Raw genomic sequence first — 69,372 nt, 5'->3', positions numbered from 1 at the left:
TGTGTCTTACTCATCATAGCCGAGTGATGTCTTATGAGGCGGGCATGCAGGGATCATGGTCAGGGATCTGACAACGACGCGATCGAGCATAGATGAGAGGTGATTTGGATTGAATCAGAGTGGCCATATTGTTGTTATGGATATAGGTAGGTGGCTTTTATATGCGTGTTGGTAAATAAACCTATACTTTGGGTAATGTGATTGGGAGAAACTCCGGAGGTGTGGAACTTCATCCGCGGCTGGATCGATGAATGCGGAATACAGGAAAAATAATTTGAGAGAGATTATTCCTCCAAACAATGTATTATTTATCTACTATGCGGTATTACTGTTCAAAGGAAAGGTGGGAGAGAAGAAAGGAAGGAGAAGACAGGGAAACAAGAACAACTTGAGGACCTTACGGGGTGAATTAACTACATGTAACTAAAGTTTATTAATTGGAATCTTACAGAGAAAAGGACAAGAAGAACTAAATGCATTTTAATAACACGGTGATGTCACAAAAGAAGAAGACCACAGTCAATTGACGACTGTTTGAAATCATTTACGCATTGTACTACAATCCCGACTATAGTACAAAAAAGGGAAGACAAAGGGAATCCCAAAAGGTAGACCAAAGGCACATCAAGAGACTGACCAATCTTTGTAAGCCGAGGGAGGAAACTAGAACATTGAGTCCTGAAAGCCCTGCCAGTCCCACTCATACTGACCCCACTCCCTCTGAGCACCTTGCATGCTGGTCTCTGCCTTTGGCTTCTCGGGGTAGATCTTGGTTTCGGTAGTCGCCCCCGTCTCTTCAACCGATTTTCCTTTGCCTTTATTTTTCTTCTTCTTTAGGACCTTCTTTTTAAGCTCGTCTTGCGGCTGTTCCTCACGCTGCTTTCCTTTGCCCTTGCGGTCATTAATTAAGACCGGTTTTTTCTCAACCTTTTTCTCTTCCATCTTTTCTTTCGCCTTCTTTACCACTTTCCTGTCCACCTCTTTCCCTTTCCCCTTCTGACCTTTCACCAAAATCTTCTTCTTAACCCCCTTCTCCGCCTCTTTTTTCTCCTTCGCTTCCTTCGTCTCCCCCTTCTCCCAGGCTACATCCCCGTCAGCCTTCTCATCCCACCACTTCAACTCCCTCAACATTCTCTCGGTGGCCGTAACCACATTCAAGGCATCCTCCAACCTCCCCTGAACGCTCTCCAGCTCATCATTCTTCGCCTGCTCCTCGTCTACCTCGGCAAGGCTGGCAGTGCTCTCATCGCCATTCTCGAGCTCACGCTTCCGCATGACGTTGTATTCGTACATGAGCCTGCGGGCGCGGAAGAGGATACATGCTTCGATTTCGGGGAGGGTGCGGGTATCGTTGAAACTGAGGTGGTGTTAGGTTTATTGGTTTATGAGAGTGGAGAAGAGGGGAACCTACTTGGAGGGAATTGTGCGGATGGAGGAGGAGCACGTGGAACAGGTGGAGCAGGAGCTCTCGGAGGTGCAGATTGAGCTGCAAGGCAATGTGACGCTGGGGGTGGTAGTAGTGTTTTGCGCAACCTTTTCCATTTATTATTTTTTTTTGTAGAGGAGATTGAAGTAGAAGAGCGGATATAGTGGCGGGGGCAGATAGATGTATTTGTAGAAGAACGAAAGTGAAGAAGATTGTATGGTGCGGCTCGTGTAAATAGCGGGGTTAGAGAGAAAACGATTTTTTTCCTCCTCTTTTTTTCTTCGTTGTGGGTTGGGTATTGTTTAGCCGTAGGCGCGTATCGTTTTGTTTCGATCTCGGCGTTTCACCTCGCGGGTGTCTTCTCTTTCGAAGCGTAAAAGGTAGCGGTGGTAGGCGCGGGACCAAGGATAGCAACATCGTTTTTGCAGAAGTTCCCCCACAACGAGACTCTCAAGAACTTCTTCTCAACCCCCGTCGATTTTTTTCCCCTTATTTCTCACCTCCTAAACCCTGTAGTTGAGCACTGTATTCGAGAAAATTAATGTGCAGGGGGGATTTCCTCCATACTCGATCGCACGCCCATCTTTCCTGAGCTGCTAGGAAAGAATCGGTGTATTTTATTTGCCAAATACCCCCCTCTTTATTATATATTCTTATCCTCCTTGCCTTCTTTCTTTCTTTCTCTCTTTGTTTCGGTATTTCCCGTACGGTCATCAAAGGAAAATTATTTATCTGGCCTTGGTTAAATAGAACCCGTTAGTTAAATTGTTTAAGAAAGAATGATAGGTGTTCAACTTACAATGATAGTGCCCATCAAAGCGTTGAACACGGAGGTACCTGCCCTTACAGAGAATATGGCCAGATTCCCTCAACCATTGAGACTCCTCGATATTGAGATGAAATATCTCTCGTGTCCTCCTACTACAGCTCCGCAGACTGGGTTCTCGGAATCCGGTAAAGAGTGAACAATAGCGTAGTCGCCGAAATAAAGCCTAAAGTTACAAACGAGAATTAGTGATGAGCGTGAAGTTCAAGGGAAAACTCTGACCTAAAGGATTTTGAATGAAGTGCTCTCTTTGATTTCTTCTATCCTTCATTTCACTCCCCAAATCGGACCTCATACATGGCGCATGGAGGCATGTTCCTCTGATCATTAATTAGGGCCTGTAACTAAAGTAGTGGTTAGCTGAAAACCACTTGTGTTCTGTTAATATTTGGGGAGAAGTACCATTCAGGCTAGAGAGTATGAAAAAAATAATTTAGGCTCCGCGCATTGTACACTTGGAGAAAAAACAGCAAGAAAATGTGGAATCCACTTTCGCCTTAACGAAACAGTCCTCTTCCAGTTTGCCAGAGGTTTATCGTTGATTCATTCTCCGCGACCTCTGATCTGGGCAGCAGTGAGGTACACCAATCCCCAAAAGACCTATACTTCATTGTTTTTATTTTCACGGTGGAGAGAAAAAACACAGTGTGTTCGTTGTTAGACGGCATCCCCTTATGGATAGGTGTTCAATCAAAAGGCCACGTCAGTCTTTCTTTCCACCTTACCCGCCAACCTTACCCCACTATTTTGGTTTTTTTCAACAACACCACAGGATCTCTCACATTTTTTCCGTCCATCGCTTCTCTCTTGACCTCCTTTCCTTTCTTCGTCTGAACTCTTACTACGACACCATATCTGTTCTCTTCGAATACTCAGCAGAGCTCGTAGGAAACCGGTCTCATGATCATGTGCATGGTCAGAGCATCTTTTAACGTTGCTACTCTCTGTTGTACATCCCTCGATCCCACGAACACTTGTCACCCTTCCTTTCAATAACAAACATAAAGAACACTTCTCCAGCGGTTTTTCAATTCCCTTTACTTACCTACGGCCTCCTTTCGTGCAAGACTGACCGCCGAAGGAGACATCGGAGCAAGACAAGCTAACCTTGAACTTGGGTGTCGGCCGTGGGCTGAAGATACGCGGTTTCTCAAGGCTGCGATGTGTACCACTATCGCACGAGCTCTTAGATCCGTCATGCGCCGGAGCGGTCGTGGTACACTTTCCAGTCTAGAGGTTACTGTGGGAATCAAGAGGCTTAGTGCATCTTGTCTCTCTCTGGGGGTACTTGAAGGGATGGCGTATGCTAGGCTATTCTGCATATTATTATGATGCATAGGTCCCCAATAATAGTACCCAATAACTCCCCTACAATCTTCGAGGGTGAAACAAGTTTTTGGGTCAGATTTGAATTCATCAGAGTCGGGGGTCAGGTTTATACAAGCCGTCGATGAACTTTGGAGCGTGGAGGTTATACTGTAGTACCAGGCTTCCATCATGTCTAAATACGTGTTGTCGGTATCCCTATTCCGCAATCAGTGGATGACCTCGGTCTCGTGATACCCGGATATGACTTGAGTTACGGTAAGTTTTATTATCCCTCTATCTCAGCTAAAGTCTAACACTCCATCATAGGAAACATTTGAAACACTCTGAACAGAGCAAATTGCTACTGGTTTTTGTACTCACCGGGAGAGCAGGATAAAAAGGATATCTGAGAATATTCAATGCGGCGAGAAGGGTAAAAGCCACTACACAAGAAGATTTAAAATCATCATTTGAAGAGGTGCTGGGGACCGGATATAGAGATAAATGTTACTTCCGATTGTGATAAATGGAGTGTCTAAGTGGTATGTCTCCTCTGGAGAACGATTGGATAGGAAGAGATACGTTATACGTGTGCGTCTCACAGTCGTAACAACACCCAGCCCCTGACATCCTAATGATGCGACGCGGTGCTCCCGTATCATATACATTGCTTGTTCTGTATTCGGTGTCTTGATACGCCCACCTGCATACAACCATACAAGTTTGTGCTTATCCCAAGCATCTTCATTTTGTCTCCTATGTGGGCTGTAACCCCGGATTCGACATGCGTAGGGACTACAGGGATTATGGTATTGAAATGTGCGAGAAGACATTTCAATTTTGAATGCCATGCTAACACTAACTCGCAGATGTGGATAGTGATACCGCGAGCCTCTGAGAAGCCAGTTCGACAAATGAGAATACTTCGCTACACTCAAAGGCGCCACACAACATGTCAGATCTCCTCCCAACCCTCTAGGGTTGTTCTAGATTCAAGCCACTACCCATTTCATTGAGGCAGGGGGCTACTCGATGAGTTGAGTAATAATGACGATTGGCGTTGTACACTCCTCTACGTTGCTCTCTTCATTCGTTGTTTATTCACACAGGTACGAACCCGTGTTTCTGTCTCCGTACCATCGAGAAGAAAAACATGATTTTCTCTCGGGAGGCGAGAATCGAGTGATGGTTCATGACGTTCCCCTGTTTATCGAGTGATACCCTATGATTTAATTACTCTCTTCTTAGTTCCCTACTTGTATATCCTCAGCCGCCATAACTTATCGGGAGGAGGAGAGTCCTATGGAGACGACACAACCCCGCTCTCTTGGTTCTTCACCTACTTTCTTCGAACCTTGATGAGTGCGATCTCACCGGGGGTGAGTCCGTTGTTCAAAAGCCGCGAGGAGAAGTTTTACTCCAATATCGAATGAGAATCACGAGGTTCGTAGGGACTGGATATCCCCACTGCTCATGATAATACTCCTTGATATTTATGCCCCGCTAAATAACAGCGGGACAGGCTCTTATCGTAGCACTCGTAAATGAGTGCTACTATAAAAAGTACCGAGAGTGTAATAACTTCATGACCGCAGACTAATCCTCACACAATGAGCTTTTAACAGGGCCTGGGGGAAAGAACAGAATGTATGTGAAAACCCAGGGAGGCGCCCAGCCTATCGAATTCGCTCGCGCTTCAGGGGTTTCTTTGTCGAATAAGCTGTGCGAATCTCAACGTGGCTTCAAAATTATTGCGTGCCGGAAGAAGGAACGAAAATGCGGCAAGCTTTTCCCTTACCTTCCACACCGCGCTGGACCCCCGGGCAGTAAGGTTAGTGCGAGGAAAGCTGGTAAGTGCACACCTTTGCCTAAGGAAGTAATTCAAGATCGCCCCCTCCAACCTAGTTGATAGTAGCTGCCGGGGGTATTCCCTAGCATTCACTCTGGCGGTGAGCTCGCCTATAGCAGGCCCAGTAGCATAGGTAGTAATACGCTTGTGGGGGCATTACTAGGACGTTTCCCATAGGGATGGGGTTAGAATTTTCCCAGAGCCATATTTTCTGTTTTAACCTTTGAATCCTTTTGGCGGAGGGGGTGTTGGTGGAGGGGAGCAAGCGACTATCATTTATGCAACTGCGGAATAGTAAAGGTGGGGCAGGGATTATAGGTAGCCGATAATTGCTGCGCGCAAGCAAAGTGGCATCCTATATTTGCCAGGAAAAGAGATTTCCAACACAATAAAACGGAGTTGTTGTTGCCATATAAATATGCACCTATAACTCCGATTCAACTTACGGGGAGATAGACACTCAAATACTGCATAATCAGCTTCCGTACATTGCTCACGTAATTTGCGATGCTTAAATTTCAATATATATCTGTATTTATTGAAAAAAAGAACAAAAGATAGCATTGATGGGCCGGTCCAGCCATATCTACTACCCCCACCCCCGGATTAATTCCTGAACCTTCTGCAATCGAATGCAAGGAGTAATCTCACGGTGTCTGACCCGGAGGAGGCGAGTTAACCGTTAAGCCACTCGCCCATGTTTGTTTCTCGCCCTGAGTTGTCTTTGAACGTCAAGGTTACAGTGAGTGTTAAGAAAAGCTAGTAAAGTAACTAGCCCGGATAGGTGCGCTAGTGATGGTACACCACGCGAACAGACCCCCGACGCCGGTCACTTGGGCAAAACTAATTTTGATTACCGAATATTGAAATGGGTGAAGAAGTGATCATTAGAACAAGACAACTATCTTGTGATCTTGACAACAGACTCTATACCAAAGGTGTTCAAGGTTGGGGTGATACCGGGTTGACCAGGGGTCTTGGTTGGTTTATAGAAGGTTCACAACACCCCCGGACCCCCCGAGACAAGAAAAATCAAGAAATTTGAGAGAAAATACGGTCCATTTATACTTTCTTATTAGCCTCTTAAATAATGCTACATGATTCATACTCTCGTCATGGTGTGGCAAAATAAAATCTTACCTCGCAGTATCATTATGAACCTCCACGCGCGCCACACACCGGAGAGGAGACACATCAGTTAACCTGCACCAAGGGCTGGCCCTCATCTTGAATACCACAGGGTAAGCCCTAGACTATTCCTGGAATATTTATTTCATCTTGTTTCCGTTAATTTTCTTATTCGGAAGTGAATGAATGCCCTTCGTAACACAATAGCCTACTCCAGCTCCTTTACTGGTAAAGATCCGGAAACCTCAAACCTGTCCCGCGAACACTCCGCCACGGTGTAACTGAAGACTTTTAGATGCTTCTATAAATGATACTTGCCTCTTCCCAGTTCATGAAAAGTCGGCAAGGATTGCAATGGGCCATGGCTTATGACGGGGGGCCCGGGCTTATTTTCGGCAGGCCAGGCCAGGCCACTGTTTTTACATGGTGGGCCAGGCCGGGCGGCGGCGTGATTTTAGCCCGGGCTAATGTTTCCTTGATACAGTTCCCAGAAATATAGGCAAAGGAGTCATGCGCCGGAGTTGAAAAGCCATAAGGAGTACATGATTCACGATATTGAAAGACTGTTTGTAATACAATTCACCTAGAATCACATTTCCAGGGATCCATGTGGAGATGAACACCAGTTCTTACCGACGAACACCTTGCAATATCCCTTCCTGGGCCTGTTCAATAGCCCGGGCATGGCCCGGGCTATTTTGCCTGGGCCGGCCGGGTTGCAGATTGACCACTATGGGCCGGGCCAGGCCGAGCCTATATTTCAGCCCGGGCGAGCCCATGGCTATCCTTGAAAGTCGGCGAATCGATACGCGAGAGGTAAATGCTATGCCCTAAGCAGAAGATATACTCGGAGCGAGAGGGTGTACAGGCCAGAGTTGGCCACGAACGGAGGAGCTTTTTGTCGCTATAGGAGAAGAGTCAGTTATGATCATTTGGCCAATACAACATTATTTGTATCCACGGAACATGGTATATTGATGCTTTACCGGAATATTCGCTTGGTGTGGAGAGGCGAGTGATCCGATTGAGAAGAGTAAAGTACACGAATAATAGATAAAATCGGTGTCTTTTAGGTTGTTCTATTCTTTTTCCCCAGCAGTGGGGGCACGTGTTGACCTTTTCTACTTTTAATAGTATGCATCCCCTTGTAGTTGTTATTGATTGGTTTTAGAGTTGTGAGTTGATGACGCAAACTCATGGAGTTCTGTGAACGCTTCGGAACAATAAGATGCTGCATACAGAACATGATTATCGAATCTTTCGAGTGATGATTCCCTCTTCTCAGCGGTGATTAGCTCTGGGAGCGATACCTAAGTGAACCGCTTACTTTCTCGGACGGGAAACGGGAGGGTGAGGTATATACGAACCCATATCTCAGGAATGCGATTGCACTAAATCTGACTATGGAAGAATTCCCGGTACTCCTGAAGGAAGAGGTATTTTGCCGGGAGCGCTGGTGGATCGTTGTATAAGCTCTGTTGCAGGGTTAGGGTTGCCTTTATTGCTCTGGTGTTAAGACCCTTTATCGACCAGCTGTTTCTAATACAGTCTATAATTGTATGTAACCGTACTCCCACTCCCGGCATCTAATCATCCGTCGTACAGATTTCACTAGGGAAACAGATGTAGGCAGGGATATATGTATCCTAGAAGACATGGTGATGACTTCCTAAAATCATATATCAGCCCGCGTGTTCGAAGAGAAGATTGAACGGGGGATTAACCGTTCCTAATACGAGTATCTCTGCTACCCTTGATGAGAAAGGATATTGTTATCGTTTTCCTTGGCGTTTGTTTATAGATGAATTTTTGAAGTACAGTCTGCCGGACGTGTTTCTGTAAATGAAGAATCGTATTTCCAGCTAGACGGTGACCAGTAACCAGTGATATCTGTGATGCTATATAGCTTAGCCGGGTCATTATCCATGTGTTGGCACGGTCTGGGGTACAGTATCTACGGGCTGTACTATTATTGGGGGCGGGCAGAATACTGGGATCCAGACGGTTATGGCGGCGGTACGAAAAGCTTTCCAAGAGAGGAAAGCCCCTTCCTTTGCGGCCTAGTTTAGCTAGCAGCTATCAGGGTCGCCGGCGCTGTGGGAACATGCGTCCTCCGGGATGTCTTAAAGGATATATATGTTGGTAAGATGAGTGTTGGCGTAAATAACCGCCTGCCTTCGCGGTCCTTTTCCTTCATCCCGCCCACAACCCCTCTGCTGGCAATTGAGAAGTTTAATTGGAGGCGCCTGGAGGTCTGCTAGAGTATTTGTAGAGGCGGTAGATGGTACATTCAGTAATACAGTGTGCACCGCCGGACCCCAGCGGTGTTACTGGAAGGAATTGAATAGATGTCCGGATTGCCTGAGATCTTGAGCACACCCCGAAGAATGATGGTCAGTGGTACCGGTAGAGACCTAGCGAGGTGGCGGATGGGCTCAGGAGGCACGCAAATATCGCCGGCCGGCGTATAGTTGAGTATAGTTCCTTGCCGTCCGGCAGCTGAATCGAGGCTTGCGCTTGCTGTCATGGCCGATTCTTCGAGCAGGCAAGAGGCTCTTGTTATCGTAAAATGAAGTCTGCTGTGAGTCTTTTGCTGGGTATATGGAGTTGTTTCAATTGAGATAGAAGAATAGTGAGCAAAAGGGAGCTGGGAAGAAATCGCACTGACATCTCTGTTTTGTGTCATTCAAATTCTCATGACAGCGTGTTGACTGGTCGTCCCGCACTGTCTGCCGTTGTGTGAACGTAGGGTCCATTGCCTGCCACTTGGGCTGGATGTTCTCTTCGATTTGGTGTGAACGGACAGATTAGGCTTAGGAACAGGTTTCGTCTCAACTCTTCCCGTTCCAATGCAGAAGGTACACCTAGTAGATGGGATTCACTAGCCCTATTACAAAACACCCAACTGAACTAGCAATCCATTCAAAGGTGGTACCTCCTGCTCACAGTCCATAAATACCCAATCTTTCGCCCCTTCAGTCACTTTCTTCTTGCTCTCATAAATTCCATCTTTAACGTGCGAGCGGCCAGTAGGGCTCTGCGAGTCTCCCTCGTTTTCGTGGCCCGAGGTTGTCCTACTGGCCGTATCGCAGGTCATCTTTGGGTTTTTTTTCTTTTCTCCTTTTTTTTCTCTTCTATTTTTTTTTCTCGATTAGCAAGGTGAGTGAAAATTTTCTTTCTCTCTCTCTTTTTTGTGCACATCGACTAACTTTTCAACGACACATCCATCGATCAAACCACAAGAGTACATCACCGAACAATAGGTAATTCTCCCTCCTCTCCATCCCATCATACGTAATCTTTTTTTTTCGCTCTCATACCACAGTTAAAGAGATTTAAACCATACTAACTATTTACAAAGTGAAATCTCTCTTCTCCTCGCCCATAGACATCCTCTCTTTACATCCATTGGCCGACAGAGTCCGCAGGAGCGTGCACCTGTCTAGTCTTTTCAAGTTTTTGTAGATCAATTAATTGGTTCAGCACAGGCTGGGGAAAGATTGGATGGGTTGTAGGTTGTCTGCTTTCTGTCGAAAGCCAAATCTTTGCCCTCGCTACTTCACCGGAACTTGTGGAAGAGAAGACGGTTAGTACCTCAACAACATATTTACTGTGTCATGGTAATTACTAATACTTCTACTTCATAGATAATCATTGGAAAGTGCCAGGAAACGTGCTCCCGTGCTGTACCACTGCTCTCCAATTTCTATGCCTAGGCTTACTCCCTGGTGCGTTGGAAGCGTGGACGGATGGGTAGTAGGTTGTTCTCATGCATCCCCTACTCCTAAGCGTATTACACTTTGAAGGTAAGTAACCCTGGAGCAGAGATCCACCAATTATCGTTTCTGTACTAATTCCTATGGATAGATGAATATTAGAGGAAACGTGCTCCTGTGCTGTCCATGGCTTCCCAATGGCTATGCCTAGGCTTACTCCCTGCGGCCTTGGAAGATTGGACAGCATGTGTAGTAGGTTGTCCTAATGCATTCACTATCTCACGTGGTCACATTTGATGGTAAGTCACGCCAGTGCTTGTATAGGTTATCTATTGTTTCTTGCTAACTTATTGGAACAGGGGTAGGGGATTGAACGAGACCTACTTCTATGCTATCGGGGTCCATTTTCTAGGTATACAGTCCAGGTATCCAAGCTCCATGTCACATCATTGGGGTTTTTTTTACCTTGCATAGATGGTTAGTCACCACATTCCCAGTATCGTTCACTTGCTGATTCATGGTTCAGGTGTGCTAGGAAAAGGCTTGCTCCCATCTTGTTTTCAGTTGAATGAGTACATTAATGCACCGCGAAAAGCTGTAAACTGCATGGGTTGAAGGTTATCCTAGTACACCACTCATTCTACTTTCATAGGCTCAAACGTTGATTGCTCCATGCACTAAGCACTTCACATCTGTTGATATGCTTATTCTAGGAAACGTGCTCCCATTTTGTGACGTATTCCCAATACGGTCTTCATAGAGCCGAGTTGGTTGAAAACGTGATGAAATGAGTAGTAGGTTGTCCATTGTACAATTGAGTAATAGAAACGTGCTCCTGCGTTGTCCCCCGTATCCTTTTCAGCCACTGCGTGCCGCAGCAGCTGGGTGGAGATAGGGACAACATCGGCAGTAGGTTGTCGTTGTACAGTTAAGGAGACGTGCTCCAATCTTGTTCTCATCCTCGGTGATGCTGGCAGGCAGCCAGCGTTCCGAAGCCTAGAGACACAAGACTGGCAGTAGGTTGTCCTTGAACACGTGCACAGATGGGACGTATGCTCTTTCCTTGTCTTCACTGTTGTATCTTGCTCTACCCCCTACAGAGATGGCGAGTACGATATGAAGACAAGGGAGGTAGTAGACTTTCTCTCCTGTTTAGTACTTCTTGGAAGGTTTCTTGGTCCTGGGAGCGTGCTCTCGTCTTGTAGGGGAGGTTTCTTATCGTTCTACCTTCACATAATCGCTCCTTACAAGATGGGAAGTAGGCTGCCCTCTATGCTTTTTTTTGGGTTCATTTATTTAGATTCGGGTCCCATCATGTTTGGTGCATGAGTCGATTGACGGAAACGTACTCCGGTGTTGTAGAGAGGGGTGGAGAAAGAGGAGGAAAGTACCTACCCTCCCCTGACCTTTCTACAACATAGGAAGTAGGCTGTCCCGATGTCTCTTGTGTTTATTCATTTATGTATGTTCCCATCACCTTTCGGGCATGGGTCGATTGACGGAGGCGTACTCCGGTGTTGTAGGTAGGACTGAAGGAGGTGGAGGAAATTACCTATCCTCTCTTGAACCCTCGACAACATAGGAAGTAGGTTGTTCTGGTGATTGACTCATGCATGGTAATATACTGCCTCTCTAGTGCGTAATACTAGTGCGCATTATCTACACTATATCTTTTTTTACGTTAATCTTGATAGACATCTCCTTGATGAATTTGGACACGCTACCTGTACGTTCTGAAGTCTTCTTTTGTTCATCAAGAGGCCCAATCCCACCCGGAAACAGAACGAGAAAAGCCCAAGCACACCACCCACAGCGTTTAAGTAAAAAAGAAACAGTCAACGCTCTTTCCCGTGTTTTGATCACTAAGTAAATATTTACTTACGGCAGAGGCAATTACGAGTAAAGCCTACTTACGTTTACGTGTGCGGTTAAAATCTTCCCCAGCGCCCAGTCTTTCAGCTTCTGTTAGCATAGTGGTATATGCCTCCGGTTTAGGAAACTTATGACGACAGCGGATACCGGGTTCGAATCCCGCTTAGTAATTCCACCATCAAACAGAACACCCATTATTTTTTTTTCTTTTATCCCAGTTCTATGCATGCAATGCGATGTTCTCTAATCCAAACGTCGATGCCCCCTACTTGTGTGGGTGGGTTGTGGGACATCGGGTTTCACGTTAGTTGTCCTGGGGTTGATGTACTCCAGTGTTGTGAGGAGGATTGAGGAGGAAGAGGAAATTACATATAATTATCCTCTCTTGGACCCTCGACAACATAGGAAGTAGGTTTTTCATGTGATTGAATCATGCATGGAAATATACTGTTTTCCTGGTGCGTGCTGTCTGCGTTGTGTCTTTTCCTGCGTTGATCATGATGGAGATTTCTTTGATGAACTGGACACGCCACTTGTCCGTTCTGAAGTCTTCTTTTATTCATCAAGAGGCCTAGCCCCACCCGGCAAAATAATGAGACAAGTTCGGGTACATCATTTACAGCGTTAAAACAAAAAAAGAAACAGTCAACGCTCTTTCCCGAGGTATCATGCTCCGAGAACTAAATGTTTCCGTACGGCAGAGGCCAGGTCTACTTGTACGTTTACGTGTGCGGTTAAAATCTTCCCCAGCCCCCAGTCTTTCAGCTTCTGTTAGCATAGTGGTATATGCCTCCGGTTTAGGAAACTTATGACGACAGCGGATACCGGGTTCGAATCCCGCTTAGTAATTCCACCATCAAACAGAACACCCATTATTTTTTTTTCTTTTATCCCAGTTCTATTCGTGCAATGCGATGTTCTCTGATTTAGACCTTGTCGCCCCCTACCTGGGTGGGCTCAAGTTGTAGGACGTCGGGTATCTCGTTGTCCTATGGTTTTATTTTATTCCCACGTGACAGGTGTGCTTTTTAACTCGTCGAGATATGGTGCCAGTAAATCGATATTCCTGTAACGAAATCTGGCTTATCCGTCACTTAGCGGGAGCGATAGGCACGGAGACAGGCTCTGTCATACTTGATTCTACTTGCTCCTTACACAATCTCAAGTCTGTGAAACGCCACAGTTCGTTATAAATCCAACACGGGAGCACACTCGACCCACCCACCCCGTCCTCGCTGGAAGAAACCGGACATTGGATTAGCTTCCTATTGCTAACAAAGCCGAATATGCAATTAATGAATTAAAAAAAAAAAAAAAAAAAACCCCGAACCAACCCTAACCCTCGATGATACCCAGGAGCTGGACCGTACATGTACGCAGCGAACTTTGTCATGTGTCGTTGCCACCTATTCCTAGAGAAGAATCATGGCACCCCAGAACATTCCGTAACACCGATATACCACTACAAACCTTCACACACGATGTGCTACATTTGGGCTCGGAAAGATATGCTTCCATCGTCTCAATTTTTCATAATTCCGCTACAACAACAAAACACACCAAAACCTAACTACATTCACACTCAAAGTTACAACACAAATAAGACTTTACAATGAAGAAGAACAATTGAGAGCCACAAGTACCATCCCCCCCCCCCCCCCCCCAATCTGCAGACCCTCCAAGACCGCCAATACCTCCACTTCTCAACGACAGGCTCCGATGTCCAACTTACACGAGAATAGCGCGTAGCATAACCGCCCATCGCAACAGTCCTTGGAGGTCTTGCATTCGTCGCCGTGACGTGCACAGTGCTTGCCGAATTGTGTTTCATCGCTGTTCATGAGGTTCGGTGAAATGGGTGGGGAGATGTCGTCTGTCTCGATGATCACAAGTCTGATGAAGAGTGCGGCTGAGACGCCGAGGGTTAGGCTAAGTATCGCGACGGAAAAGGGGAGGAGGAGCGTCATAGTGTTGTGGGACTTGGGTTTTCGAAAGAAGGTACTTGGGCTGTTCTTTGGAGAAGAAGAATGGGGGAGAGTGAAGACCAAGTGGATGTTTATAAACTGCCCGGCGGATGATGATACGCTTTCTCTCTATATGTATCTTGTTGGTATGTGGATACTGCACGTCACTTAGTCCTCACGCTGGGGGGTCTGGAACTAACCTATGCGATTATATTTCCTCTATGACAAGATAAATTAACCTCCCTTCATTTGGTTTTTAATCAGCCGACCATCTATTGCCCTATATCCCTCTATCACCTCCACCCACTAAGACACCAAGGATCTGAATAGCCACCGCCCCCAGCCAACGTCCTAGGTGTCCCTAAGCCGAGACCTACCTCAATCCGGAGGTCTACTCATGCAGAGAGTGTAGTGGAACGTATCCCACAGAAGAAGCCCAGGAGCGCCGAACAACCATGCATATGCATATCTTTGAGTTCTGTGATACCTTTGTTCCTGTGCCCTACGTGATCGATCGAACTATGCGGCTTGTCGTTGATCTGTGCCTTTCATCCCTTCTCTTAGATACCAGCAGCGGCGGCGCTACAATTACCTTTAGTGCTCAAAGTTACCCCGTAGGTGTGGTGGTATAGCTGGATTTATCTCTCAAGGCTTGTTTGTGATGTTACACCCAGATATGTCCCTTCATTCAGAAAGGTCCCCCTAAACGCGGGAACATCGTAATGGCTTGGATCCGGGCAGGAGATTATGCTCCAATCTTTTGGAGTATTGGAATATAGTAGCGTGTAATTTGTGAACATGTTCGAATACTTCAAAGCCTTCATTGCCTTGCAAAGCGTTTTCTTTTGTTCTTGTGATTGGTTCCAATAACCATGGATACCGCTATCTATGTTGAATCATCGAATAGAGACCCCGCAAAAAGTATGATATCCGTTCTTTTTTACTTCTGAGTTGTTTTGTTAGTATATCTCCATCTTTCCAGGTAACCGATTCTGCGCAATGGGGACCTATCCTTGTCTGACTAAATATACTCGGGAGTCCTGAACCTGAACACCCAAAATACCCGGGAGATATGAATACTGCTCATATACGGTGGGATATTGCACATACTAGCGTCAACCGCACATCGCCCTAGTTGTTATCTTTCCATATGAGTTTGATTCTGTTCATTCCTATGACATTGAGGAGGCTAATGTAACCTCCCTACTTTTGCATCACACATCCCGGAGACTTGGTACCTTCAACCCAGGGGCATCTAGGGGTATTGAACTACCAGAGTCTGCATTCTAAACTCAATTCGAATCTGTTGTGGCTGGACCCGTGCCAGAACCTTATGCCTAACGTGTGCTCACCTAATCCAACCATACCTGGATTCTGTATATCAACCATTCTGATAGGCATCCAGCGCTCTTTCGGGGGTGTCCTGATTAGATTCACCTCCTTCCGCAGGTTTCAAGGCCCAATCATGATCGCGCATTTTCGAAAATAGGAACTGGGTAACACAAGGCAGCATATCTTAGACTTCGCCCCTTGAGGGTAAGCATAAGGTTTAAAACATCCTTTGGAAAATATAATATCACTGTAACTAGACGCCAATTGAAGATTGTATCAAGCCGGGGACAGGGTAGCTGTACGGAAGCTCCGCACCTTAAAGCTGTGTGCTTCATAAATATAGTTTCCGGCAGCCTTCCGGTTGTTATGCTGTATTCTTGACAGTATCCATTTCCTATCCCCAGCTAAAGGTTAAAGAGATATATTTGCGCATTAGACTAAGCCTTTTTCTTCATATCGGTGTACGCGTGATGGTCAATCTCCTGTGGCGCGCGAGATCTCTCCTCGGGCGCCGACATTGAGATAGGTAGATGGCCGGTTAGACTTTGTCCTACTTTAAAGATCGGAGAGACCACCATGATCCATCTCGTTGTGGTCAGGAGATATGACATACCGAGTATGATCCTAGATCATTATTGAAGCTATTAGTATGGGGATATGGGACAAAGAAAAAAAGACACATAAAAATTCTACCTCTTGCGTCAGTGATACCACACGAGAGAGATTGTTCTTGTCCGTCAAGATGAGAGTATATTGATCCTTCAACTCCATTCCAATATCAGTGTGATAGTGATCTTTGCAGTATCGTCCCCCCTCGGTGATCCTACAAAAGATCGGCTGGTGAAGTAACATCTAGGTGTGTCTCGAGACCCTCAAACGACCGCTAAGGCTTGATCCCTTGCCTGAGATGTTCGGATATGCTTCCACATTAGCCATATCAGTAAACCTTGCAATTGAGCGTCTCGGTTGATTGATACTCCTGTATTGAAAATCAGCCTAGCCCTGCATTGCAGACAAAGTAGCTCAATCTTACTCACACTTCCCCTCATCTCCGCTCAAGTAGTCTCGACAACCCGCCTTGCTCTGGGGTATAAGATTACTCTACCTCACCACTCATTAGGTTAACAACTCCCTCCAAGCTCCTCAACTTCTCAGAGCCCGTCCTCAACCACTACTCCGCAAAGTGCAATTCTCCGCCCTACTTCTCCTTCTCTTCACCGGCCTCGTTGCAGCTAGTCTCGAGATGACTCTGTCGATCGATGATGAAGTCTACAATTTCAGAGTCCAGCTTGAATCCCAGGTACGCTGTGGAAAGCGTGGGGACCCATGTATAAGCAACTTGAGCTGCTGTAAGGGCCGGATGTGCTTTGCTCCTCTTCCTTGTGGGTCGACTGAGGCTGGGAAGTGTCTTTAAGTGAGGTATGTAGCCTCCGAAACGGCAGCAATGGCCTACAGAAAGCTTGTTTCTATATGCTGGTGGCGGTGGTTAGCGGTTGATAGGTGCGGAGGTGGGGTGAGGGAAGGGGTTGGTAATGTGTACTGTCTTTAGTTCTTGCGCGAGTGTAGTGTTTACCGGAATCAAGAAAAATGGCAATTCCCATATTTTTGTGATAGAACTTGACGTGATGCAGTGATAGGTCTGATGGTTTGGAGGGGGATGATCGAAATGTTTGCAAAACCCATTCACAACCCACTTGACCATATACCGGGGACATTCGTGATTCCTATCAGTGGGCCGATGCTTTCGACACCCCACAAACCTGCCTGATGTGGCTAGTCCAATGAAGGCATTTAATCAATCAAGCCCAGGTCCTTTGTGATAGCAGCTATTCGGGAATAAGTTAGTAGATGAAGAAACTCTCCCAAATAAACAAACCCAAAATATAAAACAAAACCATACCAATCAAGCTCATAAGACCAAGCCTTGAGATACCTGGTGCTCTCAACCGGTGAAGTTGGAGCTTTGGAAGCGGTCGAAAAGACCAGAGGAGCCCAGAACCACCGAAAGGGATTTGTACCCTGGTCCGTGGGAGAGGAAGAGGGAGCGAGGCCGATGATGGAGGGTGGATGTGGGTAGATGCGATGAGACCACATGTCGCTTCCATACGTTTTGTGCTCCTCTTTAGCATGAACTCTCCGAAAATTACAACTACCGACGTCGGTGGTGGGAGCAGTGGACGTTGCATGCAGGGATGGTAGGCGCTCTTGGCACGTCCGCATCATGAGTTATCACCCGCTCATGAGATTGCACTCGATATTGGCGCCCAGCCAAACCACTTGATGTCAAGCGACTAGGTGTGCGGACCCCCAATACCTTTACCTCGATCACCACTGGAATATCATGTTTTATGAAAATACCGATCTGATATTACCTCTGCTCAAGGTACTCTCTGGTCCAAGTAAGTCACATCGAGTATTCACGGTCAAAGCTAGGGTGGTGGTGTGGGGTTAGGGAATGTTCCAGTGGAGCTCTTCACTCGATGCCATAGATGGCAGGCATCAAGCGAGATATCCTAAACTACCTGTGTACAGACATTCAGCTACGCCATATCGTTAGATTCTGGACGTGATCATATAGTCGAGGTTAGGCTTCTGCAAACGACTGAATCTACCCTCGGTAACTCTTGGGCGGTAGGCAATGAAGCAAGGGGCTCTTCATCTGCTACCGGTAGCTATTTATGTGGGTGTGTGTTGTCGCGAGGTGTCTTCGGGCGTGCGTTTCCGAATTCACCACGAGAGCATTCCTTTAATAGTTAAATTCAGGCTATGTTTCTTTGTAAGAGACCCACAAAGAGTGAAGTCGTCTTTCGAATGCATTGCTTAGATTTTAGATGCACTGCTTCTACTCCCATCATCTTGATAGTAGTATCCGTAGATATCACGATCAAAGTATTTCGGTGAATTCCTGTCCGTAGTCTGATTCTCCTACCATGTCACAACCCCCGTGATTGGAATTGGAGAGAACATTTTCTCTACAACCCAGCGAAAACTAGAATTCCCCGTACCACAAAAGACACACCCGGAGGTACATATTCGTGACCGTCTGCAAACCATACCAGACGAAAAGAAATGACTAGAAAGAAAGGTAGCATTGATGCAATGTGTAAGTACAAAGTAGGAATAAGTTAATTCATTTCTCGCACAGGAATATCAGCGCCAGTAAGCTTTGGTAATAAGATGTGTACACCTCCAGTAATAATAATCCCCCCTTTGATCCACCACATCTCATGCCCACCCCCTTCCAAATTTCGATAGTGAGCACTGCTCGCTCTCATCACGGTACCCCAGGCATTTGAACACCCCCCTATCCCCCCCTCTGCACCTCCACTGGAAAAACCATATTTGCCAACGCCCTCCCCACCACCACATCCATCTCCACCCTCTTCCCCCCCGGCCCCCTCATCCCCCCCTCCCCCCTCCCCACCAACATCCCCGGCACCCACCCCGCCCACACATTCCTCACCAACACCCTATTCCTCAACACCGTATACCAATAAGGCTCAGGGATAAGCCGTAGCCTAATCATCTCACTCTCATACTCCAGATACCGGTCCTTGTAGCGCATCCACGCGTCGAGTAACGGCTGATAGATAGCGGTATTGGTATACGGCGCGCGCTTGAGCGCATAGTCCAGGCACAGCAGCGCGTCGTGGAGGCGCTCGTAGTTGCGGCGTACCGCGTGGGTCGACAGAGCGAGGTTGAGGTTTGTGAGGTGGCGGGCGTCGCGGGGTGTGAGGCCAGGGGCGGGGAGGATCACGACCATCAATGGTTGTATGGTGGTGGGTGGAGCTTGAGCGTTCGAAGAAGATGAGGGGGGGTCGAGAATCATTGGGTCCCCACGTGAACTAGAAGGTGCGCAAAGCTCTGCCCCAGACCTGGAAGGAATCCCCGAGTTGTCGACGCTCGCAGACAGCTCGTGAATATCGGATATAGCAGGGACTGCAGGATTAAGAATCTGCGCAATTGAACATTTGAGATTTCTGCTTGCAGCAGATGTATCGTTGCCAGCGGGGGATTGTGTTACGGAGATGGGCGGGAGGCGGGCGTTGGCGGGGTCCGTGTATCTGGAAGTGGACATGATGTCGGAGATGTGTGGGAGGCGGGTGTTGCTGGGGTTCATATACCCGGAAGTGGACATGATGGCGGCTTGAGGCTTTTAGGTAAATGTGAGAAAAGTGGAATGGGGGTTATCTTTACGTCCTTGCGGTCCTGTAGGGTGTGGCGGATAATGAAAAGGTGGTTTGGTAACTTTGGTCGAGGGTTATGGAGGTGGAAGGTGAGGCTATTGCAGTGGTTGTCGCCAGGTCGGAGGGGGCTCTTGATTGATCTACGGGAAACACGGCCTTGGAACTACCACGATATTTGGGGACGCGAAGCCACACATGTACGATCCTTGTACTGCTACCTCAGTGTTTTCTTGAATCTTGTTAAACCCACTGCTTTGCTTGCTGCAAAGCATGGACATAAAGAACGAGTGGCAAAAGACTTACGTGATGAGTATCATCCCTCAAGAGCGTCGCTACCATGTTGGGCATTCTTCATCTCTGCTTCCACCCCGGGTCGAACCGGTGGTGTCATGCAACGTAGTAGAGGCTGTTACGCCTCGACCACGCTACGGTGCTGTCAATGTGGCTTGAGTGGTATATACACCACTGGACAGCTCATGTGCTTGATAGGAGTAACATCACATGCAGTGACTGACTGACAATAGTACTACGACAGCCGGAAATTTCCATTTCACTTAAGTAATCCTTCACAAACAAGAGAACAGCACCGGCACAAAACGAATCTATTCTCTGCCTATTCCATCCTGCACATGTTCCGTGCACGCAGCGGGGAAGCGAGCACCACAGATGTCAAATGCAATTCATGCCAGCAATCAAAGACGCCGAACCTCCCCTACTAGGGGGAGGGGCCAGGTGCGCGGATCCTAGAGTGTGGTAGCTACATTCGACGCTGCCCACAACTCACCAATGAAAACAACGGACAGAAAAATACATTCTCAACCTAGGGTGCTAGCTACCCAGCCGGAAAACATAACTCAGACAATCGAAGGCATACCAGCACTTGAATGCACTGGATACGCTCTGAAGAGGGTCACGAGCTTCACAGCTGGGGAAAACCAAAAGATAATGAAAGGAAATGGTGAGAAAGGAAATGTTAATGCTACTATTTCCTCCCCCAACTCGGTTGCCACACTCCTCCAGCCTTTCCTCTTGAATAAGCTTCCCGTATGATGGAGACACACGATGCGTTCGATGAGGTTGACGAGATGCCTACGGAAGGGGAAGCACCACTTATATGGTCTGTGGGGGGTGGTTAGTTACCAATGTGACAGAGATGAGATTGCGGAGACTCACGTGGCTTGGATTTATTACGAACTATTAACAAACATAAAAGTGAAGTGTGATGGAGGGAGTGGCGCGGGAGGGGTATCCTACTATCTCAGAAGGACAAATTAGAACAAGTGGAGATTGATTATGGGAAAGAGGTTGACCCATAATGCGTACCACTGCCGCAGCACCTTCAGGAGAAGTAATATTACTGCTGGTAAACGATAGCCGGCGTGGCTGTACACAATTAGAAAGCGAGGAATGGACAAGATCAATAGCCATCTCTATCCGGAAGGGGGTTAGAACACGAAGGAGAGAGCTGACGTTATAGTGACTTACTGATAATCGGCTATAGATCATTAGATCGGCGAAGAAGGAACTTTACAGAGATTTCTCTCCACCCGCACATGAAGCCGGATCTCGAACGTGAGAAGTGTGTGCGTATTATTATACTTCGATTGCAATTGGGCCTTGAAGAGAACTTAGTAATTATTGCAAGAGGTTCAAAGAGATGCAACGCTTACTGCTGACCCAGGGACCTGCTATAGAAGTTGCACAAGCACTATTTCAGTGGCAAACGACAATAGTAGCCACGTTTCTCAATATCTGAAGGTACCGCGTAATTCCGCTTGTAAAGAATATCAGAAAGGTATTAAAACAAGAGTCTTGGGTGAGACGTGAGACTTACTAATGGTATTGCTGCTGCAAATTCTTGCCTAGCCCAGAGGAAGAACGATAAAGACTGCTAAGGCTGGACTTATTTTTTTCTGCTTTTTTCTTTTTTCGTTTAATTGATTAGTTGCGTGCAGCCTTACGGCTATGGCAATGGCTGGACTTAGGCCGGCCGCGCCAGAGGTCTAATGAAAACGTTAAAAATGAGAGGTGAAGAAGGGAGAAAAGCCACAGAACCTACAGTTGCTGTAACCTCAGAGAATTTAACTCCCGGTCGGGAGGACGTCCGAGATATAACCGGACCAAAGAAAACATCATTCCGCTGTATGGAGGCCAGCCAGGTATTGGCTATACTAGTTGTGTATCCGGGGAGGCACGGCAGATGAGAATTCAGTATGTGGAAACCTAAATCCAGCAGTGCCTGCACGCCCTTTTTACACAGGGCGCCACCCGCTAATAAAAAAAAGGGTTGAGGTCCAAAGGTTCTCCTATTACTTCTATTAGAGCACAAAATTAGAAGACAGTGAACACTGAGAACAAAGCTACAAACGAAGACTTACATCAAGTCTGCTGGAAGTAGCAGAGACATTGAAGAACTATCTCGAATAGACCTGACCATTCACAAACATAATCGAACTTGTTCATGCCACAGACTATAGCAGCAGAATATTAGAAACTTGCAAATAGAAAACGATAGTATCACAATTAAAAACTTACCTCAACCTCTCACAGTAGAAGATCGCTAGGCAGTTATAGAGAACAATCCGTCAAGAGGAGTTTCGACTCAATACTGCAGGAAGGGCTGTACCCCAGAAAAGGCTATAGGAGATGGCGATGTGAAGAGGCCCGGTAAGTGATAAAAAGAGGGGCTGAGAGATTGATAAAGAGGGGAAGACTGGTTTTTTTTTTTTTTTTTTTTTTTTTTGCGTGCTAGTTGGAGGGAAAGTGTTGATATCACATCCCAGCGGTGGACTTCTATAAGAGGGCTGAGGGTATGAGAAGGGGAACGAGAATAAAGAGGAAGAAGCAGAGGAGGAGGTGAGGGGGGGGGGGGGGTTATATAAATAGACGTGTGGGCTAGGGTTCTGAGATATAAGATGATGGGACACATCTGCAGTTGGAGGAGGACACATAAGAGGACATGTAAAAGGACACGGATGCGAAAGGTCACTTGTTAGAAGCCACATTTCAGAGGACAGCACCTCGTGGGAGAGTATTACGGGAGAGTGTAACTTTGAGCTTTCGTACCTGTTAGAGTTAAAGTTCATGAATCGGCATAGTGACGCGTCATAAGCGTTATAAGCCACAGAGTACAAGGTTTTGGAGGAAACATGGGTAGCCGGAGGTGCACCCATAACATATAAAAATCACCTCTCTGATGGGTACGACTAACACCCAGTCACCACGGCACATTGGCTTTCGCCTCAGAGAAATGTTTGAGCATTCGCCATCCGGGTGGCGATATTCAGAGATGGAACTCCCCATTCCCACGTGCACAGTGGCTTCTATCATGAAGTATGCAATACCTACATGTACACTCCCGAGCGAACTAAATACAAATACAAAAACACCCAACCAAAAACATACCCAAAACCCCCATTCTGTGCCGGGAACGCACACATATCTCTCCCATGAGCATACAGCCACCACCAAAGCCACCACCGAAGACAAGCAAAACCCCCACCACTGCTGGCCCACGCATCCAGCGCCAAACCCACCGCCATTGACCTCCCCCTCCGTCTCCTGAAGCAGGAAAACCACAACCACACCACCCGCTCGCCCCAAAGCTCCCGAAAAGAGGCGTGGAAGCGAGATGCATAAAATTCCCACATCGGTCCCCTCAGCGTGATGCGGGTAGTGACGTTGACATCCGCGGGCTTATCTGATCCCATCTTATCTCCCATCTTATCTCCCCATCTTATCTCCCCTCGTGGTGTAAATCATCATCTCATCTTATCTCACTTCATCTTATCTTATCTCATCTAGCCTCAATCTAACCCCCGGCGAGTGTGATTGGTGCACTGGCCTCGATGTGAGTGGGGGGTATTCAACACCGCTACCTCGAGTATGTGTGGGTGCTATGACAGCCAACGAACGATAAACACACGGCGAAAATAAACACGCAAAATTTTTCTCGTGTCTGCGGGCTGCTCTTCACATGCGTGCATTACCTGGGCGCGTGAAGATACTCTCCGGTTGCGAATACTGGAATTAGGCCGGGCTTGTGACTGACTGCTGGGAGGAGGTTGTTAGTTAGGCGAGGGTCTGGCTGGCTGGGGGTTAGGCGAAAGTTTAATTGCCTTCTTGTTTTTTGTTCTCAGCCAATGAAGGGTTTACATACTGGTGATCGCGTCGGCTGTGGGCACTGCGTAGGGAGGTAGGCTTAAAGGTGTGAGTTATATGGGTGTGGGTTAGGGTTGTGGGAACTAATGCCGTCGTAGAGGCTTTTTCATCTTTGCACGAATACGTTTAGAGAGTGCGTGTATGGCTTTCTATGTCTGTACTACAAAACCGGCTATGAAATGAATAAATACATAAATGTAGAGAACAACAGCTATCCAAAAGCGCAAGCCTGTAACCAAAAGCCACAGGCCAATTGCGCGCCCCTTTCCGCCCCACACCCACAATTAAGGAAGAAACATTCGGCATAGAAAAACAAGCGGAACATAAAACGCTCCCAATTTCGGGGCAGAGCAGCCTCCTCCCTCCTCCATTTTCTTCCCGGCCGTTCATCGCGATGTCATTGCGTGTTTCGACAAGAAACACTGGCTAAAGCAAGCACTCGGGCCCTTCCCGCTCGCACGCGCGCGCGCGCCCGTTGTTGACAGACATATGTATATAAGTGCAAGTAGACATGCCGACCGACCGACCGACCGACAGCGCGATGCTCCCGGGACGCACACGCACACGCACGCTCGCTATCGGATCGAGCGCGGCCGCCGAGCGCGGGATGTGATGTGATGTGTATGCATGATCACGTCTAAATGCTCCTGCATCGGTAATTGCGGGGCGCTCTCCTAACGTCCGTCGGGCGCTGTTCTAGAGGGTCTTCTGCAGGTAGTGTCAGGGGTAGATTTGGGGCCTACCTATGTTGGTGATGGGATGATCGGCGGAAGCAACAGATACAGGCTTCTCTGCGGTGTGCAAGGATGGAAGGGCATGGCTAGCTGAAACCGCAGCTGCTGTCTGAGAGTGAGTCCCGGGCGAATCAGCGTGTGTGGATCGATGGGTTATCTTATCTTCAGCCCCAACGGCATGCCTTATCGGGCGTGTGTTGCCGCGACGACCACTCTAACCCAAGCCATAGCGGGAGTAGAGCCCGTCCCCATGTTTATTGTTTGGGGAGAGTGGGAGGCGTGCTGAAGAACCTGTTGGTTGGAAAAAAGCCCGGTCTCGACGGGGCAATTAAGGTTGCGTGCGATAAACGCATTCCGGTCAACGTCTAGAACCCGTCGGTCGCAGCGAGGTGACGGTTATGCAGGTTTCGTCACAATTGTTCTGGTACTGGGAGTGCATAACCCCACAAACACCGCGGTCAACGGTTGGAGTGTCACGGGTTGGGGGTGTGTCTGGACGAGGGTCGCCTGTTGGGGATGGTGGTGGAGGGAGGGATTTCGGATGGTGGATGATGGATGAGACAGCAACAGAGCGCGGTTCTGGGAGGATGTCACAGCACATTGTGGGACCTGCATGCGTGCAACAAACAGAACAGAACAGAACAATCCGATTGTTGTGTTTCTTGTGCAAACATGTAATGAGGTGCTGAGGACAGTAATGTGTTTATTTCAATTGGCGAGGCGAAAACCACATTCCAATCGGCCTTGCACCCTCTTCCGATTGGCTCTGTTCTCTAGCACTGCGCGCGTCACTCTGCACTGCAACCGGTCATTAAGTAAGATCTAAGGCGTGCTCCAATATAAGATCGCCGCGTTATGGTTATCGCTATCGATTCGCAGTGCACCACAGCAGTGTCACACACACACCACAGCCCATCACCCATCACCCACAACCACTCTCCTCCTCAGTGGAATGTAAAGTAAGTTCCTAGTGCAGCGTGTTTCTTTTTCCTAGGATTTCAGCACCCCTGACGATCCTCCTCCCCTCCAACCGTTCATCCGATCATTTCCACCATCACACACTAGGCTCACACACACCCACACCCTTCACACCCTTCGCCCACACCACACACACCGTGCCACCAACAGACTTCCTCACCACACACACACACACACACACACCAGACAGCCCGCGTCCCACCACACAAACGCACGAGCCCCACACCTCACTCTCACTCTCCCCCGGCCCCTTTCGCCACCCCTTTCACCACTACAATGTGAGTAAGAAGAACCACCCCATTGCATTAAAAGGAGCCCCATCGCCCCCCCTCGACCCCGCCTCTGCTTATAATCAAATATCACCCATCGCTCAATCCATCCACTACCTACACTCACCTCACGATACCCTAACGAGAACCATGTCTTCAACTACCTCCTCTTCATCATCCTCAGCAGCGACTTACGAGCACACCCACTCACAGTCACAGACCCCCGAGCAGCTCGCGCTCTCACGGACCTCACAGATGCCCGCCGTCCGCTATGAGATCCCCGGGTGGGCGGATTGTAAATACTCAAACAGGGTATGTCTTGACACCTTCCCCGCCGTATCGGAAATCTAGAATTGGAAACTAACGAAACGAAACGAACAGAATATCCAAGCCTGCATCCTCCACGCCCTGCCCTTCCTTGCGCCCGGCTCCAACGAGCTCGCCGCGTCGACGGGGAAGTGCTTCCACTGCTGGGCGCTGCTCACGTCAATGGAGTATGCGGTGCTGAGTGTCATCTTTGTTTGTAAGTCTCTCTTTCCGCGCTTCGGGGGTGAGATGTTGTGTTGGGGGGGGGGGGGGCGGGGAGAGACGATGGAAGGGGATTGGGGCTAATATGGAGTCGGCAAATAGTAAACTCAATCGGCTTCGCCGTCAGCTTCGTCCGGTACATCATCAACATGTTCTTCTCCTGCAAATAGGTCTCGCCAGCTAGCTGGATGCGTGCATTACATACAATACAGGCACGGAGGGGGGATCATGCGGAGTACAGTAATATCATTAATCAAGGTAAAAATCTATGGGTACGGTGGTGTGGCTTTTTGATCTTTGCTTTTCGTTGCGTTTTCTTTTTTGCTGCGTGCGTTTGTGGAGGTAGAGGCGGTACAGGGGGAAGCATGGAGGGAAGAGGGGGGGGGGGGGTTAATGTGTAATTACTACTAGCTTGCTAGCTGGCTGCCTGCAGTGGTAGGCTGGATGTCGCTCTTTTTATGGGGTTTCTTTTGTGGTTTTTCTCTTTGTGGTGTTTCTGTATTTTTTATCATGAGTGCGACGAATTTACGGCTTTTAACAATTACGGTGTGGGTGGTTCGGGGTTTTGTGCGGCGTGATTGTGGCGGGGAGTGGCGAGGGTGGTGGTTCTGGCAGTGAGGGCCGGGAGTGGTGGCAAAATCCTGTTTTCGGGCGTGACGTAGTGCAGGTCTCTGCTGGGGACGCTACACTCCTTGAACCTGGTTTTGGATGATGTTTAATTACGATGAATACCCGGGTTTGGGCCTGTGACAGACGCAGCTTTGATTGCCATGACGAAACGGTTTCGTTAGTGTCATGTCATAGCGTAAACGGTTCTGGCCACATGTATGTGTGGCGGATGCGCTAGACCCCCGGGGGCTGCGTGTGTTAATTCTATAGCTGGTGGATACGAGGTATTCGTGATCGTGATAGCTAGCGCTGGGATGGTGGAAAGTTTAATTTTTTAGTTTGGGCTAGCTACTTAGATTGTTTGGCCATGGACGCTTGCTATTAGGCGCGAAACAGTCTACTAAGCACTAGTCTTAGAACCTTTCTACAGTTTAAGCTCTTGGATTTATTCTTGGAATAAGGATTTATATAGTGCCAGTGCTTAGTTCTGTTTCTCGACCACATACATACTCCCACTCTTCGTATCGCTCATTCAGGCATGGATAGACATTTTGCTCTTCTCTGGACATGGTGGGCGTAGCCAGAGGAAGGGGGTAAGAACTATTCCAGTTACCAAAAACAGCACATGGAGGGATAAAACTAATGTATGTCAACATGCTGCAACTAACGAGTCAATCATTGAGGCCCAGACCTAAGATATCATGTCGTTGGTGAATATTAACATCGAGAGTTGAGTTATATGTTGTTGCCAAGACCCCCGAAGATCAAGCTAGTGCTGATTGATGTCTTGAACGTCAATCGTGGTTGGAATAGTAGCAAGGGGTTTTTATTCAGCCTAGAAAAAGATAAACTTACTCATTTGGCGACGATGCCTCTTGCGCGTCTGTGGGTTGTGTTTGTTGCGTTTTTGTCTTGCTATGGAGTTCTATCCTGTAATTGGTTCAAATCCGTGCGTGTCCTTAGAGGGGCTCTTTCTTCGAACCATACGGGAGTGTGTATATAGAGTCCGCAATAGTGCGGTGAATTTGATACTTGTCGAGTCGAGAGTGGTAAACTGTACCATGCCACTGTCTACGTTTCTATATCTACATCGCTAAGATCTCGAAATAGTTAGCAACAACTAACGTCTCAAGGTGTTGAACAATCGTTGGAACAGTAGCAAAGAATTTTGTTTTTACCATCGCAGAGGATATATGTCATTTTAGCTGCACATATACAACAACAACATAGTAGCGCCTCGAACGTGCATTCTGTGGAAATGAGGCCCATAGCCCGCAGTATGTCGCTGCACTTCGTGCATTGCCAAGACCCCCGATCAAGTAGTGAGCTGTAACGTATCAGAGTGTTTAGGTCTAATAATAGTTGGAATAGTAACCAAGTAATCTTTCAGTCTCTAATCTCGCCTTATCTAACAACTTGACCCCGCGGCGGATACCGTAAAGCGTGAATGGTTTCCCTGGGATATATTAGGGCTTGTAAGCATTGCCAAGACTTCGGATATAGTTAGTCGTGAACAACATATTGAGGTGTTTAACAATAATTGTTATTAGTAACAAAGCTTTCTTTGATCCATGTTCGAGAAAGATAACTATAACATAATTGTTGGTCTATAAATTGATGTGTTGGCGCTCTGAGTTCCCGAGCAAGTGTAATCTAGAGCCTACACTTCTTTCATAGATAAAAAAGAAAGTAGAAGAAGCGGACACGAAACTTAGCTATAATACTAGATGGCCTTGTCATTACTTCTATTTTAGCCGTGTGTTATGCACATAACCCGAGTATAACCAGGCAGTACGGCGAACCAGTATCTAGTCCCGAATTTCTTGACGTAAACTGAGACCTCCGCCGAGTAACCATTCCAGGAGTGCTTAAGTCTATGACGACAAGACTAGTATCCCAGCGCCTCGGAAGGCAAGGCCGGAAATGATATAAAGATATCCTTGTATTGTCTCGGAACAATAGCGTATCATTTTCTAGATCAATGCTTGACCGCGGCACAGCGGTTGCGAAGTAAATCCCGGAGATTAGGGTAACCTAGCAAGCACTCCTTCGCCATTATTGTGCAGGCTGGCTCGAAATCTGTAGGCGGTACTGTAGGCTGGCGGGGTAAATATAGTTCCGTGGCCTATTGTAGAATCTTCCCTGGCACCTATAGAGGTGCGTTGTCTAGTGCACATTCTTGCTGGTTCTAGTGCACATTCCTGCTGGTACAAGGACAAAACGTTTTCTGCAAGGCTGGCATATCAGGTTCTCGCAACTATCCCAAGTGTCATGGAAGTTTACTTCATAACGTAATGTATCCGGAATGTTCCCGAATGCTAGATGTACTGTGCAGGGCTGAGGCAGATAGTTAGCACTAATGTGTTTCTATGTTATTTTATCTTAATCATCTTCTCCAGACCGGCCTACCGTAGATGCATAAATTTATTTTGATCGAACAGAACATCAGGGACTCTTCCCTGGAATATAATAAGTGTCTTGATATTATCTGATAGCTTAGATACAAGAATTAGGTGAGTCAGTAGTACCTTCGATTGGTTGATTTTGACACTGCTGCATTCCACTTAAGTCCTTCTCCGGCTGTAACGCAGCTCCAAATTACCGCACCAGTACACTCCGGGAATAGGGGCTCCGTATGATATGTCGAACAGTGAGCTGGATGCATAGACCAGCGAATTCGAGCTGATGGTTGACACAGATAAGGTAACGCTGTTGGTGTTCTTGACCATCCGGGAGTGTAAAGAGTGTAATTGGGTAGTTTTCAGTAGGTTCGGAGCGGTATTCTATCGGTAGTCGATAGTCAAAAGTGTGTTTTAAGGTCGTTAAATCCATGTATCCAATGGAAGTGGGTGAAAAGAAAGGGAATGCATAAAGTTGAGAATGGAAGGACAGGGTGTCGTTGTCGTCCAGTAGCACTGTATTCTCAATCTCACTAGCCTTATACGGTTAGGTCAGGCAATGCCGGAGGACAAGCAGCGAAGTAGAGGGCAGACATAAATAACCAAACAACCATAACGCCCGTATAGTGGTGATTCATCAATCAATCGCGCTTCGAGCACCCTCTATAACCAAATCAACATCATGGCCCAAAGTGTTCGTTCTGAAAGCAGAATTGAGCCCGCATAACGCCGGCTTCAGTATTCCAATAGGATCAAGATCCTCTACGTTAGAGTCTTGAACATTCGCCAGTTTCTTCACCTCTGGTTCTCTACCCCTAATCATTGAAAATGTCAGGAGAGCAAGGTACTTAGCTATAGATATCTAGAGGATCAAGTAGCACTCTCCCAAGATAGGAGGGGAGGATAGAAAGTAATGTGTTGAACTCCAGCACGTCGGGGGTGATTACTGATGAGGGCTCACTTCCGACTTGACACAGAAAGAAGGCACCACCACTTCAGTAGGTGAGAATGGTCATTATCCAAGCACGTGCTGACGTAGATTTGGCAGAAAACAATAATAGTTTTGACTATTGCTCTGGACATGTAACCACAAAGTGCCTGCATTTCGCCCCATTTCGTCGCCAAACTACAAAACTATGAGCCGGAAAGAGCGAGCCAATGAAACAAATCGGAAGACGGCTGACCATGCAAGAAGGAAATAAATCTCGGCGACATGGGGATAGATGGAGAATTGAGAAGATATGGGAGAATCATATCGGGTACAAATATTTAAATTTGAAAGCCTAAGATGTCGTTGGTTCCAGCTCCAAGAATATTGGACCCCGATTCTCCGGAAATCATATTTCCTTCACCTCCGAGCATGCCTATCGGCCCCGAACAACCACCCGCGGCGTGGCATACAAGGTTAGAGAAAGGGATTGTGACAGATGCATACCATTCAGTAGCACCTAGGAAGGGGGGCTCTCAGAGATACCGTGGCGTATTAAGCCGGGGCTCCTTTCACCAGCCCGGGAGTGTGGGGAGTGGGAGCGAATGGGGTCACGGACTGTCACTCGCTTCTGCGAGTCGTTTCCTGTACGGTAGTAAGGGGTCTTTTGCCCAATCCGTCCCCCCCCCCCCCCCCCCCCCCCCGGGGTTTGTCTTGTTTCGTAGAACTAGGTTCTTCATTCCCCACAATTCCGTTGATCTACTCTCCAGGAGTAACTCTTACCCCGGAGTATACACATCTACCTTTGAGTGACAACAACTAGCTGCCTGTGGTGTCGTGTGCCAACAAAAGGTTCCTAGATAGTATTATATATATAACAAGAGTTATCTCCGGTTTAGCCATACTTTATCTTGTCAACATATACATCATCTGGCTAGATGTGTCCGTGTCGTCGTATCCTCTGTAAAAGCAACACTTGGGAGGGGCATCCGCAAAACTTTAACGAGCAGTGAGCTTATCTTATTTTAGACTGGCATTCTTCCGTGATGTCTCTAGGAATATCGGTAGTGATTTCCAATACTTTCACTCGCTCAGAATTGTAACTTCCAACTTAGAGGTGAGTTATAGATGGGAACCGGCTGCTTCATTGATTATCACTCGGGTATCGAGGCAAGGAATCTTTTTTTCTTTTTTCTCTTTTTTTAATTCATTAATAATAAAGCAACAGAGTAAGATAAAGATTTCATAAAGGCTGTAAGCTCAGTAAAACCTAATGTTCCTCACTCTAATAAATTATCACACCGAAAAACTAATTCACAGCGCAGTTATTTTATTCGGACCTGAGCTACGCATACATCATGGAACCACCCACAGCATAAATCGACCCGCCACAAAAGAAACCCCCTTTTACAATATACGCTCCTTTCCCTCTTTTTCGCACCGCATTATTTTTCACCTCCATGCATTTACGTGCAACATATTAACAAACAGCTGGCAGACCACGGGTGAGTGCGTTGTTCATGGATATGAACCCACGGGGGCCTAAGGCCTCTGTTAGAAAAGAGCTCGAGCTTCGATACATGCGTGGACAAATACCAATTTTTATTTCACCACAGCGGTGTTGGCAAGCTCTGGAGGGAAAGGGCAATCCTGGAGGGAAAGGCTCAACTATATAAGATGGACCTGCATCTCAGACTAAACGAAGGAACATTCTAAGATGTTTCTGTGGAATGTAGGTGAATATCGTCAAGCCCGCAAAGCATGCTTTGCAGGCTTATATAGAATAAATGGGGAGGTGAAGCCGTGCTATTCGCCGATTTTGACGCCATCTAACCCCCCTCTATCGCCCTATCCCCGGTGGGGTCACCAGGGGCTTTTGTGTTTCCGCAAGATATCAGACGCCTGTAAGCTGCGAAGGGAGGTGACGACGGAGGAGAAAATCCTACTAGGAATAAACACCAATACCGGGGCGAAGTGTGGAAGGTTGATGCCAGCCGTTCCGAAAAGCGGCTATGCCCGCGTACGCCGGAGACCCCAAGAGATTGAAGTTTGTAGATCCAGGGCTGAAGACAGTAGTCAGTAACAAAACGTCTGGCTGGAGGAGAGAGCGAAATACAGTTGAGCTGAAACTGACTAGGCAGCAGTGACATCCCACTGGGGCTAAATGGAGCTCTGTCACTCATTAGTGCGCTACAAACTAGGGTTGTGGAGGTGATCGTTTTCTCAACTTGGGGAAAATACATACCTGAGAGTTGGCTGGTGCCGAAAAACCAAGAGCAGCACAAGATAATTATCTTCCCCGGAACTGAGGGCTTTTTTGAATCTCCATATGCTGAAAAACAGACCGAAATCTCATTTCTGAGAGTTTCGTAATGACCACATGTGAAGTGTGAGATTTACCGCTCGCGATTGGGAGCAGCATCTCGAAGCCATTGAGCACCCGGCTCATAAAAAGGCGCGAGTATGTGGAGGCACTTAGGATAATGCCACGTAACTGATTCTAAGTGCTAATATGAACAGATCAGACTGGAGATCCAGTGAGATCCCTACAAAGTGGGAATGAAAAAGGTGTTTGGATGAATAAGATGGGTCATACCTCTGTGCATCTTCAGGAATGTAAACCAACTAAACAAAACAAAAGTATCATTCTCTGCCTTACCTCCAGGCGCAGAGCTCTTCCCGCATCTGACACTGTAGAGTGGGCGTTAGAAGGATAAGCAGAGGTGAGGATGAGCAAAGCGGAAATGAGTAGGATGTTAAATATCATCAATTACAAAAGAAGGAATCAGAGAGTCACCAAAGAAAAGAATATCATCTTCATCAAAGATGATGCATGGTACATCCGCTGAACACTATGGAAAAAGAGTTTAGACACTAGGTGTAGAAGAGAGGATGGGAGAGGGGAAATACCAAGATTTCACCCACAAGGATGAAAAAGGAACTGGGTCCCGTTTAAACTGGTCTTGATTGAAACTCGAAGATCAAGGGAAAATTAGGGAAACATCATTCTGACGAACGGTTTTCTCTTACTGACCCAAAGAAGTATCGTTACATCGTTGTTGGCGTATGGCTGAGGAGATGAGGGGTAAGAACGAGGTAGGGAGAGAGGACTATATACGATGGTGGAGGAAGGACACGTCCTTCACTGAGTTGAGGCCAGCTTCCAACCGCCAAGGAGCGCCTAAGGTGGGCGGCGAAATATACCCTGTACATCCATGTATATTGACAGATACTACATGTAGATATACCAACGTCCTTCACTTTCCAGCTTCAAACCATTCTTATTGATGCATCTCTGGGAGTAAGTACATTCCCCTGTCTTATGTAACACGTTTCTCGTCTCGAGGTAACAGCAGTCTATAGCCACGTATATGTATATACATATGAACACTTCAGCTCTGAGATTAAATCAACAGGTGTATTTGTACTGACTTTGAACCTCCGAGGAGCAACCCTCATCTCCTTATAGTCAAAGTAAGATGATCTGCTATTAACCATTGCGATATATATCTGTGAGGCCTACTGCCAAGTATTCACAGATCCGCAGAAATGAGTTGAACCAAAATAAAAATAGAAAAATAAAAAGGAGTCGGATCCACAAGGCAGAATCCACGAGTGCTAATTTGTGATTTATAATTACTTGCACTAACGTAAGATATCCAATACTACATATATTCGAGGAGCATAAACATACGAGAGATTTATATACTTCCTCCTAGACCTGGCCTTGGTGCACGAGTTGTGTTTTACTTGCGCAATTGCTCTGGGGCCAACTGGGGTGTACCGCAAGGAATATACATGTAATCACACAACTTATCTGTCGTTAACATTTTTCCCGGGGTAAGGGTACGCCGTCGTTTATGGTACAGCTTTACTTATGGTAGCTTCAACTCCGGTGCAGCTGGCCTCCAGTGTGTAGGTATATATCTGTCCTTCGAGGAGATGTGCGCCATGTTGATCGGTATGGTTAGGGTTATACACGTAGTTACCCATCATGGCAGTAACCTCTGACCACGGACTATTAGGATTTATGGTCAACATGTTTGCACTCCACAAAATCTTAAGACCCACGGCAGCCTTACCCTACATCATTATCTGCTGCCAAGAAGTGCGTATTCGAGCTTCAGGTCTACTCCAATACCTGCGATTACCGACCTCGGAGGCCTGTCCCCCCGGCCAACCGGCGAGCGAGCTGCACAGTTTACTCTGCATATTCCACAGGGTTCTAAGCTGATTTTATTTCCACAGAGAGACCTTGTCATCGGTCGCTATGAAGTCGATTGAGTGATGAATAATCTTGTCCGTTCCTGCGGTAAATGTAACTGCCGTAAGACCTCCGCGTCCGGGATTCGACTCTTAAGCCGCGAGAATGGCCTTGGCTAACAACCTCTTCGATGATTGATATATTTATGATAGAGATTGGCATTGTTTCTGGCTAGCTAGGGAGATCCCTACATATATCGAACACAAGGAGACGGTTAAGTCCGAAGTACATCAAAGGATTTAATCGCCTACCTGATATCATAACAGTCAGCAAATCTATTTGCGATAGTCAGTTCATCGACAGAGGATACATCATATGAATCGAAGCTAGGACAATCAAGGTAAAGTTGAGGAAATGGGATTTTGTAAGGGTGCCAGATGAATCGGGGGTGGGGGTTCGGCGGAAGCGACATACCAGAGGGATGTACAGAGTAAGATCTGCCAATGTTTAGTTTCGAAAATTCATTTAGCTAACTCTATAAAGATAAATAGACCTAAAATATCGCGTTTATGTTCAAGCCAAACCCGGAATAACTACCAGATCTCCCACTACGGCGGTTAGACCTGCTCGATGAATAGAGCGCATGTGGTGAAGTGTGAGCTTAACCGCTCGCGATATATCGAGCTTTTCGGCATGCAACAACACCCAGGGAGCTTACAATCTTCTATATCTGGTCATGTAGAATGTTCTCGTGTGTTCTTCCTTCGGGGCTATTCTTGGAGTTATTACTTCACATCATGTTTGTGGTCAATCATTTTATTGGTTTGAAGTGGAGAGATTCAACGAAAGCGGTAAAATACGAAGAACGGGCAATCCGCATCTCTCTTCGGGTGCGGAGTAAATACATGGCCGGGGTAAGAAATGGTGCGTTCATATCCATGCGTAATGCATTACCTGCAAGTTCCTTCCTTACTTACAGAGTGGAGGAATACCCAAGAGCCGGGGTTATTATGTTGTTGTAGGACCTACGCTACCTGCTCATATTGACCTCGGCTCATACGGTTCAACGTGTGAATGTTGATCTCGCAGGAGTGCATTACCGGCACATCTCTCAACTCCTGAGTTAATCCTGCTGGGGCGTATATGGATCAATAAGAATCAGTCGCTCTGCAATATTCTTCGCTTTACACCACCTGCGGGTATCAACCTATTGATTACCCCCGGGAGTTACAGGCATCACCGAGGTTGATTAAGGGATCCCCGGGGTCAGGTACTTCAGGGACACGATATCAGTGATATGTGTTATAGGAGTGTTAGGTAATGTCACAAGTAATACCACAACAACCACCGTTTACCAGACGTTGTCATGCAGAATAAGTGTCAACATACTGGAAGCGTGTTAGCGTGCTCCGGTAGCAGCCCAGAGAACCACAACGCGATAGCTACATCCAGTTGTTCATTGGATGGATGATGACACAGGGGCTATCCTTCCTACTCCGGTGTGGCTGTTGGGTCGTTCATGAGTGGTGTTACAAACTCACCTTATTTCAACTCTACACTAGGCAATGGAGAGACTACTTTCTCTTACATATTAGTGCGAAGCCTGCTTCACAAGATTATTTGTAGAGGGATTGCCCCCTCGTTCATAGTTTATTAGAGTTGAGGATATGGTAAAACCATCCCTTCCTCGTTTCGAAGATTTTTGGTTTGAGAATAGCACTTCCGGTGGGTTAGGGTTACAATCACTGTGCTTTTTTTCTTGTTCATTTAGAGGTTTTTTGTGTATCTGCTTGTGCAAATAACACATGCTGATTTTATTACTCTGTTGATCATAGGTCTCACAGTTCCTCCCCAAATGTGACCTCACAGGCATCCTTCATGATATATCACTCGCTTAGCTCCGAAGAGAACTTTTCGAAACCAAGCGTTGACCTACAACATGCACCTTATATGAGTCGAAAAATTCGTGAAGTGAGGCAAATATTTTGCGGGTTTAGTAATTCTAATACCCCAAAAATACTAAGATCCAGCCAGACCTAGGCAACATGAAACGGTCGTGTTGGCCAGAGGTGTTACCTTGATCCCATGTGTTCCTTAGTGGGTTAGAAAAGGACCAGGAGGTGAAGTTGCTCAGTCTCCCTGTCCCCTAATTTATATTGTTGACTTTCCGGGGGGTCCTTTATCCTCCGGGTATGCGTTTCTTATGTATAGACTTAGCGATACCACATCTGTTATGCGAAAGGCACTTCAGATTGATTGATCCCATTCTTTTCAGTTATACAGGCGGGGATAAAGAAACGGAAGGGGAAGAGAAGAAAAAAAAAAGCGGGGGGGGGGTTTACAAAGGCCTCTAAAGGTTAGCAGAGGAGCATGGCTTGTAGTTATTTTCGCTAGATAGATACAGGTAGCTATGTGTGATTAAGGAATGTGTACGGCTAGGTGTAAAGGAACACCTGGGGGCAGCTTGCCTTTATCCTACGTTAGATTTAGACTTAAATGCTACGCAGAATGCCCGGGAAAAAGATTCCTGCACGCTTCCCTCCCTCAGTAGATACCTAGAGTATGTGGGAAGGTGGAGGTTTCATCTGCGGGAAAGGATAATCTATTAAGTTAGGAGGGTAGACATCCTACGACACGTCTTGTAGGTGCTTAGTCTCGACATCAAAGGACAACCGGTGACCCTGGCGATTAACAAGATATGCGCATGCCTCTTTGTCTAGCGAACAAAGGTGTGCAAAAGTGTTCAGCAGTGAATAGAGTTATCTCGTACGTGGGGTGTTGACAGCCTGCAGCAGATACTGTTGGTGGAAACTGAGTAGGGCAATGCCCCGTCCACAGTCAACACCAAAAGGATGTGTGCACGATTCAGGACGCCTGTAGATAGGCGGAACAGAAAGGTGAAGGGGTAATGATCCTCCTGTGAGCGGCTCGACTCTATGTTCGAGGTCTTGTAACCTAACATGTTACAGATGGGGCGGGCAGGTCTTTGTGCGCCCAAGTCTATTCATAAGATATGAGCGCCCCTCCATGTCATCGTGCCTAGTAGAGAAACGGTTAGCTTGATTTCAGAGGGAGTAGGAGATGTAGAAGAGGACATGGACAGCCTGCGACACATTTTGTCCAGCAGTTTCATATAAATTCACAACAAAATCATACTGAACGCCACATGACAAGATACGCGCACGCTTCACCGATTTGTGATAATAAGGTCACAAACTATGTGTACGGAATGAAAGGGAGATGCCAAGTCTTGCGATTCAAGTGATAGACAGCCTGTAGTATATCTTGTTGAACAATTCGGCGTGGTCGCAAAGTGCTACTCACAGCAATAGAATTCAATAGGATATGTGCACGCCTCTTTGGCTAGATAATGAAAGGAGAACAGCATAAGACCCACCTACAAAGAACGAGATCGACAGCCTGCAGCATGTCCTGTCAGGTTTCTACGACTGGACCTCAGCAAAGTCCGCCGAACCCCCGACAAGACATGAGCATGCTTCTTTTCTTTGGGTCACCAACAGGGGCAGGAGAAAGTTAAGTTACAGGTGGGTGGGGATGAACAGCCTACCACATATCTTGTCTGCTCAAAGCGCGTTGACGGCTAGAAGCCCTTCGTGTGCCGTGAGGCAAACAGGATATGGGCACGCTTTCATGTTATGGGGTGACTGTAGAATGGGCGAAGGGGAAAGGGGGAGAAAGAGAAGAAGGAATGATGGAGAGTGGGGATTGACACAAGCCTGCTACATATCTTGTCTCTTTGTTGTGCTGTAGCACGAATAGTGCTGTGTTATGCAGCAATGGAGACTACGATACGCGCAGGATTCTATGCTTTCCTAACTGAGATCTATGAAGGGTAAAGAACAAGAGAAAACGAAAGAAGGGTGAGGGGAAAAGCAGCGTGTTAATCTGTCAGAGAGGAGTATTTTAGCTAAATGCAGTAAAAAAAAGTAACAATTAGCAAAAGAAAAGATAGAAAAAGGAGAAAAGAAACAAGGAAAAGGAAAGATAGAACCCACCACGACGTAACATCTCAAGGAGGACAACCTGCAACCCATCGTGTACGGGTTCGAGGACGTTAAACGGCCCTGTGAAGGGAGGCCCAACAATATCCGAAGCCTCGTAAACGACGAGTGCACGTTTCCCCATATGAGAATGAAAATTGGGACAAGGAACAAGATTAAGACTGCAGAACCTGCAGCCCATCCTGTCACAGAGCATTGCTATACTAGGCCACGGCCCCGCAACGCAATAGCAATATGACAAGACGAGCGCACGTATCTGTAGAGGCATCTGGGATCTCTGTGGCGTGGAGTTAGTAACGGGTAACATGATGGTGATGATGGAACAACACAAGTGCACTGTTTCATCAAGCGTTAAAGTGCCTGAAGAGTTTATGGACCTACTAGGACATTCAAGTAGAGATATGATGGGAAAGGAGGAGAGTTGTTAAGTGTTGTAATGATGAGAAAGGCTGGGCGAGATGTTGTTGTTGTGTGTGGACGGTTTGGTGAAAGAACAGGAGAGGGACAGAAGGGCTCAGTGTTCTTATCGAAAAAGTGCCAAGAGTGGGATTTTTGTCAGTTTACAAAATAACAGTCACAAACCACCAGGGCTTCGCCCAAAAGGGATCGAATTTACTCTATTAGACCTAAGAGCCCCCACCATGCCATTCCAAAATGTGTTGAGACTGGGGGAAACGGTTACAAGAAGAGCGAGTGAACAGTTCTGAACCAGAATTTACACCAGGAATACAAAAATTTATTATTCCATCTTATTTCAACATGCAGGTAAAGGAATTTCTCTGCTTAGAGTAAACATTGATTCTCCTACTGCTTCACAATCGTCGAGTTATCCATTTGTAGGTTCACGACGAACCGCTGCCTCGAACCCTAACCCTACCGCTTACACTCTGGATCCCCTTGTACTCCTGCCCGATTCGGGCACCTGGTGTAGGGTTTTTACCGTATCTTATCAGGGAGGGTTTTACTTTAGGTACCTTTAAAACCTTCGTCATCTGTAAAGCCTAGTTTATCGAGAAGAAGAGGTTATGGCTTTCAATATATGTTCTTTCTTCCCCGGTGCCACAACTAGCTTGACCCTTTCTTATCTCAACTGCCCATATTCTCTCAGTTGATGCCGAGGTGAGTTTTGCACGAGTACTTCCTCACGCTGATAGAAAGGGGGAATCCAGATACTCGCACGAGGCACCAGAATGCATTATAGGAATTTGATTTTATCTCATAGAACCTCAGGCAGTGTAATTCATCTCCGAGGCGGGGGAAGCTGTTCTAGCTCTCAACCTAAAGGTCCGTGTGTAAATCTACGTTGTCAATATGCATGTTAGGATCTGAGGGTTTTCATTCTCGACGATTTTGAACAGTATTCTTATCTTCGATTGCAAGTACCACAGCTCTCATGCGCGGTAAACAGCGAACGCCTATAGAACCTCTCAGAGGCTTTAGCGGGGTGGGAGATGCAAGACCACGTTGTGTTTCACTATCATTCATTTATTGAAATTTACATTTTTCGCCCTCTCCTACGTTCTTACAGCGAAAATAAAAAAGTATGACAAAAACTATTGCTAAGCAATCCAACAGCGCCCGGGGGGACTCGAACCCCATCTCTTCCGGCAATGGTTCCTACAGCTACCCGAATGGAAGCACATTATGCTACTATGCTACCGGACCTGTTGCTCAGACAGTGATTGCTGGCGCGGATGATAAAGATCCATTGATTGCAGATAAGATCTAGAGATAAGAACAGAAATCTAGGGGACAGATCACTCTGTGTGGGCGAGGAAAGCGAACTACTCCAGGCCCGAATACGCAAGTGGGGTGGGCATTGGCTAGCTGCGATCTGCTGAGGCTTGAAGGGCCGCCGGTGATTCATGAAGTGTGATTTTGCTTAGATTAAATTAGGAATCTGAGCGGGCAAAGGAGATGCAATGGTAGTAGAAGGGGAAACTAATTTCCTCCTACAATACCGCCTTACCGGCAGGGACGCTCCGTAAGTCGTGAGTGAGAAACACCCGCAGCACGCCTGGTCCACTGTTTATCTATTGAATCCACTTTAAGACACAAGTCTTCTCTTCGCCGCCAAATCTCAGCATTACAGCAGGCATTACCGCAAATAAAAAGGAGCGAATTCCGGTGAATCGGCGGTACAATGTGATTGCAGTGAGCAGTGAGGGGATTCATGTGGCGGTCCCGGAGTAGAAAATAGCATCACCGCTTTCATCGGCAAGAGATATCAGGAGGTATGTACGGAGGATGTAGTAAGCCCGCGACCTACGGTACTTCAAATTCTCTAGAGAAAACATTCTATGTGCTAATAATATCTTTGTGGAAAGAAAATACTGGAGGGGGGAGTGCGCTCCGGTGGATGCGAATGAATTCAGCCTGTTATATTTTATTTTGGTGCCTAGGCCTGTAGCGGTAATAGATGGAAATGGAGGAGCCGGTTCATTTGAATGATTATTTATTTGAATAAGTCTTCTGACTTGCCTACACTGTGTGATGCGCGGCATGTGAAAGACGTGGCTTAGATTATTATCCGGGGTGAATCTTTCACTTTAGAGGGTGGAGGGGGGGTTGCGGGGAGGCCATCAATGCCGGGCAGAGATTCGAGATTTTAGTTTTCGCAAGAAAAGAAAGTTTGATTACATGCCAGCGAGATCTGTCTTCATGGGCTATGTGTTCACCGGCAAAGTGAGCCGGAAGAATGCATGTCCTTCATCTGGGCGGGATATCATTTATATGGCCTTGATTTCGATATTCCCCATTAAGACAGGATCAGGGAACTGATTAAATAGGACTGGGCAGCATCAGGGTGCGGCCCTCATTGAAAGAGGTCACACCAGTCTTGGCATTTCGCACTTATCTACCACGCGTCGACACAAGCTTCCTGTCTCTCTTCCTTTTTCCCATAACTCAACCAACCCATTCCCTGCTCCTTCCAGAAGCCACAACAATTTTCTCCAGCTAAGTCTCTCCCACCTCCTCTCCAAACCTACCTTTAAATTAGTTTGATAACATAGAAAATTAAAATATAGGGAGAAACCATCAAAGCTGCTGCTCTGATGAAGCATGTTTCTCTAACATTCATCGACCATAAGATGCTACTTCTCATCATCGAATGTGAGATGAATCTTACCGACTCACGAAGTTTTTCAATGTGTTAAAGGTAAGAAGATCTCACTCTCCTCATATTACTCGCTCACTACATATATCGCCGGCATATTTCACACACTAATAAAGAAGTATACTATACAGTTCCCACCTTTCAAAACTCTCCTTCCCCGTTCCCCTGACCCACATGGAGCGCTTCCATTTTGTCTTGAGTTAAGTTCACAAATCCTTTCGGGTGCTTTGGTCTTCTCTTGCTTTGGACAGAATGGATAGTAGCCTACTTTGCGTCTGTCCCTTCTTTTGGCTTATCGGGTTTCGAGGAGCGTGCTTTTGTTTTGTAGGTTAAGGAGCACAACAAGTCTCACAGCAGAGGTTGGGGCTTTTAAACTTACAAAATGAATAGCAGGCTGCCTCTCTGGTCCCTTCCCTCGCTGTGGTCAGTCCTAGAGCTACAATTGGCGTGCTTCTTCTTAGTTCTTTCTCCCATAATATCTTGGGCTTCCGTCGTGGAGCTTGGGCTTACTGGGGAGAGAACAAGTCGATAGTAGGCCGTTTTGATTTTCACTTAGCTTACTGTATATTGATTTCAATTGGGTCGTGCAATTGGCGTGCTGCTATTTGGTCTTCGTCTAGTTGTAGCCTAGCTCCGCTATGGATGCCAGGCTTCAGGGGAGAAACGAAATAGACAGCAGGCTGTTTTGCGCTACCCATTTCCATTGTCCCTCTATCATCCTACCTGTGGTGGGCGTGCTTCTGTTGTGTCGTTCCCAAGATATTACGCGGTGTCTCTAACGGGCTTGTAGCTTTGGGCGGACAGAATGGATTGTAGGCTGCTTCGCTGGTCATGGGCGTTTTTCTCCTTCTCATAATATACAGTTTACACTCTAGTACACTTTTTCTAGTATATGGGGGTAATTAGCCGGTATAGAAGGGTAATATAGAGTAAAGGACTGGTAGAGTGAAGTCTTATATGGAGTTCTATTCTTTATCCTGCTATAAAGGTATTGAAATGGCAATTGACCAAAAGCTGTGCTTATTACATTACGGTGGCGAGCTAATACAGTACTGATATGAGTCAGTATGATATCCCTGGTATGAGATTCACATATATTTCGAGTATTCACGTATGATTTCAAACACCTTGAAGGGTAGGCAACCGCAAGAAAACGGTGGTCCTCCTTGTGAACAATAACCCCCTGAGTTAATGTAGATGGGTGTGAGCATATGCCCAGCATAAAGCTCGTACTCAGTGCCCACTCACTTTCAGGCACGAGAGGAACATCACTTCAGCAACAATTCTTCATATCATTGTGCCTCATGATCAAGAGGAAACAGCTTTTCTTTGGCAACCTGTTTCGCCCAGCTCAATAGATCAAAGTTGTATCTTCCGAGGGTTGAGGCCACATTACATATATATCGCGAAAAGCCAGTTTTATACAATACGCCTATGTTACCCTACTAGATGCACCACTCGCACCTCCGAGATCTGGGGAATGACACAAATCCTCTTGTCTTCATCCACATCGAACACCAAGGAGGGGACGTCTCAGCCTTTCTCGCGAGGTCGACAAGTACCCGGCAAACGGTTAACACCCCCGGCCCTCCCGCTAACAGCGGATCTGTCACAGCGAGAAGATTTGGACCAGCGTGCTCCCGTTTTGTCGCATCTCTTCCGGTGTTGTGAGCATCATAAAATAAACGCGGTTAGGAATAGTACGAGACAGAACGGGCGGCAGGCGGGGTGCCGGGGGAGGTGGATGGATGCTATATGACCAGAAAGCCAAAGGTCCGAGTAATGAGGACAACATCCATTCTGGTTCGTGATAGATATCATGATTGCTATTCTCCCAAGGTGAACAGGCATTGAATATCCATATAACCTATACAATGACTGTAAACCTCCGCCTCTTTCATCTCGATACATGTAGCTAATATAATAATTGATATAGGCATTCCGGGTGTGCTCCTTGTCCACCAGGGAGGGGAATAAGTGGCAACTGGTCCTCGACAAAGAGAACCCGGAGCACAGAAGAAGTTAACATTTCCATAGGAGATTACCGTAGAGTATCGATTGAGTTAGATGAATGGGTAGTGGAGTTGTGCCGGCGGGGGGTAGGGGTGTTGTCACTATTTTCCCAATGTGCCACCATACGGTTAAACGTGGTAATAAATGAAGAAACGTGATAAGAGAGTATACCATAGGGTTCACCTCAGTCTTTGAGACGAATAGATGTCTAAGGGAGCAGGCAGATGTGTTACAGGAACTACGGAACACTGTTCTAGAGGCTTAGGACAATGAGGAATACGAGTGACGGGTTGTGATGCGAGGACGGTCGGGTAACGAAAGGACAAGCATAGAAAGGTATCGGGTAGTGTGGGAGCACGCGATGTTACCACACTAGTGTTATACTATTATGACGGCACGCTTACTATTGGGTGTCTCACCCGGAATAGAATAGGAAGCGGGGCTTACGGCTGTAGGCTGTTCTACTTAGGGAAGTAGGTCTAGGATAATAGTATGGTACAGCCCGATGACTGGCAATTGCAAGGTTCATGGTTACGTGTCGGAATTAGAATGGAGGACGGGACTATGCGGGGGCGCTTTTCTATCTGGGTTATCTTCGGGAACGTTATCTTATTCTATTATCATTGTATCAGTTAGTATTAGAAAGCGGGCCTTGGCATAGGTTCCAACATGTATAAATAGGGCTTGATTCTCCGAAGACTTGAGGGTATCATCAACCATCAAGTCAAGAATCCGAAAGGAATAGGGGACTACAGAACAGCGACTCGCTAAGACCTGTAGAGACCGCCGATTTCTGAGTAATATCTGTTTGATGAGTTGCAAGTTGGACCTGGCGGGTTTCTTAGCGAGGTATTTACTACTTACTCTACGCTATTGGAAACAGTAGAGATCCTTGAAATACTTGAAGAGCAAAGCCAGATTATATTTCTTAAGTACGCTTTACATAGTTACTGTTGTAATCGGCGGTAATTTTTTCAAATGTATGGCTTATAGGAATGTAACACTATATTGTACCTTATCCCTAACTTTTACTCTTTTTACTATATCGCATACACTACCAAAAGTCTCGATAAGACAACTACTCGCTTAAACCAATACTCTGAGTATTTTGCTTAGTGGCGGATAGTCACCGTGCTCTCAGTAGAAGAATAAGCGCTTAGTCTATTAGAAAAGACCAAGGTACTATATGCACCCCCGAGTGGCAACAGCAGCCATCGATAACTACCTTTGCGCTACATCCTTCATCGTTCGAAGAGGAAGCGCCGAACATCTATACTGCGGATATCTTCACTACACAGGTTTTTTCGCAGAAGCAGGAACTACCGCTACTTTCGAGGAACACGACCCCGAAATCCTCAACTACCCAGAACTCTTCCCGATCAAGATCACTCTCTCACAACGATCTTTCGGACTTGATCATCCAGCCCCCTGGTTCATTGCCCAACCCTGGTGCAGAAGGCATCCACAGCTCAAACTCGAGCAACTTAGCAATGTCAAGGGCTCATCAGCAACGGTCGGAGGAAGACTACAACATGGAGAGTTCAATCGCCTTGAGAGATCGAGGTATATTAGAAACCCAGGCGAAGAGGCGCAACAGGAAAGAGAGAGATGTGCCGATAGGCTCCCTCTTCGCATCGACAAGGCAGGAAGAATCCTATGGGCAGGCGAGGAGGGGGCAGGTAGACCACCGGGAGTTCTCCCCATACGTCACCCCAATCAGAGAGAGATCCTCTACTCAGAGGCCCTCGGTGCCTCGGGTAATGGACGACGACGAGGATACCAACATGGACGTAGAGGAACGGCGGGTGGAGAACCCTTTTGGCGACCTTATTGGGCAAGAAGTCCAGCGACAAGGGGCCCCCGTGGTACAACAGCTCAGCCGCGGGATCGAGGAACTCAGCATGCACGTGCGGGATATCCCCATACTCAGGGAACTCACCCGGCAGCAGCAGGAGTATACCAACAAGATCGTCGAGGACCTCCACGCCAAGTTTGCTGGGGTCAGAGCCGAACGCGACAGTCAGCTCAACCAGGTCATGGCTCAGCTACGAGCGGAATCCACCGCCGCTACCAGCAACCTCGGCCAAGTCCTTGGGCAGATCGTGGAAGCTACTAGGGCGCATCAGGAAAGGCAGGAGCGACAGGATCAGCACATAAATGCGCTGACCAACTTCGTTCAACAACTCCCGAAAGATGGCCCTGTGCAGATACCCGCGGAGGTTATGGCTGCCCTCGAGAGGATGGAACGGGACAGACAAGCTGCGATGGAAGACCAGTTCGCAGGTACGAAGAAGAACCTGGAGGAGATCATTGAGCAGATGCGGGTAGCAGCCAACAGAACGGCAGCAGCCCCCGAAGGCTCAGGAGGCGGAGGCGTAGTACCCCCCCAACCCCCTCAGAACCCCCCTAGCAATTCCGGAGAGAGACCGGAAGGATCAGGGAGCCAACCCCCCGTACCCCCTCGCTCCGAGGCAAGAAGCCAGCAAAGTGAACAAGGAGGCAGGGGAGGCAATGGCAATAACGGCAACGGCGGAAACCGCGCAAGACCACGAGACCCATCCCCCTCAGACTCATCCAGCTCCTCCGATTCAGAGGACGATCGTCGAGCACGCGAACGAAGACAGAGAAGACGGGAGGAGCGGAGGCGCCGTAATAGGCAGCAAGAGGTAGAACTCATGCACCCCCCTCGTGCCACCCTGGGTGATACGCCAAAACAGGCAAAGATCCCCTTCTCCGGGAAAGCCGACGAAGACGTACGACACTGGATCGACCAAATGGAAGTCTTAATTGAACTTCAGAGGAAGGTCAGGTGGGACGACCAGACCAAGATCCTGTGGGCATCCCTGGAACTTACCGGAAGCGCGGCAAAATTCTGGCGAAACTTCGTGGAGCGACTATCGGTTGACCCCAGCATCGGGACATGGGTGAATTTCAAAAATGAATTACGGATTCAATATGGCAATCGGACAAGTCAAGAACAAGCCAAGCAGAAGATGGATAAGCTCCGTCAAACTGGCATGATCGATGACTACATCAACGAAATGCAGAATCTGGAATGGGACGCGAAGGTCGGACCCATCGTAATGAAATCCATGATCCTAACAGGAATAAACTCCTCGCTGGAACAACGCCTCTCGAACGCGATCGAGGAACCAGAAGATTTCGCGGAATGGCTAGCCTGGGTTAGGAAGGTCGGAGGTAAGGATCACGAGGTGAAGGCCCGGAAAGAAATCCTACGTGGCAAGGATGTCGTGAAACCTCGCGAGGAGAAGTCGGAACGACGAAAATCGCGTAACCCCGCACCTCGGAAAACTTCCTCCGCAACAGCGCACAACTCCAAGGCCTCGGATGACTTAGGTGTCACCAAGGACGAGAAGGAGAAGTGGCAAAAGGAAGGAAAATGTTTCCGTTGTGGTAGAGATAACCACTTCGCGAAAGATTGCGTGGCGACGAGTAAGGTCAGGTTAACCGACCTGAAGAGGAAACGGTATCCTTCCGGAGGAAAGGACCACGGAAGGGAGGCTGAAAAGAAGCGGAAATTGGGCCCCCAGAATGAGGCATTTAGGGCAAGGATTACAACTTTGGAGGATCAAAATTGATTGGGTATTTCTATTTTTCGGTGTTTTATACTGCGTTACGGTTTCTTTCTTTTGGTTATTTGGAACAAGGTTTTTATGTATTACGGTTATTCTTATCGGTTGGCTACGGGATTTTTCTATATTTGTTTTGCTACACGCGCGGAAATTCAATTCTCTTTACACACACTCTGAGGATGGGGTTACACCCAGAAACGCCTGGTGCGTAAGTGTTGTACCATGATCTTCATCAAACACTCGAACTCTTTATATAAACCCCCTCACCCCGCGCTCAACGAAGAAAAAATCATCAAAACTCACACCCAAAACCAATAAAAACCTTTTACCAAACCAACATACAAACATGTCTTCCAACACACAAGAAACCCGCCTCGAGATCGAGATCTCTTGGGATCACCCCGCAACTAGTACCAAACATGTCGCAACAGTCAACGCACTCTTGGACAGTGGCACAGAAGACTGGATCATGTCTTGGGACTGTATCCACCGCGCGAAAATACCCACCCAACCTCGACCAAAGCCTCTCATCATCAGACAGGCCGATGGCACCCCTATGCCCAATTCCGGCACCCACATCACTCAACCCCTTACCCTCCGCATCGGCAACCATCTAGACAGGGCTATCACCTGTGAGGTTGGCTCGTTTGCAGGAGAAGACCTCGTCATACCACATCGATGGCTCAAGGAGCATCAACCAACCATCCATTGGGGACGCAACAGTGTCAGCTTCCATAGCAACAACTGTATAGTCAATGAATGTTTCGTATCAGTCGAGGACATATACGATCAAGACCCAGAAGAGCTGGTCATCAGGCTGTTGAGGGCGTCACCCAAGAAGCAGACGACGATCGAGCAACACCCCTTTTGGGCAAGAGCATCGGTAAACGAGGCTCTCGTTAGTGCTATACCGGTGGAGTTTCAGGAATACGCCGACGTGTTCTCCAAGGAAGGAGCCGCTCGACTACCTGACCACTCTGAATGGGATCATACCATTCCTCTTATGGAAGGAAAGCAGCCTCCGTGGGGACCGATCTATTCGCTCTCCCCACCTGAAGATAAGGCACTCCGGGAGTATTTGGACGAGAACTTGCCCTCCGGCAAAGTCGTCCCCTCCACTAGCCCAGCAGCGGCACCCGTCCTGTTCGTTCCGAAAGCTAATGGTAAGCTTCGGTTATGTGTTGACTTTCGTGGTTTGAATGGAATCACAATCAAGAACCGTTATCCACTGCCGCTCATGAACGAGCTGGCCGACGCAACGAAAGGAGCACTCTACTTCACGAAGATAGACCTGAAAAATGGCTATAATCTGATTAGGATTGCTAAGGGCGAAGAATGGAAAACCGCTTTCCGAACGAAATACGGCCTTTTCGAATATAGGGTAATGCCTTTTGGCTTGACCAATGCTCCTGCGTCGTTTCAGGTCATGGTCAATACCATATTCAAGGATCTTCTAGATCAAGGCATAGTAGTCTACCTGGATGACATCTTAATGTATTCAAAGACTAGAGAAGAGCATACGACTCTTGTACGAGAAGTTTTGGAGCGACTGCGACGACACCATCTATACGGAAACCTCGAGAAAACGGAATGGTATCAACAGGAGGTAGAATTCCTGGGATTTATACTATCAGGAAAAGGGAACCGAGTATCACCAAAGAAAGTCCAGGCGATCGAAGGTTGGTTAACCCCAACCAAGGTCAAGGAACTTCAATGCTTCCTCGGTTTCGCCAATTTCCTAAGACGGCTCATCCACCGATACTCTGAGGTTTGCAGACCCATGACTGATCTCCTGAAGAAAGGTTCCGTATGGAAATGGGGCAGGGAACAGCAGGACGCGTTCGACGAGCTCAAGAGGAGATTTACGTCTGCTCCAATACTCCGGCACTATGACGAACACCGCGAAGCAATCGTGGAGACCGATGCGAGTGACTGGGCCGAGGCCGCAGTACTCTCTCAGGTGTTCGAGGACGGTATTCTACATCCGGTAGCTTACCACTCTCGCAAGTTCAACGAGGCAGAGGTTAACTATGAGATCTACGACAAGGAGATGCTCGCAATAGTTTCTGCTCTCTTGACTTGGAGACATTGGCTGGAAGGGACGGACATCCCTATCCAGATACATTCGGATCACCAAAACCTGCAGTATTTCACAACGACCAAGAAGTTGTCGAGAAGACAAGCCAGATGGGCCGAGAAGATAGCACCTTTTCGCTTCAAGATCCATTACCGACCAGGCGAAAAGAACGGCAAGCCAGATGCACTTACAAGGCGTCCGGAGTTCGCAATGGAAGGGGGAGTAATGCGTGAGCAGCCCATAAAACAGCTACTCAGCGCAGAACAGTTTGTCAGAAAATCACGGACCAGCGTAGAAACTGGGTCCGAAGTGATTGGCAACCCCGAAGAGGAATAGAATCAGTTGGATCAGTGGTACAACATACCGAGCGTAGAGCTGCCTCTGCCACTACAGGGTTGGTATGAACAGGAAAGACGATGGGTTCGGAGGATGGTTCCGGATGACCACCTCCCTGATTCAAACCTTGAGATCTTCGGACCGCCGGAGGCCGCTATCGTAAAGATAGAGCCTGCCGCTGAATGGAGTCCCGATTCGAATGACCCCACCCACGATGGTCGATGGGTAGTACCGGGCTACGCGGTCAAGCAGGTCATTGAGGAACATCATGATCGACCCGTAGCGGGGCATCTAGGAAGGGATAAAACCCTCGAGTTGATTGATAGGAACTACTGGTGGCCAGGAATGTCCACGGATGTAGCCAACTTCGTCAAGACTTGCGATGTATGCCAGAGAGCCAAGCAACGTCGGAGACACTTGTCACTCCCTCAACCCCTAGAGTTAGCCACCACACCTTGGACTGATATCTCGATGGATTTCGTAGTAGAAATGCCTAAGGAGAAATCAGGATTCCGCAACGTATTGGTAGTCGTGGACCGTTTCACGAAGATGGCTCACTTCATTCCAATGACGGGAATCGACGCGGAACAAACCGCCAACGCATTCGTCAAAGACATCTGGCGTTTCCATGGACTTCCTAGGAGCATCGTCTCAGACAGAGGAACGCAGTTCATGTCAGCATTCTGGGCGGCAATTACGGACAGACTGGGGATTCGTAGAAGACTCTCCACCTCATTCCACCCCCAAACCGACGGCCAAACAGAGCGGACCAACCAACACATGGAAGGTTATATTCGGGCATATACGGCAGGAACAGGCAAGAAATGGAAGGACCTGTTACCTATCTGTGAATACGCCTACAACAATGCGAAGCATATGTCGACGGGGCAATCGCCGTTCTACTGCAATTATGGCTTCCACCCTCGAACGGATTGGCCTACGGATGCAGAGATCGAACGATTAGACGCCAACGGGAACAACTACTTCGATGAGATCATCACGGCTCATGAGTTAGCGAGAGACACCCTACAGAAGACCTTCGACAGGATGGCGTCAAAGCCAGGACCGGCAGTACAGCGGTTCACTATCGGTCAGAAAGTCTTGCTGGACACTCGGAACCTAGGAGGATACTCCAAGTGGTCAGACAAGTTCACAGGGCCATTTACAGTTTCAGCAGTGGTGGGCAATCGGGCTTACCGTCTCGAACTTCCGGTAGAATGGAAGGTTCACGACGTCTTTCACGAGATGCTGCTGCGACCCTATCGTGAGGACCCGGATCCCACCAGAAAACAAAATACACGAAAGCGACTGGCAACACCCGAGCCACAGGAGGCATTGGCAGACGAGAATTTCCAGCCAACCTCGAACATACGACCCCATACGCGAAGTCGAGGCCCAGCGATCGATAATGACCGGGCTCATAAGCGACAACGGAACAGGCGGGACTAAGCTCGATACCTTTCCCTACTCTATGACTTTTCCCACAGGGTTTTTATTATAGAAGGGTTTTAACGGTCGAGGGCGACGTCTATGAAGGGGGAGTAGTGTTACAGGAACTACGGGACACTGTTCTAAAAGGTTTAGGACAGGGAATACGAGTGACGGGTAACGAAAGGACAAGCATAGAAAGGTATCGGGTAGTGTGGGAGCACGCGATGTTACCACACTAGTGTTATACTATTATGACGGCACGCTTACTATTGGGTGTCTCACCCGGAATAGAATAGGAAGCGGGGCTTACGGCTGTAGGCTGTTCTACTTAGGGAAGTAGGTCTAGGATAATAGTATGGTACAGCCCGATGACTGGCAATTGCAAGGTTCATGGTTACGTGTCGGAATTAGAATGGAGGACGGGACTATGCGGGGGCGCTTTTCTATCTGGGTTATCTTCGGGAACGTTATCTTATTCTATTATCATTGTATCAGTTAGTATTAGAAAGCGGGCCTTGGCATAGGTTCCAACATGTATAAATAGGGCTTGATTCTCCGAAGACTTGAGGGTATCATCAACCATCAAGTCAAGGGAACCCGGTTTACAATATCATCAGTTTAAACGCTACAGAATTATCGCTTAGCACTAGCCATTTTCCTTAACAAGATGTCCATTTGTTGCCCTCCCATGACGAGTCCTATCCTCGTTGAGCACTCCCGCGAATATATTTGGGGCGGGATCGGGATCGGAGACGTGTGGGAGAAATGCCATATATCTTGCGGCATCTGCGCAGGCTCCTACCTTCCAAGGAAATCAACCTAAGAGTACTACCGCGGCCGGTCGACAGTGAATATCTAACACCTAACAACCAGGGTTTCACTAGCAACGAGAGGGGTAGGTGAATCCATCATGCTGACAAAACCACTCTACCCTTTTGCGGTGAATAACACTATGTATAAAAAACAATTTTATATCTAGGGTGGATGGACTTCAGCTGTTGAACCTTACTTTGCGGATACCAGGTTACTTCCGGAGTGCTGTCATAGATCGTCACTCGCGTCATGGGCCGTCACCCGCGTGGCAACGAGTAAGACATGACAGGGATTGTGAAGAGCCGCATCACAACCTCAACTCTCGAGCGCTTTCATGAAAGAGGCAAGTGCTAACCAGCGTTATTGTTTAAAAAGTTGAAAGAATGTCTTCTTGTCCGTTGGGGAGTGAGCACGTACAGAAGTAACAAATCAAGTTAAGCCTCACAAAAATTAGAGAAATTGCGGTGACCCATATCCCGTAGCGTGCTCGATGGTAAACGGAGTAAGATTTGTACCCCTCTTCTGTCTAACTGATGTGTGTGCCTCGCGAAGGGAGGTAGGCCTTTGCGATATTGTATATATGTTACCATTCAACATTCTTTGCCCGAGCCCATAATCGTGTATCTCACACAAGGGACACGTCGCACTCGCCTAACTATGGTATCGTGGGGGCCAGATCATGTATTGAGATAGCCGGCACCCTAGTCGGTGCTGTCTTGGGTCGCTAGAACAAGTTCCCTCCGGGATAGGTGGCCGCCCAAAGTCTTTGGGATTAACGTTGAACCTCAGGGGTGCTGAGATAACAGAATCAAACGATGTAAATGAAGGAATAGCTCTTCTAATGAAAGCTCTGACTTAATTAATGATACGTGATACAAAAGCTTGTCTTCTCCAATTAAACCTTTTTTTTCTAATTTTTGCGGACTATGTGTGTACTTATATCGCAGCAGGGGAGCTGCTTTCGCCATTTGTAGGTGCTACACCTCTCTCTACATTATGATTCCCGTGAACTGGCCAGCTATATTTATATTATATGTAGTGAGCCACAATTATTCCGCAGCCACCTTCCACTTCGATTAGCTACATACTGAGCATATATGTAAGCGCAATTGAGTTTCCCGGGATAATGAACCACTATGCCTAATCTCTAGTAAGTCCTTTCGGCTACAGACGCAGATTTATTTTTGTTCTAGTACTATGTCACTGGACCGGATAATACTTCTCAATTTGTACGATGCCGCTTTTTATATCAAGAATATCGCTTCTATGAAATAAGAATATCTGGTACAGATTGTTCTGAACAGTTTTAGATGCAGGGCGGATGAACAAGTTTGATAGGGACTTCTAATCCTCCCTTGTTATATCCTCTGGGCAATCCTAGAATCAAAATAGATAGGTTATAATTACCCTCAGAGGCTAAGATGACTGACTGGAGCATAGCTCTGGAATATATCGCTGTAGTGGGATAGATAAAGACACTCCCAGACTGTTGGTATTTGCTCGCCGCAGGCGTAAGTAGATTGTAGTGTGGGGTCGGTGGAGAGATAACTTACCTTTCACTATTCCAATGGCGAAATACCCTCCGTGATGAAATACCCTCCATGATGGACCTTTATCTATTTATACAGCTAGCAATCTACCTCATGGCATTACCGCGTCTCCGGATATCCCCATGCAAGTGATTAAAGGCCCATTCGACTGAATAGTGTTCATTCCCGTACCACTGAGATAGACCATTTAACCACCCAGGCCTCTTCTCTAGGATCGAAAGAATCGTGTCCATAGTGGAGATTGGGAGCGTGATTTACATTCACAGATACCTCCTGATCGATCGAGGACGTCTCCCACGTACCCTCAGTTGATTCCCGAGTAAACAGGTCACGAACACACGGGACAACCTACATCCTCACTTGTTCATCTTGTTAGCTAGCCCCGAGCCACACAGGGTGGCCAAGAAGCTGGGCCAGGGGAAGTGGGCGGGTGCAGAGCGCGTTTCCGGACAAAAACGGCCAATCTTTCTTTGGACACAAGGGACAACCTACTTCCTCAGCTGTTCTTCCTAGCCACATGCAATGGCGCTATTAGGCGAGAGCCAGGACATATGGCCAGGAAGAATAGCTGCAGAGCACGTTTCCAAGCCGTCACAAAATAAAGACCCACATAATGAAAGACAAAGAACAAACTACTTCCTCAGTGTTATACCAGAGGCGCATCGCACGCCATCTAGCCATCGGCGTCACTGAGCTGGACACCTGTCGAGCACGTTTCCAAGCGGTCACCAAATAAAATGCCGACATGAGTAAAGAGAATAAAGGACAATCTACCTCCTCAGATGTTAAACCACAGGGATATTTGATGCCATCAGGCCTCGAAAGTCATTGGGTATAACACCTGTGGGACACGTTTCCAAGCTCATAGATATGGCACCGAATGTAAATCCAAATTGCAAAAGAAGAATGAACAACCTACTTCCTCAGCTGTCCTTATCACTGGTAGATGCACGCCATGAGGCGAGAAGCAGCCTACCTCGAAAAGGACAGCTGCAGAGTACGTTTCCAAGCCGTCACCCCATAAAATGCCAACAGAATCAATGAGAAAAGACAACCTACTTCCCCAGATGTCCTACCAGATACGTTGCATGCCATCAGGCCTGTAACGACACTGGGTAAGACACCTATGGAGCACGTTTCCAAGATCATTACCGAAGAGCAACAAACTTTGAAGAGAAAGGACAACCTACTTCCTCAGATGTCAACCCAGTTACTTTCCATCCCGTTCGGGCTGAACAGGGACTGGGCAACACCTGTAGAGCACGTTTCCAAGCCCAGATATATGGCACCGAATGTAAACCCACACTAAAGAAGAAGAATGAGCAACCTACTTCCTCAGCTGTCCGTATCCCTGGTAGATGCACGCCATAAGGCGAGAAGCAGCCTACCTCGAAAAGGACAGCTGCAGAGCACGTTTTCATTCGACTTAGTGGGACAGGGACAGGGCAAGACAAACATGGGGGGCTACCAACTTCCCACTTGAAACTTGATGCGCTAAAGGGGCCGGCAGTAGTAAATAGCTAGTGCAACAGGACAACCTACCACTCATCTTGTCAATCGCTCAACCGACACAACCACGTATCAGAGAGAGGAATCGACAAGAGAGGGGCGCGTCTCCATGACAACCAGAATGTATATATAGGGATAGAACACATGAGTCAGGACCCGGATTTATCTGCCGACGATTAATTAGCGAGGTTCGAGACGATATATTGGCGAAGACCCAACAAGAGGAGAATACACATACGTAGAAGACGCAAGAGAGTCTAGACAAGTCGACAACCTGCCACCCATCTTGGTGGCGTTCCCAGATTCTCTGAAAAGACTCTCGAGACAGCGTCAACAAGAGAGGGGCACGTCTCCACAACAACGAAACAGGAGGCAGAAGACACAAATCCCAGATGTTCCTAAAACGAAATACATTAGCCAAGTTCAAGGCACACCAGTCGAGAAGTGGTAAATGCAGAAGAATATGCTTACTAGTGAGATAAGGGTAGGGACAGATGCGATGGTGGTGGGTGAGACACATACCTGTCGAAGAAGATGAGCTGTGGGCCAACCTACAGCCCAACATGTGTCTTTTTGAGCACATGCATGTTTCTGAACTCATACCCATCCAGGAAGGGTGTCGGGAGCACGTTGCCTCAAGCAAAGAAGCGCATGTGTCTGGCCAGCCTACCACCCAACCTGTACGCTGCAGCATTGCTGGAAAACCACGCATTGTTGCAACATACAAAGTCGGGGGCACGCTGCCAAAGAAATTATTTCTTCTTTTCGGTGAAAAGACTACCTGAAGGATTGGCAAGAAATCAATAAATGACCTTATCAACAGATCGAGAGCACATTACCTGCATATATTCACAGAAGGAAGGAAAGAAACACATGTAACCTGCCAAGCTGCTGTCCAACCTGTGGTCGAGATCTCCGTCACTCCACCCAGAAGGAGGGGAGGTCCTTCACCACAGGTCGAGAGCACAATGCGAGATACATGTAAGATGTGCTGCCAAAAGAATTACTGAAAAGAAAAAAAAAGAAGCCTGGAGGAATTAAAGAGGACGACATCTACCAATAAAGCAAGGCAAGATAGAGAAAGAGGAGAGAAGTAAGTAGTTTGTGGTTTGTGGTTTTGCTTTGTGCGTGGGGGATAAAGAAAGGAATGGAAAATGAGAAGACAAGTGTACTGAACTGCTGAGATTTCCCACGCCCTTTTGAAGCAGATCTGCCAAGACCGTTTTGTGCGAGCTGTGACTGCTTTTTTTCGAATTTAAACCATGCCTAGTGTCGGCAGACCCGGCAGTGGCGAGTACGTGTCCTTATCTCCTTATCTGGGCAAATTGGGGCATTCGTGGCGGTGGTCTGACTAGAAAAGCAGACACGAGCCACTTGGTGCAGACGGAGGAAGAGACGTCCTCTACGTTGCAACGCATTCCTAACGGTAAAGAGACTTTCTGCTTTCTTTCAAAGAGCTTCGCGTGGGAAGATGCGGCTTCCCCCGGCCTTGACATCCGCACAGTGGAAGACAGAGAACACGTCCCCACCACCGTCCTGACCAACACTTGTTCTTCTCACAATGAGACGCCCTGTCACCCCAAACACTTCGAGTTTTCCGCATGTCGCTTCCCTCTTCTCAGTCCCACTTACTCCACCCAAACCCTAACCCTACGAGTGTACCCACCGAACCCCACCATGACAGAGCTAGAGCTTCATTCCCACCGCTGTGGCTGCCACAATCTGCTGCTCGCAGGTGGCTCGCGTTCACTGTAGTTTCCTTGCACCTTGAGATGAGACACTGCGGTTACTGCCCATTTCGATATCGTTCGCGGTCTCAAAAGTGGGAGCAGAAGGCGGCAGCCTAGCGTAGGCCGCGGTGTGTTTGGCGGTGGAGATAATCCCTCACTTTCAAATTTGAAGATCGGGGATACCTAATGCCGCGGCACGCAAACCGCAGCTATCCACTTCTCACCCGTGATAGGCTTATGGAAGATCTCCGAGATAGGTCCGACCGTCTCCCCGCGGTCTGTGGGGTGCCAAAGTGCCAGCGATTACTAAGACTAAATGAGACCTTTCACGGGAGTATATACCGTGCTCAGAAGCCCTGCGCCTACATTCACCCCAGGTACTTGAAGCACAATGCCTAACTGTAAAAGCTACTGATCTCTCATGAGCCTCCATTAACTCGCCGCTCCCCCGTGTTTCCTCCCTAAGCGGATCACAATAATAAAACTTCGGGGGGCCCAGAACAACTTTTTGTTAGGAGTGTTATTGACTAAGTAAAAGGGAACAAACCCGGAGTGACCGGAGACGTATATGATGAGCATCACCCATCAAGAGCGCCGCTACCTGCATGTTGAGCGTTCTCATCACTGCTTCCACCCAGGGGAAAGCGTGGGAGACATGGACTGTAGTAGAGGCTATTGGAGGTACCCAACGACTGCGTTACGGTGATGATGTTTGCTCTTGAATGATATAAAAGCAGCTGACCAGCGGAGTCCAGCCAGCGCGAGGCATAGATCTTTCATAGCAAGAGCGCACTGCGCGGGGTCAACGAGGAATAGGTTTATTCCTAAGGTTCCTGGTGCTGCTTATCGGTGTGGTGGATGTCTCGTGCATTGGCCTCTACATTTTGGGCTGATATATGAATCGTGAAGCACACCTCCGCCCGGGCTTGAGACATTACAGGAGAAAGAAGATAGATTACCCTGTAATTACGGGAAGCGAATCACTCGTCTGTGTACTGAATCACTCGCCCCGGTATACAGCTCTTCTGAGGGAAGACAAAGGTGGGGGTTTCTCGCTTACTATTCTACTGCCTCCATAATCGAACAGCATAGGACGACATTGCGATTATGAGACGTACATGTCCTCCGCTTGCCCCTAACTGTGTAAGATGGAGAGGAGCCTCTTGGTTACGGACGCCGGTAATTCCCTGATGGGCTCATTCTTAAGTTATAGAATCCACGAGTGTAGAGGGATTATAACCGTGTCTCTCATCTATGATATGGGACGTCTATAGTGAGATCAGAGAAATTCCTAGTTAAAAAATAGAACTGGGGCAAAAAAAAATAATGGGTGTTCAGTTTGATTGTGGAATTACTAAGCGGGATTCGAACCCGGTATCCGCTGTCGTCATAAGTTTCCTAAACCGGAGGCATATACCACTATGCTAACCGAAGCTGAAGGACTGCTTGCTACGGAAGATGGTAAACGCACACACATAGAACGTTTCCTTGGCACTTCCAGTGGTAATGATAAGGCCATTGACCTTGCCTAAATTACGGCTGCTCCTGGAACGAGGCCGGAGGAGTCATCTGGTTACACAACTCGGGACAGTCTAGAAGATAATTGTTTAGGTAGGGTGATTGGGCCCAGGTTGTTCTAATCCTCGAATGCGTGTTTGTAATTCTTTAACTGTATATTAAATCATGACACGCCCAAGGGAAGGCTATCTACGGAGGAGAAGAATGTGGAGGTGATAGGATGTATACAGATCTATGACCTTCCCTGCGAGCCGTTGCTGTGAAGGTTGAAAGAGGACAACGATTTTGGTTATTACGTTTTCCGGAAAAGAGGAACATGGAGGAACTGGTATGTGACGCTGCCTAAAGCCGAGGACCTATTCCAAATGCCCTGCCCTGGACCACGCTAGAATGGGAGACCCCCGAGGCCTATAATGGTTGACTTTGGTCTGCCAAAGAACTTGTTCCAGCAGAGGAATGAGGGAGAGGTTAGAGGGTTATTTTTAATCTGTACTGTATATCTAAAGAGACCATTTTGCCTCACCGGTGTGGCCATATCTATACCTGTAAAGCTAACCTCCACCTCAGAACATTTACCGATCTCCCAAGAATCACCCGCCACGCAGAAATAACCCCCCTCCGCGGCGCGTAGGTTGTAACCGCAAAAGGCCTCCCAGCGCCGCTGGAGTCCAGAGTTAATGAGAGGAACTTCAAGGTGCAATATATCTAGAACCGTACACACCTTGCTAGCCACCCTGAGGCTTCTAAGACGTGATAGGTTCAGTGGCTGGACCCATAACACCCACTATATACGGAAACATCAGAACCTCCTTTTCCTTAGGTTTCGAGGGGGGTTCATGAACGTATAAGTACTAGAGCGCCATCGTGTGGAATATAAGGAGGGCGAAGGCTGATTATTGATTTCGGAAACTTGATGCTCGAGAATGCCAATTAAAACATCGATATTAAGCATTGGAGAAATTTGAAATGGACAAGACAGTCTACCTCCACCCTGGCGGGTACAGTTGATTTGAGGCGTAAAAAAGCTGTAACAGGAGTCCTATATTTAATATGTCAATTGCAGGGAAGATAAGAAACCCTGGTGCTTATTAACAGAGTGAGATACCGTGGCGGCGGTGGTGATATATTACGTCCAAAGGAGAAAGGGAACGAGATGTAGGAGCAGTTTTGATGACTTTGAATGGAAAGAAGAAGCCAGGATACATGTAGTTTTGAACCTAGGATTTGAGAGAAAGGAAATAAAAACATCTACAGATTTCCTAGGGGAGCTATCACACATTGCACGCGGGGACCGACACACTCTTCTATCAACCTACAGCACGGCTTGTAGAAAGTCATGGAAAACGTATGTTAATACGACTCGACCACCCCCTTTCTACTAGCTATGAGCACGTTGATCTGGGTTAAGTGTTGAGGAATGTGAGATAAGTAGGCGAGGGACTAAGGGGAAAGGGCGGTTGTAAGTTCGCCAGCTGCGTTGTGCGGTGGGCTAGCGCTTGCCCTAGCGCAGATAATGTATCTGAGGAAGGAGCAGTTATTCACAGCGTGGTTAGTATGTTTTCACTAGCCTACACGGGATAGGACGTGACACATACAATAGAGTTCTTACAAAGCTGCTGTGGTGTCCTTCATGGTGGGTTGCTGTATGGGAGGGGTTAGGTATCCTAGTTCCTTCATCGTAGACTCTTTCTTTGCGTATTACCTCCGGGCTACTTTGTAGGCTATGAGTTCACTCACGAGCGACGGGAGCCTATACTTGGGAGTAACTACGATATTACAATTTCCGGTAGAATTATTGCGAAAACAAGGGTTGGCCAACGTGCTAAAACGACTAGCGAGTATGAAAATCGGTGAACTTTAGTAAAAAAACATCCGAACTTTAGAGATTTAGTTCATTGTTGAGGCTGTGAACCGCTGAAGACCGCCTAAAGCTTGGCTGAGATTCCTCCTCACCTAATCACATCATTCGCCCACCCTATTTTTCGCAATAATTTAACGGCAATCTGTATAAAAGAGCACGTACAAAAAGGGTTTCCTCAAACCTCACCCTTCACCCGCCACACCCACCCTCAGCAGACACCGAGACGGAGTGATCTTGTCTCATAGATTACTTTCCTTATCTCTCTAGATCGTATCTGCAATCAACGGATCTTTACCCTCCGCCCCAGCAATCACTGTCCGACCAACAGGTCCGGTAGCATAGTAGCATAATGTGCTTCCATTCGGGTAGCTGTAGGAACCATTGCCGCAAGAGATGGGGTTCGAATCCCCCCGGATGCTGTTGGATTGCTGAGCAATAGTTTTTGTCTTATTCTTTTTTACCTCCGCTGCAGTAAGGTAGGAGAGGGCGAAAAATGTTAATTACGATGGATTAGAGACAGTAAAGTACATGTACTTCTTGTGTATAAAAATGTCCCTCATCCCGGTGGTAGAAATCGATGGAGCGTTAAGGATAAGGGCTTAGTAAGGTCTCTGCATACAGCGAAACCTGTATTGAGTCTACCTTCTCGAAATTCAATCACTTAGTACCGAGGTTCCAGCGGTTGAAGGGAGTAATATCTGTCTTTGGGTAGTAGATGCCCTTCTCTCAATTCCATCCCGACACTAACCCCAGCAAGATCTCGCCACCAGGGGGGTGTAATTAATTATGATAGGTTTTACTGTATCACCGGGGATGACTTCATGTTTTATTCAAGTAGACTGGGTGCAGCCATGCTTACCGACTCACAGATGAACAATTTGAATCGGACGTATGTTGAGCCCGGGGAAAATATCCAGCACTCGTGAGTCGGGACAAATAACAAAAAACAACGGGAGGTCGCAAGAATATCACTCTTTTCAAAAATAGTAGCATACATCATATAAAAAGCGCAATATAAGTTCACAGAGCTTCAGATATATGTTTACGGAAGGTTAATCCAACTTCCTCAAATCCCACACCACCCAGAACTCTGAGGCGATCAGAGCTTAGAGTAAGAACGCAAGGTTGCGAGAGATCGGCAAAGCACCTACAGCGCCACAATAAACCTAGAAGTGCAAGCTGAAGCACTGAGTAAAGATGGAGGAGGGCTGAGAGGAGAAAGGAAAGTCACCCTGCTACTGAGTCTGTTGGGCACCTCTAGCAGAATCCACGTGAATTCACCACGATATCGACTCCAAGAGTCTCAACAAACATCAGAGCACGATACCGTTGTATTTGGGACAGGAGTAGAAGTCAGGTCACCCTGCCGCTGATTTTGTTCCTGAACCCTGGCACAGTCCTCGTGAGTTAACCGTGAAACGAGGTGCAGAGAGAAAGGACAAATATCAGAGCACGGTACTGTTTTTTGAGGGACAAAGATAGAAACTCAGGTTACCCTGCTGCTGATTTTGTTGCGGTGTGGTGATTCCAAACAAATGGTCTCTCCCGTCCCGCCACAAGATCAGAGCACGGTACCACGGATCAAGGTGAGAGGGGCACTGACGACAGGAAGGCAAGTCAAAAAGAATATAGAGGCTGCAATACCGGTAAGGTCACCCTACTACTGATCTTGTAGCGGTGCGGTGCTTCCAAACGAATGGTTAGTCCCGCTATCGCTACAAGACCAGAGCACGGTACCGCGGATGAAGGTGAGAGGCACTGAGACAGGGTGGGGGGCGGAAAGGAAGGTAGGGGCGGGGTTAGATCTAAGGTCGCCATAAAATCGGTTTAAAGGATCAAAGAACGATGGAATGCAAGGGAATAGGGAGAATGGTGAGAGGGGGAAAACAGACAAGGGCGCTGCACGAAGGGTTTTGCAAAATAGAAAGGGAGAAGACAAAACCACCTGACAAGGACGATTGGTGTTCTAGTTTCTTATCCACCTGTAAGAGGGGAAGAATATGGCTGGTATCGGTGGTTGGTGCATCCTCTACAGTCTGTAAAAACATTCATCAGCATTTTCTTACGACAGGACGTTTATTAGGAGTACAAGCTCAATGTGTCCATCAAGGGAAGAAATTACTTACATTTGGAACACTAGATACCTCTCGTGATGCGGAATCTGGGGGCGGTGTTGAGAAAGCAAGAGAAGTGATTTGGGAGATTTGGGAAGAAGGAAGAAAAAAGTAGGAGATATAAAGTAAATTTTCAGCGCAACCAGAGAATGGGTTGAGGGTCCATTGGGCGAAAACCAAGACTGCTTCCGACAGAAAAGGTAAAGGGCCACTTGAATGTCTTCTTTTGGCTGGCTTAAGCGTTAGTAAAAGGTTTGAGCCAGAAAGAAAATCTCAAAGGCCAGTATGTCCTCAACGTCTCCCTCCGCCATGCATACGGCCTGATCTCGCTGGTGTTCGACGTGGCCTCACCATCGGAACCCCCACCATTTCTCGACTGCAAGGAAGATAGAGTACAAGGTTTTCTGTGCCGAGAATCCCTAGCCACATTTCCCTCATTATCTCACACGGTGTCCAAGGACAGTGAGCCCGGACTATGCGCACCCCTTCAGCATTTCTTACTTTATAGAACTGCCTGCGGAAGGTGCGCTAATTGAGGACAATTCTCACTTGCCCGCTCCACGATCGGTCTCTGTGTACTGATATCCAACCCCTAACCCGATACAATCTCAATCAGGATGCGGGGTAGGCCAAATGTTGACACGCCCGGCGGAGGTCAAAACCAGCGAAAGTATCTCTTCAGTGATCGAAAGGGAAGACGCTAACGAGGCAACATGTTTTCCGGTATTTAGGCACTTTGATTTATCAGTCATTGTTACAACCCTTTCCTTTCCCAATCCTTCCACTAACTCGTGGATATCTTAAGGGGTGGAGACCTTCTGCGAATTAACCGAGCTGCTTACTCTCCGCAGTGATCATCGCGAGATATTGAAACTGTTGGAGAGAGATTTTTCCCATTTTCGCAAATCACATCGTTATGTCTCAGCTAGTCGCTTCTCTTCCATCTCCATGAGAACCCGCCACCTGCGGGAATCCGATAGCGCCGGATAGCCGGGAATAAGCAGGATTTGGGAGATTAAGACCTCGTTCAAGAGATTCTCTGGTAACAAACAATGGCAAGAGGTTGCGCTACGATCTACCACGGAGGTCCCTCCGAAGACTTGCTTCCCCGCACATCTATCAATGCACGAGCCTCTCATCATTTTCATGTCTGGGCGGGATTTCATCTTCTCTGGCTCCCTGATATTTGTAAAACCCTAGCGGTACGGGCCCAGAGGTATTGTTCTCGGGAGAAGGGTTCGAATCTTGGTTGGATAAGGCGAACCTCACCCTCAGACTTGGGCTTGTCCCTTGTGCAATGCATGGGGCGTTCTTGCGAGAGACAGATTGGTGGTAAAGCCCTACGACAAGAGCTACGAGACCATGCTATGATACTACTCGCAGTCATACACTCCCTGACGGGGATCTATATACTCACCCCCACCCCCCTCTCCTCCGTGGTACACGAAGCGCGGCGGTGTGTGGTACCGGAAAGGAATCATGGGATATCACTCGTCATGAACATCACCGCCGTTAATCGAATTTTGTCGTCATAAGGACAGGTAACGAGGTTTCGGGGCCGGGGGTGCTCTAAAGAGGGAGTGAAGCCTGATTCTCTATGCACGCGTCGCTCGGGGGTCATTTTAGAATGAACACGCCATTCAGCCTATTCCATTTATACTTTCACGAGGACTTTCCCAACGTCAGAGATTTGTTCTGTAGTTTATTCAGAGGAGAAGAAAGCTAGGCTGTCAAAGTAGTAGAGTCGATTCCGAGGTTTTATATTTGGCTCCGCTTGGTATGAGAAGAGTAGCAAAAATAAGTCAACAAGCTCGATCCATGTCCCTAGCGTGGTATCACAGAACAGGGAAAACGGGCAGATAGGAGAGTCCCGGGGAACAACTTTGGCCAATTTTGCAAGCCACCTTCAGCACCGTAAAAGACAGGCCGTGCTTTGTTAGGATGTTTTCTTTACCACCAGAAAATGATACAATTCTGTAGCCAATAGACATGGAACAGATGTTATTGTCACCACTCAACGAAGCTTCTTATTATCGGGCACATATCGTTTTTCTACACACCTTGAAATGAGAACAACCGAGTGATATCCCATGCCCTAGACTCTCGGATCATACATGTACTCATGGGAAACCATAGCATCGCTGACGTGGCAGTAGGGCCATGCGCAGGAATGTAGTCGGTATATTGGTACTTATTGGCCAGGAATATACTGGATTTCTTAGTTTGTTAGTTGGTAAATCACGAGGGGAGCGCCGGGCCACGGGACGGATGTGCTAAGTGGGGGCATTCGTCACCAACGAAATGAGAGCCAACCTCTATCATACATCAAATGTTCCAGCTCATCAATAGGCACAGGTAGCTCACGTCTGCCAAACGAATCTGTGTATTGTACTGTAAATGAGGTTTATTCGGGTTAAACCGAAGCAAGGTAACTGTGCCCCTGCGCGAGACATTGAAGTTGTACTGGAGAACGCACCGACCCTTCGTTGGTAGCTACAGAACTTCGGTCCCCGGACGGAAGGAGCGGTAGGACGTTATAAGTATATCTGATCATCCAATCTCGGTTCTTCAATACATAGATGAGAAAATGAGAAATGAGACAAGAATATTGCCCTCCAACCAAAGTTACGGACGAGATGAGATACACTGGACCCCGCAGACGTAAGTAATGTCACAGCAGACCGAAATTAGGGTTACACATACATTTGGGTAGCAGGCTACCCACGTGATTTCATGTGCAGTTACAGATTTAGGCGGCTTAGCTTGCAAGATGGTCTTTAAGAACTATGAAGTGGCTTTGTTTGACTATGAAAGAACTAAGTGCTGTCATAAAGACTATTGGCCTCATTGCAGTCTTCTCCTTTTGTAGATGTATTTGTGTTATTGAATCAATCGATTAATTGATATTTATCAAGCTATTCTAAGAGATGTTTGTGCAGCCAACTACATACAAGCCTTTTAGGACCTACACCGCAATTGCAAGGTCGATCCTCGAGGATCTGAATGCTTGTATTGTGGAATAAGCTCAAAAGCGGGCCTATAGGGCTATTTAACTATCGGTATGGATATTTGCTACTCATAGACACTTGAGCTCATGGGATAAGCTTAAGCTTGGCGGCAGTGAAATGGCGTCTCAAAGGTCGGAATGCCGAGATCCTGAGCTACTGTACGCACCTACGTCGTAAATCACACTTTCGAGGAATCCAAGTTTAAAAATCGGTCACCTGTCGTGGTGAGGTTCCGCCAGCCTACGCATTCTGTAGAGACTGCTACTTCAAGGCCTTGCTTTCAAATTATCCAAGGATAACCTTTATTTAAGATCCCCCGACCTCCCGATGCACTTTAGGAGAACACTAAATAACCAGACGGCCGTGGATCGTTATTAAGAGCCCTCTTACCACGTACGTGCGCACGCGAGCGATCGATATTTGGAGGCGCGATTGAAAATATATCCTTATAATGCCGGGGATCTTTTTCGGCGAGTCTTCTATTAATTCTAAAGAAATATGACGAGCTTTGGGATTAAACTTGAATATATGAATATAATGGGAAGTCAAGCTGATCTAGCTAGGGAGTTGATAGAAAGTTGATAGTATTTTATCTATGCCCCGCATTGCCTCACACGATGGTCGGGCCTACAGTGCGAATCGCATGAGGCACTTTGGACTAAAAAGAAAAAGAACAGGGAAAGTGATTCTAATAGAAGCAGGAAAATTTCGATATTACCCAAGACTGCCACGGGGGCTGTCGGTTAGCTCCCTCTAGCAAAAGCAGAGCACGTATTTGCCATTTCATCCTTTGGGTGTCTGCTAATCCTGGGGTCTGTCTACGTAACCGCATTCCAGACGGCCTTTCCCCGGGTAAGAAGGTATGCAAGCATAAAGCAGACAAGCATTGTCTGATCTCTACAAAAAACCAAAACGGGTAGAGTCTCCACAACTGGAAAGAAATGGACAAGAGGCAAACCAAAATTGCTCGTGATATAGGCATTCCCACCTTATTTACCCATGGAGTAGAGTACCGATAGACCGCGTACTGCCTTTCTCGTAAGAGCCAGCCAACAGGCGGTCGTCATTCCGTATATGGACTAACTTAGACAATAAGAACTATGCCTAAAAACGATATCACTAAGTGCTTTTCTGTATTTTGGCTTAAAGCTCCAAGAGCTAGCTTGCTACTTAATGTTATCTCACACCCGCTTCTCAATAGCTATAGAACCTGTAGCCCCTATAGATACTCCCATATATCCACGGTGTTTCAATATCCTTATATCCTCAATTCTTTGGTTTAAGGCAACATCATGACCGACCTTTCACTCCCGAAGGACTTCTTCTGGGATTTGCTACTGCAAGTATGATAAATTTCTCCATGGTTGAATTCTTTCATTCGTATCTCTATCTCCGATGTTCCCTCATAACTAGCTCACTCGAAACGTTTGATTTTATTTTTATTTCTTTGAAACGCATCTAACATGTATCATTACCAATCGAGGGAGCTGCCAAAGAAGATGGCCGTGGCCCCTCTATATGGGACACCTTCTCACAATATCCCAGGAAAGACAGCCGAATGGGCACCGCGATGTCGCTTGCGACGCTACCATCGCACAACGAGGATGTTGCACTACTCATCCTCTGCGCCAATGCCTACCGCTTCTATCTCTGGTCGCGTGTGATTCCTCTTGGTCGCGATGATCCAGTCAATGAAGCGGGTATTGCATTCTATAAGAACTATGTTGACACTGTAGAAGCGGGCATACCCCTTTCCGTGAACTGTTCATTGGGATCTCCACAGTGCATGACCGCTATCGGCATGTAAGATAAGGTGGAGTTTGAAAGGATTTTGAGAGATATGAAGGCTCATGTTTGAGCGCTGCCGAGGTGAAGCACTGGATCACACTCAACGAGCCATGGTGTTTCAGTGTGTTGGGGTTACAATACGGGATTGTTTGCTCCAGGAAGATGTAGTGACATCCAAGAGCGATGTTGGCGATTCGTCAAGAGAGCATTTGATTGTCGCCCACACTTGCTGCTTGGCGCACGGGCGCGCGGTGAAGGCCTATGCGAAGACTTCAAGCCTAAAGATAGGAATTATCGGTGTCACCTTAATGGTTCGTTATCTCTTTCTACGCTTTGAGCCCCCATTGAAGGCGATAGGCGACTGGACCGAGCCATGGGACCTGCCGATCCCTCGATGTCGAAGCAGCTGAGCGCAAGCTTGAGTTCGCAATCTCTTGGTTCGCTGATCCGATTTACTTCGTTAAATATCCCGACAGCATGCGGAAGCAGCTCGGTGACCGACTTCCCGGTTCACCCGAGAAGTTTGCGCTCGTAAAGGGCTCCAACGACTTTTACGGGATGAACCACTAACACCGCCAACTACATTAAGCACGTAGATACACTGCAGCGGAGGATGACCACCTAAGGAAAATCTCGAGTGCCATTTCTATAACAAGCTGGTGACTGTATCGGCCCAGAGACACAGAGTGTGTGGTTGAGGCCCCATCCAGAGGGTTTCAGGAAACTACTCATATGGTTGAGCAGCGCTATGGAACACCGACTATATATGTTACGGAGAACGGAACAAGCTTGAAGGGCGAGAATGACCTCCCATTGGAAAGATGGTCAATGATGACTTTAGGGCCGAGTACTTTAGAGGATATATCACAGCAATGGCAAGAGCGAGGGCGGAGAGTGGCGTGGATGTGAGAGGCTATCAGCCTGGTCGCTACTTGAGTATGCCTCTCTGCTATATTCCGATCAACTATATGTTACAAAGCTAACGGTTTTTTCTTTCTATAGTAACTTTGAATGGGCAGAGGGTTATGAGACAAGGTTTGGGAGTCCAGGGACTACAAAGGGCGACAGAAGAGGTACCCCAAAGAAGAGTTTAAGGTGATTGGGGAGGTGTTTAACCAATGATCAAGAAGGATTAAGAGCGGTGGAAATTGTCGCCCCTCTTCTGTTTCTCTTGTAAGATTACGCCGCACTTTAGCTAGCTAGTCAAAAACAAAATACCATTGATTGCAAGAACAAACAAACCTATACCGTGTTTTTCCGGTGCTTGAAATTCTGTAACTTGATGGACGGCAGATTTACAGAGTCTTCTTACCCATTTCAATGACTACATGTATATGTGTATCTCCTTGGAACGAGTATTGCGTATAAGATACGTGACTATCAGTTATACTACAACTATGGCCAACTTATGGCGAAGAATAGGTGGTGTGACAGCCTGTCCTCAATTATGTCGTATAAAGCTAGAAACTCAAGTAGTCCTAATAATATCATCATCATTTCTCTCATCCAATAGTTTGGTTTTGCTACAGCCATTGGAAACGTAGTACTGGGCCTTAATACAGTATTCAGAGTTGAACTACACATCGTAAGTACTGTCTGAATGCGCTTTGATAATCTATCAACGGAACATCACTAATTCGCCAATTGATCCACTCTCAACCACAGATTCTCTCTCCAAATTTGACAATCAGGTTATTCGCAATCATACATACCATTCCCTCACGGAAAGTCCAATACCGGAGAACACCGTACCCGGTGATAATACCTGGTATACAGCCAAAACACCATATACCAAGTACTCTAGACGTCCTGGATCATCCGGTTTATATATTTCCCCTCTCTTCTCTACTCTTCTCTACTTTGTTTTGTTTCCGTGTTTATATTACCAGTATTCTTCCGTCCCGTGCCTGCATTGCATAACGCGGGTCCAAAAAAAAAAAAACTATCTCTACATCTCAAGAAGCATCTCTCATTATCCCATTATCCAGAACACCGGTTAGCATAATATAATTAGTTATCTATAGTAGCACACATATGTGAGGACGTCTCTCCACCCTATGAAAAGACCCCGCCCACAAAACCAAAAAAAAAGAAAAGAAAAGGGCAAACTAAAGGGTAAAAGAAGGCAGCCAGTAGAAAAAAGAAAAGAAGTCGCACATACGCGTTCCACATGACCGGTAGAACCTACTCTAATCAACTAGGTAGTTGGGTAGGTAACTACTCGCGACCAGCAACAAGAACCCGAAAATGCACGTCCTAATCTGCAATTTCCATTGGAGTAGAAGTCAAAAATACACCAAAGAATTGCAGCTGCATATTCGGGTTCTTGTTGCTGGTCGCGAGTACAACCTAAGGGTAGGATGGGATGATTACTAGCTTAAAGGGATGATTTTATGATTTGATGAGATGATGATATGCGCGTCATGAGAAATCACCATCCAGCTGGGGTGGCCAATCGGAAAAAAAAAAAGAG

The 69,372-nt window shown here is 47.2% G+C and overlaps 5 protein-coding genes across 5 annotated transcripts; 2 read left to right on the top strand and 3 right to left on the bottom strand.

Moving 5' to 3' along the window:
* Positions 1-663: 663 nt before the first annotated feature.
* LAJ45_01165 (uncharacterized protein) lies at positions 664-1,275 on the bottom strand (the record flags this gene model as incomplete). Its single annotated transcript, XM_046110763.1, has 1 exon — positions 664-1,275. The coding sequence occupies one exon, from the start codon at positions 1,273-1,275 to the stop codon at positions 664-666; it is 612 nt and encodes a 203-aa protein (XP_045975941.1).
* A 17,450-nt stretch (positions 1,276-18,725) lies between these two features.
* On the bottom strand, positions 18,726-19,559 carry LAJ45_01164 (uncharacterized protein; the record flags this gene model as incomplete). Its single annotated transcript, XM_046110762.1, has 1 exon — positions 18,726-19,559. One exon carries the CDS (start codon positions 19,557-19,559, stop codon positions 18,726-18,728), a length of 834 nt encoding a protein of 277 aa, XP_045975940.1.
* A 1,031-nt stretch (positions 19,560-20,590) lies between these two features.
* On the bottom strand, positions 20,591-22,015 carry LAJ45_01163 (uncharacterized protein; the record flags this gene model as incomplete). Its single annotated transcript, XM_046110761.1, has 11 exons — positions 20,591-20,727; positions 20,782-20,861; positions 20,932-21,038; positions 21,094-21,103; positions 21,162-21,224; positions 21,279-21,296; positions 21,371-21,382; positions 21,443-21,456; positions 21,570-21,611; positions 21,668-21,914; positions 21,987-22,015. The coding sequence occupies 11 exons, from the start codon at positions 22,013-22,015 to the stop codon at positions 20,591-20,593; spliced, it is 759 nt and encodes a 252-aa protein (XP_045975939.1).
* Positions 22,016-25,900: 3,885 nt separating this feature from the next.
* On the top strand, positions 25,901-26,448 carry LAJ45_01162 (uncharacterized protein; the record flags this gene model as incomplete). The annotated part of the gene is made up of 3 exons (XM_046110760.1): positions 25,901-26,062; positions 26,132-26,273; positions 26,381-26,448. 3 exons carry the CDS (start codon positions 25,901-25,903, stop codon positions 26,446-26,448), a joined length of 372 nt encoding a protein of 123 aa, XP_045975938.1.
* Positions 26,449-66,681: 40,233 nt separating this feature from the next.
* On the top strand, positions 66,682-67,469 carry LAJ45_01161 (uncharacterized protein; the record flags this gene model as incomplete). Its single annotated transcript, XM_046110759.1, has 3 exons — positions 66,682-66,867; positions 67,058-67,210; positions 67,257-67,469. The coding sequence occupies 3 exons, from the start codon at positions 66,682-66,684 to the stop codon at positions 67,467-67,469; spliced, it is 552 nt and encodes a 183-aa protein (XP_045975937.1).
* Between the last annotated feature and the right edge of the window lie 1,903 nt (positions 67,470-69,372).

The sequence above is a fragment of the Morchella importuna genome, assembly GCF_003444635.1.
Source record: "Morchella importuna strain M04M26 chromosome Unknown Morimp01GS002, whole genome shotgun sequence".
Classification (NCBI taxonomy): Eukaryota; Fungi; Ascomycota; class Pezizomycetes; order Pezizales; family Morchellaceae; genus Morchella; species Morchella importuna.
Note: the sequence above shows the minus strand (reverse complement) of the source record. Positions and strands in the feature narration are given on the sequence as shown.